At 31.8% G+C, this 71403-nt stretch overlaps 7 protein-coding genes across 10 annotated transcripts; 3 read left to right on the top strand and 4 right to left on the bottom strand.

Annotated features, from left to right (window-relative positions):
* Positions 1-5712: 5712 nt before the first annotated feature.
* Positions 5713-8472, top strand: LOC25495290 (probable serine/threonine-protein kinase PIX7). Its single transcript, XM_024786003.1, has 5 exons — positions 5713-5955; positions 6347-6482; positions 6808-6947; positions 7028-7151; positions 7919-8472. The coding sequence occupies exons 1-5, from the start codon at positions 5890-5892 to the stop codon at positions 8470-8472; spliced, it is 1020 nt and encodes a 339-aa protein (XP_024641771.1). The 5' UTR covers positions 5713-5889.
* Positions 8473-10605: 2133 nt separating this feature from the next.
* LOC25495289 (galactose mutarotase) lies at positions 10606-14682 on the bottom strand. The gene is made up of 5 exons (XM_013595495.3): positions 14395-14682; positions 14059-14108; positions 13410-13533; positions 12805-12912; positions 10606-11461 (listed from the first exon to the last, which is right to left on the bottom strand). Exons 1-5 carry the CDS (start codon positions 14582-14584, stop codon positions 10806-10808), a joined length of 1128 nt encoding a protein of 375 aa, XP_013450949.1. The 5' UTR covers positions 14585-14682; the 3' UTR covers positions 10606-10805.
* Positions 14683-17978: 3296 nt separating this feature from the next.
* Positions 17979-21480, bottom strand: LOC25495288 (galactose mutarotase). 3 transcript variants are annotated; one of them, XM_013595494.3, is made up of 6 exons: positions 21374-21480; positions 21102-21295; positions 20872-20921; positions 20337-20460; positions 19637-19744; positions 17979-18771 (listed from the first exon to the last, which is right to left on the bottom strand). In XM_013595494.3, exons 2-6 carry the CDS (start codon positions 21289-21291, stop codon positions 18116-18118), a joined length of 1128 nt encoding a protein of 375 aa, XP_013450948.2. In that variant the 5' UTR covers positions 21292-21295; positions 21374-21480; the 3' UTR covers positions 17979-18115. The 3 variants fall into 3 exon arrangements, with proteins under 3 accessions (XP_013450948.2, XP_024641270.2, XP_024641271.1); XM_024785502.2 differs by lacking the exon at positions 21374-21480 and having other exon boundaries at positions 21102-21328; XM_024785503.2 differs by lacking the exon at positions 21374-21480 and having other exon boundaries at positions 20337-20482; positions 21102-21242.
* Positions 21481-29595: 8115 nt separating this feature from the next.
* On the bottom strand, positions 29596-34526 carry LOC25495287 (plant cysteine oxidase 2). The gene is made up of 6 exons (XM_013595493.3): positions 34283-34526; positions 33640-33898; positions 31892-32010; positions 31319-31481; positions 30642-30854; positions 29596-29992 (listed from the first exon to the last, which is right to left on the bottom strand). Exons 2-6 carry the CDS (start codon positions 33857-33859, stop codon positions 29868-29870), a joined length of 840 nt encoding a protein of 279 aa, XP_013450947.1. The 5' UTR covers positions 33860-33898; positions 34283-34526; the 3' UTR covers positions 29596-29867.
* Positions 34527-44390: 9864 nt separating this feature from the next.
* Positions 44391-54090, top strand: LOC25495284 (WD repeat-containing protein 38). Its single transcript, XM_013595490.3, has 8 exons — positions 44391-44662; positions 44749-44938; positions 49814-49908; positions 50824-50896; positions 51372-51589; positions 52567-52609; positions 53056-53306; positions 53495-54090. Exons 1-8 carry the CDS (start codon positions 44466-44468, stop codon positions 53898-53900), a joined length of 1473 nt encoding a protein of 490 aa, XP_013450944.2. The 5' UTR covers positions 44391-44465; the 3' UTR covers positions 53901-54090.
* Positions 54091-63130: 9040 nt separating this feature from the next.
* LOC25495283 (AP2-like ethylene-responsive transcription factor At1g79700) lies at positions 63131-65253 on the top strand. The gene is made up of 8 exons (XM_024785794.2): positions 63131-63379; positions 63490-63572; positions 63884-63892; positions 63982-64070; positions 64167-64240; positions 64332-64382; positions 64466-64542; positions 64682-65253. Exons 1-8 carry the CDS (start codon positions 63171-63173, stop codon positions 65212-65214), a joined length of 1125 nt encoding a protein of 374 aa, XP_024641562.1. The 5' UTR covers positions 63131-63170; the 3' UTR covers positions 65215-65253.
* A 66-nt stretch (positions 65254-65319) lies between these two features.
* On the bottom strand, positions 65320-70615 carry LOC25495282 (uncharacterized). Of its 2 annotated transcripts, none has more exons than XM_013595488.3 (2): positions 68381-70615; positions 65320-65338 (listed from the first exon to the last, which is right to left on the bottom strand). In XM_013595488.3, exon 1 carries the CDS (start codon positions 70483-70485, stop codon positions 68464-68466), a length of 2022 nt encoding a protein of 673 aa, XP_013450942.1. In that variant the 5' UTR covers positions 70486-70615; the 3' UTR covers positions 65320-65338; positions 68381-68463. The 2 variants fall into 2 exon arrangements, with proteins under 2 accessions (XP_013450942.1, XP_039690933.1); XM_039834999.1 differs by lacking the exon at positions 65320-65338 and adding an exon at positions 66967-67319.
* Positions 70616-71403: the final 788 nt, after the last annotated feature.

The raw sequence follows: 71403 nt of genomic DNA, 5'->3' as shown, positions 1-71403 counted from the left end.
GAGGGAAAACTAAAGAGTTAACTTTAAATCAAATTTCTATATGTCAGATACCTAATCAATCACAATTTACACTCTTCTCAAACTCAACACTGTAGCACAAACATCACAAAATATAATTCATCTACAACACAATACTTTCATTACCTCACCTTCTTTCCTAAACTCACTCGACCTCTTAGATTTGAGCTGGTATTTTTTCCTTTTTTTCTTCATTATTCTTCATGATTTACGTTTCTTTCATTCAATGTTTTTTTTGTTTTGCTTTGAATGTTTTTTAATAAATCTTCATTTCCATTATAAGCCTTATTCAATCGATTTGAAATCAGTTTTGTTCAACTATTGTATTTGGATTTGCCTTTTATAAGTTGTTTCTATATTTCACCTTTTTTGGCATGACAGATCTATGTTTTGTTTTCAAACTTCTTCATTTATTTTTAAGAATGTAACTGTTTTGTTCATTTTTCTTATAGATCTTGTGTTTTGTTTGCATTATTAATATACTCATGTGCTTCTTCTTCAAAAAAAAAAAATACTCATGTGCTTTTAAATTTACTTGTGTGCCATTATTCTTCAGAACAGAAGCCAAAATGGAAATACCTTTGGAAAGACCATTTGAAACCATTACTGCAGTCACAAACAAAAAAGATTTTTGGAAGTTGGCTGTTAGGGTTAAAGACAAGTGGACTGTGGTCAAGGATGGGAAGGAGCACTTGGAGATGATAATAGTTGATGCTAAGGTGATACACGTTTTGTTTACATAAGTTATTAATCCTTTATCTTAATTAATGAATAGCTTAAATTTTTTGCTTATAAGTGTTAAAATTGTACACTTTCGCCTTATCCTACTTTGTTCTGATATGAATCCATCACTTGTATTTTCATGTATATTAAGAGAGATTTAGTTTTTGTTATATCAGTTTTATTTACATGTGTTGTTGTGAAGGAACAGATACTTTCCCCTTTTTATGATGTGCTTATTTCCTTTTTATACTTGCCTTTATATGTTTTTAGTATGGTATGAAGTTCTTATACATGATGTTTATTTCATAACTTCATTTAATTTGTGTATAGGGAAATAATATTCAAGTTGTGATCCCTACTGGTTATAAAGCTGTTTATGACAGATCCTTATGGAAAACACTACATACACCTTAAGCAATTTCCAGGTCCAGAACAATGATTTAGCTTTCAAAGCTTCTGACCACAAGTACATGCTCAAATGGAACGGTGCCACTAATGTTGTTGATGTCAATCTACATGATATCCCTAATCCTAACACAAACTTCATCGCACTTACTATATTGTCAATATGTATGCGGCTAAAGTGCATTTTTATCCCTTTAAGTTTGAAAAAGTTGCGATTTTAGTCTCTTATATGAACAAAAACTACAATTTTAACCCTCTATGATTTAGCCCCTTCGCAACTTTGATCCTTTTGGCCAATTTTGACTTAGTCAATGTGTATGTCGCAGGCCACATGTGTAATCATTCAATTAAAAAAATTAAAAAAACAACATAATCATTTTTTTAAATTAAATAAATTAAAATGAATTAAAAAAATAGAAAATTAAATTAAAAATAAAACTCAACTAAAATCGACATTTTTTTTCTTTGTTCAGCCATATTCCCAAATCTAGATACAACATATCTGCATACCTATATTGATTCAGAAATTTGTCAAAAAAATCAAAGTTGCAAAGAGGCTAAATCGTAGGGAGCCAAAATTATAGTTTTTATTCATAGGGGGTCAAATTTGCAATTTTTTCAAACTTATAGGGGAAAAGTTCACTTTAGCCATGTATGCTCAATAAAGTAAAGGCTAAATTGCACTTTTCCCCTTCTAAGTTTGAAAAAGTTGCGATTTTGGCCCCCTATGTACAAAAACTACAATTTTAACCCTCTAAAATTTAGCCCCTTTGCAACTTTGATCCTTTTAGTCACAGACACCAAAGCATACCACACCTGTTTTTTTACTTACAAACACCCAAACGCAATTTATGATTCAAATATTTTATATTTTTTCCATTTTTTCTAACCTTTATTATAACTCACATTAAATTAACAATATTAATAAAAATTTATCAGCCAAATCACATTTTAAATACTTTCCTTTACAATTAAACATCACTTATTCAATATAAACTTTGTTGCAATTTAACAAAAATTATTTCATAAATTTTGTTTTTACTATTAATGCACTAACTATCTAAATTTCCCTTCCAATATTGTAAATAATAAACTCTTATTGAACCCGTGCGTTAGCACGGGTATATTACTAGTTTTTTTAAGAAAAATGTATATAGATGGGTTTTAGCAAAGGACAAATCGTTTGGGATAATCCGAGTTCGATTCATAGGTGGAATGATTCTTGGATAGACTATACTTACCTCGGATTACCAAAGTCTCTTTTCTCTGATAATCGGAGGGTTACCATAAAAAAATGGGTTTAGATGTGTGTAATCATTAATATCACTTTTTCTTTGTGAATTCAATAAAGTCACTTTATTATTATTATTATTATTATTATTATTATTGTTTTTTTGTCAAGTAGTTTAATGAATAAAAATTCACCTCTTAAAAATGAATAAGAGAGATATCTCGTCACATACAAATTATAATATATTGTCCCTATCAATTGAGCTAACCTCACAGAAACTGAATAGTGTCACTTTCATTAATAATAATATATCTCTTCATTAATTTTTGAAAAAAAAGGTGCAGGTAAAGTGTATTCCTCTCACTAAATTATATATCCTTACCTTGACCAAAAAAAAACCTTACACGTATAGGTTTGATAGCATTTTTTTTGCCACTTTATAGGTGCTAAGTTTCCACCGTTGTTGGTAGTAATTAATCTTTGTATGGCGCATACCAATTCTCCATTTTCAACCATGTTTTTTTCATACGTATGAACCAATTAGTAAACTTCTAACTACTCCTTCTGTCCTAAATTATATGACATTTTGATCATTTCACATATTTTATAAGAAATGTAATTAATTTTGTATGGAAAATAGATATTATGAGTTGTTTTACAAAGTTATCTTTAATAAATGGTATGAAAAAGGTAAATTAAAAATTAAAAGAAAAGAGAGAAAGAAATAGGTAATAATATAATAGAAAAAATAACATTAAATTTTTATTGGTATTTTAAAACGATATATAATTTAGAATGGAGGAAGTACTTTATTTAGGAGTCCAAATTATTTATTGCTTGGACCAATTTATTGTAAGTTGAAATCATATTTGCTTTATCAAATTGTTTCTACACTCACATTTTTCTTCTCTCTCAACATTTATGTTGTTCCTCACATTTTAGTTTTTTTTTTGCCACATTTAATTAATACAATTCAAAATAACATTATTTGATAGGTTATTGAGACCTACAGAAATTAAAAGTTTAAACGCTTTTACTGAGCACCATAAATCTTTGAAGATCTTAATAGCATATCAAATGATTATGAGTTTCGCAAAAATTACATGCATGATCTGTATAATATAAACTTACAATTTAATGATCAAATTTTAAAAAATATGTTTTGGATAAAATAATATTGAACGGTGTAACATTGATATAACATTACATCGGTGTAATTGAAAAGTTGTACAAAGATTTTAAAAATTAAAATATTCGTGTTTCCAAACCCTAGCCCTCACCAAAATCACCCCTCCAAATTGGTTTTTATTCTTTCTTTTAGTTAAATAACTTATTTCCACATACTTTCCATTTTATTTGTTGTATTTTTTAAAGTATATTATATAACGTTAATATTTATCCGATTTTTATTAGTAGGAATCGAACTCAGTCTCTCGCATACCTTTTTCGTAATTTTTCTCACCAATAACAACATTTCTTTCTGATTTCTTTTGTTTGTTTCTTATTTATTAGGCTCAACAAGTGAGTGTCACGTATTTTTGTTTGCTATATATTTTCACTTGTATATAAACACTATTCTTCATTCAGCTGATCACACATATTCAATAGACTCCCTTCTGCAAATTGCATCTCTTTTGTAATCTCTCTATCTCTCTCTCTCAAAATATTATTATGTTCATAAATTCTTTTTCCATGACCAAATCTTTTTCTATATCAATTCTTGTTTTTTTTTTATTGAATTTCTTGTATGCATTTTGATGTGATCAATCTAATGTCATCTCTTGTTTTTGAATTTTGTATAAAATATTTACAGATTTGTGAAGTGAAGATATGGCAAATTCAGGATTTTGGATGAAGGTCAAGCTTTTATTTAGTTGCATGTCCAAAAGCTCATCTCGTGGCAAGCACACACAAAATGGTATAATATATATTTTTTTTTCCTACTACTAGCTTGTTCCTCCAATCTTGTTTGAGTTTATGTCATTTTACTAATTTTATAAAAATTACCTTACACAAAATAAAACACAAATTGAATTGCTTGATTCATTCCATGAAATTGGATTATCAATTTGCCTCCACCAAAATCTCAAGCATTAGATTAATCTAATGTCTAAGAATTGGTTGGAGATTGAGATCAGGCAAAACAATATAAGCATGATTTGAACCTAGGGTTACAATTGTCGACTTGATCTTTGATAGTGAAAAAACATAAACAAATGTGATTGATGTTATCGTATCTTGCATACAATAACAATGACTTCAAAATTAGGGATTCAAAGGGTTCCAGTTTACCTTTACTTTTCTTCTTCTTCACTTTTATTTTATACATTAAAATATTCCAAGAGTTGAAATTAATATTGTAAATTAAGAGAGAAAGAATTTTTTATTTTAAAAAGATTATATTATAATTTTTTTTAAATGTATAGTCATGCATTTTTGGATTGACTCTTGTGTGTCACTTTAATTAAAATGTAACTGAATTTATGGCACAAACTTTTTACTTTTTTTCTTTGACTGAACAATTTTTTTTTTCTTTTTCAATGAAACCAAACAAAATTCTTTAATTTCCAAATATTTTTAAAAGACTTTTGATTTAATCTTTTATTTAATAGTATAAAAAAAATTGAGGAATGAGACAAATATAATAAAATAAAATGTCCCTAATGGTCATTTAACAACCATGCTTAAGGAGATTTGAACTTTCTACCTTGAGGTTACAAAGTTTAATTTAAGTGTTTACATTATTATTAATACCCCCTTTGATCTTCATCATAAGAAAAGAAAATCCACTTTTTTAGTTCATTGAATAATAGATATATCTGGTCTATAATAAACTTAAAAATGATATTTTTTTCTTATAATAAAGACAGAAGGAAGTATATATGTACTTCACCAGATCTCCGTCACATCCCTATTTCTTTAAATCTTATCATAAATTTCAATTCCAAACAATATGATTCATCTCATCATTATAAATATTTTAGTTTGATTTGATTCTAACATCACCTTTTATTTTGAATACAATTGAAAATTTGCAACCTTTTTTGGTAAAAAAAATATAAAGTATTATATTACGCTACATTGCAATCCAAGAACATCATGAATATCAATATTTAACGTAATGTATACATGTTATATATGTTGTTGAATGTAGTTGATATTTTTTTTATTGGATTGGGGGCATTCCTAATACTTATGTTTTGATATAATTCTTTTGTATTTAAAAACTATTATGTTGCTTGTTAATTTTTTTTATTAATATGTTTCTTATTAAGTTTGATCTAATATTTTTTTCTTGTAAATTTATAGATGATAAGGCCGTTGCTGGTGCTCAAAATTCTTCAACTCCCATTGGTGTACATTATAATTCCAATCTTAACCAATTTACGTATAATGAACTGAAGTTAGCAACAGGGCATTTCACACCAGAATGTTTTCTTGGTGAGGGTGGATTTGGTTCTGTGTATAAAGGTTGGATAGGTCTAAATGGGAGGATTTCTACAAGACCTGGAATGGGGATGCCTGTTGCAGTAAAAACCCTAAACAAAGAAGGAAATCAAGGGCACAAAGAATGGTTGGTATGTATATTACTAGATTAATTAATTCATATACACATTGGAATAAAAAAAAATTACACTATCATTCGATCATAATTGTCATATCATTACAAATGTTTGGCTTTTCACATATGAAAGTGTGATTCGTTTTACACTTACAATGCATGAAAATTGAACTCATAGAATAATGTTAAACCTAATTGTATTTTTGAAAATAAAAAAAGTAGAATTAGCAGTCGAAAAATAATAAATTTATCGTTGAGTGCTAGAGATCTATTAATATCATCTTTTACCACTATTATCGTGGTAATTCAATTTTTTCTAATAATGATATGTTGATGATTTATTTGGATGATTTCATTTATGATTTGAGTGAAAAATTTATCTTTTTAATGTGTCATATATGTTGCAGGCTGAAATTAACCATCTTGGTGCTCTTCAACATCCAAATCTGGTTAGACTTGTTGGTTTCTGCATTGAAGATGAAAATAGGCTGCTTGTTTATGAGTTTATGCCAAAAGGAAGTTTGGAAAATCATCTATTTAAGAGTAAGTTTACAACTTGAACGTGATATAGTATTTTTTTTAATTGTTTAGGATATCTGAACAATCATATAAATATGTGATAGGTACTTCGAAATATACATTAAGATACCAAGTTAACCTAATGATATCTATTATAGATAGGTTTTAATGTAACTTGAGGTATGAGTTATAAATGTCTTATACTTGATCTTTGTTTGATTGCCATTTTTAGTTCCCTAAATAAATGAATATAATGAGAACTACTTTACCTAATTTCACCATGATAATCTATTACAACTATATTCAAGAACCTTTATAATAGAAAAGTTGTAATGTTGTATATTTGTAGGACGATCTACAACTCTTACATGGGCTATGAGATTGAAAATTATGCTTGGTGCTGCAAAAGGTCTTGCATTTTTGCATGAGGAAGCTGAAAAGCCAATCATATATAGAGATTTCAAAACTTCCAATATCCTATTGGATTCGGTTAGTGAAATTAATATATCATTTTCCATCAAAACCCTAATTTTATGATTCCTTCTATCTTAATTTATTTTCTATTTCAGAATTATAATGCAAAACTTTCTGACTTCGGTCTTGCTAAGGATGGTCCAACGGGAGACAAAACACATGTCTCAACACAAGTAATAGGAACTCAAGGGTATGCTGATCCTGAGTATGTCATGACAGGTTAGTACATTCAAATAATTATATATATCATTATTTCTTCCATTTCATTTGTTGCTAGGTTTAATGGTATGATTCTTGAGTCTAATTAAGGGTCGAGTCACTAATTTTAAATAATAAGTGAGGCCTAAAATAAGTTTTGATATATGAGGCCTATTTTGTCTACAACATACGAGATCTTTTAGTTTATAGAATCTAATAAAAAAATCATTTTCTGTTAGTAGACCTAGAACAGGGGCTTAAGTAGCCTTATCATTGGGGCGATCTGACTTATTTCTAACACATCGAAAATACTAATACATTAATCAATAAATTAACCATGATCCTAAATTGCGGTTGTAGTTATGATGCAAAATTTAATATTGTGACAAAATATAGATAAATATGTTGATGCAACGACAATTGTGGCTGTGATACGGTTGCGTAGACCTCTAAAACCTTTATAATTAGTGAGTTCTCCCCTCATTCTCTTCACACACAAGCCAAAGGTCGAACTTATGACCACCTATTTAAAGAGTCTAAATCTCTTACCACTTGAACCAATTCTTTGTTAGTGTATAAGTTATTTCAATATTAAAGAGAAAACCTAGTTAAATCATTTTCATATGACATGTAAGTTTTTTTTTCCATAAATTATTTTCATATAAGTATTAAACTATTTTCACGCGTACCCTTAGTTGTGGTGTTTATGATGCTAGTTTATTCACTATTATTTGAGATCTTATGCAAGATGGAACTATCTAACATATTATTGTTAAATGTTCTTATAGGGCACCTTAGTTCCAAGAGTGATGTCTATAGCTTTGGTGTGGTTCTCCTGGAGATGCTAACCGGAAGGAAAGCAATTGATCGGAAAAGGCCGCAAAATGAACAAAACTTGATTGAATATGTAAAACCATTCTTAAAAATACCTGGAGGAGGATTCTGTCAAGTTATGGATCCAAGATTTCAAGAACAATATTCAAAAAGAGGAGCTTACAAAGCAATGAAGATAGTTGCGCAATGCGTTTACCGTGATAAAAGAGCAAGGCCTTTAATGAGTGAAGTTGTAAAAGAGCTCAAAACTATCATTGATTACAACAATGATATTCCTACTTCACCAATGCCATCACCGTTATTGTTTAAGGTCTTGCATGATGGCACTTCCTCTTCGAATTCCTCTAGACATGGTGGTGGCGGGAGCGGTGCTAATAAATACGGTCCTAATATTGGTGCATCATCTTCAACTTCAGTTCCAGCAACTCCAACTCGATTTCAGGGTTCGCCATTGAACTTCACTCCTCCTTTACTTTCACCGATTCCTCCTCGTGGTGGAAATCGATGAGATGTGGCATGTGATGCATCTCTATCTTATCTCAAACTATTGAGATTGTATATATATAGTTTAAGGGTGGCTTTTTAAGCCAAAACTTCAATTATCTTTCATGGTTTGTTGATCAAAATGTATAGGCTTTTGTAGGCCTTTCTCATCATTTTTGTAAATTATGAATCATGGGACAAATTTTTAGGTTGATGGAGCTTTGATTGCTTCATATTGGTCTATTTGAAATTTAAGACTCAATGTTATGAATGGTTTCAAATTCTTAATTGGTTTTCTTGTTATATCTCTTAATTCTTGTTATTAAGTGCATACAGTAATTATCTTCAAAATCCAAGCGATTGTTTGATTTGAGAAAGTATGAATCTTTTTTATTTTTATCAATTTTATGAAAATACCACATTGTTTTTATTATTTTTCAAAATTTGTATAGAAACAATGAAAAATTCTGCAACATGTTTAATTTCCAAACTTGAAAGCTCCTTTGCATATATAGACACTTTCCTCTAGCATAATGAAAAATTCTGCAACAAGTTTAATTTCCAAACTTGAAAGCTCCTTTGCATAGACACTTTCCTCTAGCATTCGAGCAAAGAGAGGAAAATTTAATTGATATATTGTTATTATGATTTTTTTTCATAGATAAGTTAAGAATGTTGTTACATATTTTAATTTAGTACATTGTATCTTTATTCTTTGACCAATCAAATTAGAATAGGATATTAGAAATTGAAATTTCAAGTAAACAATTATTCAAATTGGTTTAAGAATTAAGAATGTCATTGAACAAAATAACTTCATCAAACATATGCACGATTCCCTCAAAAAAAAAAAAACATATGCACGGCTATATCGAATTTAAAAATTTAAAGGAAAAATAGATATCAAATAGACATTAGAATTTCATTTCATAAATGTTGGTTTTTTTTCCTGTTAAAATTTAGAACAAATAAATGAGTTTTTTCTTAAATAATTTGGGACAAAGGGAGTACATTGATTTCAAATCAACTTTGGTAAAATACATATAATAATGACAGTGCATCAATGAATGCGTATATTATCAAGGTTACCTTAAAGACTACATATTTTTTTGGACGATTTGCATAATTGCTTGCACCCATTCCCATAGACTCCACATATTGCCATTGCATTGGTAATATACACATACATTAATGTTACTGCATTGCTAAATGAAAAAGTGCATTTAAGAGAGAAGTTTAGTAAATCCGCGCAAACAATTAATGCATAACATTGAAAAAATATTATATTTTAATGCATTTTTGGTAATATACACATGGTTTTAAGGTCATTGCATTGGTCAATATAAATATATTTAAGAGATAAGTCTTTGGAATCAACGCACACAATTAATGTATAGAATTGAAAAAATATGAGAAAATGTATTTAGGAAATGTTTTTTTGACTTATGAGTCTCACTCTTTGGACGAGACTTCCCGAGGCGGAATCCTAACAGTTTACCACCGTTCGAACCAATGTCCTGAACCACTTTCACTTTACAAACCTACACTAATCTTTTCTAGTCAAAACCCCCTCACATGTTAGGATTAGAGGTCCTTGTGTTTATAGGTTTATACTTACATGGTCATAAGAGTGAATATATATTTCATCGGCACACTCACTAAGTCTTAATTATGCCTTTTAATTATTTAAAAATAATCAAAAATTTAATTCTATATTTACCGTTTTTGTTTGACTATGATAACTTATGTAACTTCGTGTTGTCGGTGATTTTTTCACGCTAAGAGCACCAAATTTGGATATCATATCCATTTGATTTTCATCTAATTTTTCTAAGATAATTGTTATGAGAATCGATGGAGTAAATGTAAATCTGTCCAGGAAAAAAGCTCATATGGGCTGATCCATCAAACTCTAAAATGTCGGGGTGCTCACCTATTTTATATATTTAGTGTGCTTGATTTATCTTTGTCTAACATTATAATTATTTGTTATGAAATCAGAAGCATTGACACTTCTGGTTGAATGTGTATCTAATGTCTGACACATGTCAATGTTTGATACTGACATATGTGAGTACATTGAATTTTGTCATTGTTTCGATTGTGATCTGTGACAGTATAGTGGCAGGTATCCATGTATGTGTCAATGCATCATAAGTTGTGAACTCAAAAGCTTTAAAAGTCTCACCTAAAACCAGCACAACCACAACAAATATTACTTATTGTGTCCAAACATACTATACTGTAGGTAGTATAAGGCATTATTACAAAATTGATGAAGCATACATGTCAAATTGTAAATGTAGCAATACTAATTTTACTTGCATGAACACAAATGTGTCTGAACTAAAAGAGTAATTAGAATTGTGAGAAAGCATGTGGAACATTGGTGGAAAACTTCAACAACATAACATGCTTGTAAGGCTTTTCTTTTGTAACAATAGTTGAAGGAAATTTTGGATGATTAACAGAATCAGGAAAAGCTTGACTCTCCAAACAAAGTGCAGAACGTGGTTGATAAACAAACCCTCCTTTTCCCTTATCATTCTTCACAAAATTAGCACTATAAAATTGCAATCCAGGAGCATTAGTACTAAGCTTCATAACTCTCCCTGATTTCTTATCCATAACTATAGCTGCAACCTTTAATCCTTCTTTTTTCTCTAATTTTCCTTTATTAAGCACATAGTTAATATCATAACCATTTGTTTTTGGTAATTGATTAATTCTTGTACCAACAATTTGTGGTTTTAGAAAATCATATGGTGTTCCTTTGACCGATGAAAATTTTCCGGTCGGAATAAGGTTTTTGTCGATAGGTGTGAATTTTGATCCAAAAATTTGAACAACTTCATCTAAAATGTTGCCACTGTTGTGGTTTCCTAGGTTCCAATAAGCATGGTTCACTAAGTTTACTGGTGTAGGTTTGTTTAGTGCTTTTGCTTGCATAATTATGGTTAGGGAATTTTTTCCAAGAATGTAGCTCACTGTTACTTTGAGGTCACCAGGAAATCCTGTAATTCAAAGATATACGATTTCAAATCACAAGCATACATAGAAATTTTCTATTTTATCAATATCAAAGGAGAAAATATATAGAAAAAGAGGTAATGGAGTCTTCCAATCTATGTTAGCGGTAAGAGTTTGACTCTGAAACTTCAAAGGATCGTATTCAAATTTCGTTTCAGAAAGTTGTAACATGATCATTATTGTCACTTTAATTAATTATGTTGTTCTTTTGAATGTTGATTGGTTGCATTTAGTTAAAACAATGTGTACTGACAAGATGTGAGACAAGATGCTCTAATACGTGTGCATCATCTAGACTCAAGATGTTGTGACATTTTCCGTGTGTTTCTACACATCTAGTTTGTTCGCGTGTACTACAAGTTACTGTGGGCTTCTAGATGATTGATTGATGTCGGTTTATGTATATCGTGCGCTTCAAGTTATTTTCAGAAAAATTTGTTTCAAATATATTTTATGAACAACTGATATTTTTAGTCCATTGAAGAAAAAACCCATGTGGATGAATGACTATATAAGGAGTCTCAATCCAAATAGCAAGATATCAAAATCAATATTAAAGATCAGAGGTTTTAGGGTTTTGTGTGTTTGAGTCTTTGTGGTGTATACCACTCTAGCGCCGCCATTGATTATCAAAAGGCTTAGAGTATGTGTTAGTTGAATTGTAATTCATCTCTATTTGTAACTATGATTGAGTCAATCAGTATGGTGAGTGATTGAGAGAAAGTGAGAGAGGTTTCTCATATTCAGGGGAAGTCCTAGATAGAAATACACGGGTAGTATAAGGTGAAGAGGCATTGAACGAACAAGGTTGGTTCATATAAAACTAGAAACTAATACTATTGAGAGTGAATTTCCTTTCTTGGGTGAAAACCTTAGAGTAGGTGACGTTGCACTGAATTGGGTTACCAATTCTCCGTGTTCTCCTTTATTGTTTTACGTTTATTTACTGTTTTTTGTTATTTTATTATCAATACATTATACACGTTGTCCCGAACATTGTGTCTAACATCTATCTTGCGTGAACAAGAATTTCAAATTATATTAACGCATTCTCCATTTTTTTCAACAATTGAATCGGATTACTATGTTTGAATCGATTGAACCAACTAAATTGTAATCCGAAAGTTTCATAAGTTATATCTTCCATCTAATTTTTAAAACATTGCTATATATATGTAGCTATAATTTCATTTTTTTTTCATAGAATGAGAGACTAATTTCTTTTTTTTCCATATTTTAATTTTGGTAATTAATTATATTTTTTTTCTCCTAATACTTGCAATATTGAAGGAATGAAGATATATAAGTTTCATTGTTTACTGCTTACCTTGTTCACCATCAAAACTGTGGTAACTGAATTTGATCAGGGGTTGATCACCTTCTCTTACATACCTTTCTACTTTCCAAAGAACATCACTGAATCCTCTAGTTCCACCTAATTATAAAAAAATAAGAGACATAATGTTTCTATATATGATGAGATGTGGTAAACCAAATTAATCTATGAACCAATTTTTAAATTGTTTGTGTGGTTGCAATCTAGCTGAATTATTATAGTTATTGTGGGTTCTTGCAGAGTAATTGAAGTTGACATAATTCTAATTATAATTTTATGTACAACACAATATTATTATAGTAAACATTTATATGATACTCTCAATATTTCAAAAAAAAAAAAAAATCGAAGTTTTATAACATGTATTATTCACATGATTTACATTGACCATATCTTTTTAACTAATATACAAATATAAATGTTAGTTTGTAAAAGTTTGATTTACTTTAATGAATATTTTTATAATATCAAATTTTTATAATTTTTTTATCATAGTTAATTAAAGATATTGAAGATCAAAGTTATGTATTGACATAAATGAAATGATTGACTGCGACATGTTTTTAGAGATGGAGAAGTAAATAAAACTTGCGTACCATGAAGAGTGTTGTTTCCTTCATTAGCAATTAATTTGTAATGGGTTCCATTTAGAGTAAACTGAGCTCCTCCAATTCTATTAGCAACCCTACCAACGGTTGCTCCAAAGTATGATGTATCATTCTGCAAATTTTAAACATATGGTTTGTATCATGGTGACTATATCAGAATCATCGTAATCAACCGTGATTTTACATAAAATACCAAATGTAGTTTTTAGAAAATTACGGGGGATCGCCGTGATTCTAATATAACTATTGTAATACTAAACATATATTAAGTGAGTGAAGAATTATCGGTTCAAATTTACAACTCAACACGTTGGAATATCCCTTCAAATATCGGTTGTACTTACGGAACGAAACATCTCTTATCATGTAAGGTAGTTTTTTAGGCCAGGTTGAATAGAGTCAAGAAAAAAAAAACTAAAATAAAAGACAATTTTGGTACTGTAAAATCCAAATCCAAATGTGTCACATAGGCAACTTTGCCGTCTAAGAAGAAAATATGTGTGGGATATTAATCAAAGAATTGAAGAAAGACTTGGACGTTTTATCCTTTTCCCTAACTAAATGTCAAGAAAATAAAACAGAACTCAATATGCAAAATGTAAACATATTCAAGGCAATGTTTTAGAACAAGACTTACAGTATATGCCTTTGGAGTATCATATCCAAGAACAATATCACCTAATTTTCCTGAGACAAATTAAATCATATAGTTAATTAAAAATTTAATACAAAATGTATTAAAGAAAATATATAACAAATAAAGTAATGTTTTAAAAACCTAATCAACTATTAGAAGAAAGGAAAAAAAAAATAAATAACGAATCCATCGTTATATCGGAAAAACCTTTTAGTCATGATTCAACTGATTTAAATTGTTCAAACCAAGATTGTTGAACTAGTTCAAGTTTTAAAACATTCACATAAATGAATGGAAATTAGTTTTCAACATAAAAATTAATCAAAGTGTATTTACCATTTTTGTCAGGAAGGACTAATGATACAAGTGTAGCACCCCAGTTAGTGACCTTCAAAGTAAGATCACCTTTCTTGAGCTCAAACAATTTAATATCATCATGATTCTTCTCCTTCTTATTCATTGAGCCATTCACAAATCCAGAAAAAGCTAAGAAGAGAAGACATAATAGCATAAATATCTTGGTCATTTTCCTACAAATTTATATAAGAAATTATGAGAATCATGCAAATATATTAAGAGTGGTGCTTAGTGGGTGTTATATATATAGAAGGATATAGGGAGAGAAGTTTCAACTTTGAGAAAAGTCAATGTGGCTGCTTATGGTTTCTATATTGGTCACCGGGGGATGTGGATCTCTTACTGATTAGTACTAATATATAGAGTCAAGTTGGGCTAATTAAGTTCTTAGTTGTGACCTTCATGTTCTCCTAGGACATTTAATGATTTTGACACTCAAATCCAAAAATAAAGACAAAATATAGCAACTTTTATTTAGAGCTATTTCTGTCCAACGTTACATTGGTTTACAATGGAATAATATTTAAAAATCATTTGAAACTCTATGATGTGGCTCTTTGCAAGTATAAACTCTTGACCCTCCTCGTCTTTATGGCTGAAAGGATGACCTGATCGATGTTCGTTTAACATATATTATAATTGGTTAACCACATGAAAAAACTATAGCTCACTTTCATTTATGATTTGTATTATAGTTTCTAGGCATCAATGATTGAATATGATAGATCTATACTTGAAAACCATTTAAAATTATAACGATAACTAACATGGATCTTTAGAAGTAGAAGTTTACGATTTTTTTAATTATAAGATCTAAGAGAGTATCCCTATCGGTCTCATCTTTTGGTGTAAAATCAATAAATCATCAATCGCACTTGCACAAAGTTCACAACTTGAATGTGAAGACGGTTTTATAGTAAACCGAATATAAAGATGTATTTTACATGTATGTATAGCTTTTTATCTTAATTGTCACAACTTGAATTTGTGGCCAATACAAAAATAAATAAATGGAATGAGGAAATTCTGGCAATCCTATTTAGCTGTTCTTTTTGTGATCTAACTTTCACAAGTTTAGTTATGATGAATTTTGACTTATCTCAAAATTTTCTTCAATATATTGATGTGTTTTTGCATTTTGATTTCTTTCAATTAAGGAGGCACGCCCTAATCGTTTTAGAAGCAACACATGACCATGAAAGTCTCGTCTAGGAAAGAGCGTACAACAAAGGACGCCAAAGCCTAAGCTTGAGGCATCACATGAGCCCCATCAGAAGGAGGTTGATATATAAGAGGAGGCGCGACACGGCCTCAAGATTTGTATCCTCGTGAAAATTTTCTAAATCATAACATGTTTTTTTTCTCTATTTTCCATTTTCCGTTTCCATTTGTTAGCAGTTGAATGGAAACTTTGTTTAAGGACCTTATTTAGTAATTACAAAACAAAAGTACAAAATGATAAAAACAGAACAAATTAGAGTAGCAAAGTGGTGTAGCCTTTTCAGAGCATTACTTCAAAGTATTCTTATATTTCTAGCATCATTCCAAATTCACTTTACCATTTACTTTTCCTTTTCTCCATTTTTAGCTCACACCGCTATGATTTTCACATGCAATATTTTTTTTGGGTGGATTTTTCACATGCAATTTTGTACCGCTAAATCTCTGACTTTTTGTAACCACCTCTCCACCCTTTCAATAAATTGGCATCTTCCTAATGCTTTAACCTAATTTCTAGTATAAATAGTAACCAAACACATTGGAGAAGAGGAAATAAAAGAGGAGAAAATATAGAGAGTAGAGAAACCAAACACATTGCCACATATATCTTCACCATCCTCTACACATCACTATAAACCCCCCACATTTTATAAAAATCCGATAACTAATCTACAAAATCTCCTCCTTCTTCAAATAGTAAATCAAACCCTATATTATTAAGTGTATGATTTGTATCAAGGTGGTGTGATTCTGACAAATCCATCGTGATATAAAATATATGCTCTATCTTCTTCTAGCGTATGATATATCTGAATATTTTTATATTATTACTATTTTTTATTAAAATTGCACCTTTTAATAGCTTTATTTATAATAAGAAAATTAATCATTTTTAAAGATGAATTAACTAATGTATCATCTTTTTAATCTTTGAGTTTTAGGATACAAGTCGTGTGACAGTTTACTAGTTCTAAAATTAATTTTTTACAGTAAATGAAAAATGTTTCGAAAAGTTTAATTGTATGTGACATCCCTTTAATTTTTGAGTTTTAGGATACATATTGTGACATTTTCATAATTTAGAACTCATTTCTTAGAAAGGAAAAAATCAATCAAGTTGAGAATGTTTCAAAAAAACTAAGTGGATGTAATATCCTTTTAATCATTGAGTTTTTAGGATAAAAGTTGAGACAACATGATAGTTCTAAAACTTTTTTTTTTAAACAAATGAAACGAATTGAATTAATAAATTATTCTAAGAGGATTTTTTATTTTTTTTTAATAGATAGATCATTGTGAGGCGATTAATTAGATATGATTTTTTATTTACTTTTTGACTTGTTGGAAGATAAATTGTACAACTTCACAGTTCTAAAACTCACTTTACTGACAAATAAATACTCAAGGCAATTCAACCAACAATCATAACTTGTCATAATTGAATTCTCATCACATTTAATATCATTTTTGTTAATCAAATCAAAACTATCTTTTTGTCAAATAATTAATCTTTTATCAAAATGACCAAAATCCAACTCTTAACATTTCAAAAAAAGAGAGGAAATCATAAGTGTTACTCACTGTATTTTGTTTCAAGCTCTCTTATCGTTTGTGTCGTTTTATTAGTCTTACTGAACTCCATACTTGCCACCATTGTTAAACCTTTAACCCTAGTCACTTTTCTAGAAATTGTCATCCCTAACCTTTAAAGTTCAAATAAAACTCATAACAACAATGGCAAACACGATTTTACACCTTCCTTTCCTTTTCGCAACCTAAACCTAAATCCCAATACATTTGAACATAAAATCAAGCTACATTCACCCGTCTTTCTAAGATCACAAAAAAGGTAGGCTTGATTTACTCATGCATCTCAACTCATTGAAAAGGTTTGTGTTTCTCTACTTGTGTTTCTCTAATCATTTTTTTTTTCTTATTTTAGGTGTTATATTTTTGTTTTTACCACTAACATATGCCTTCATATTGAAGACATGTGATCGTGGAGAAAGCAAAAGCCAAAAATCTAAAATAAACATAAAATGATTAGAGAAACACAAGAAGAGACGTAAACCCTATCAGCCTATGAGATGCACATCAAAATTAAAGAAAACAAACTTTTCGAGTGATCTGAGAATTACAGGTTGGTGTAGTTTGATTTTTGATCAAATCGATTGGGATTTGGGTTTATATTAAGAGAAGACATAGCAGCACAAATATCTTGGTCATTTTCCTACAAATTTATATCATGGATGATGTCTGTGTATATATCGTGGCTGGCATACATGTCTATGTCGACTTCATACGATGTGAACTCAACGAGCTTTAAAAGTCTCTCCTAAAACTGACACAAACACAACAAATATTACTTATTGTGTCCAAACATACTAATAGTACCGTAGGTAGTATAAGGCATTATTACAAAATAAATACATGAAGCATACATGGCAAATTGTAAATGTAGCTTAGAAAGAAAGAGCAATTAGAATTGTGAAAAAGCATGTGGGACTTTGGTGGAAAACTTCAACAACATAACATGCTTATAAGGCTTTTCTTTTGTAACAATAGTTGAAGGAAAATTAGGATGATTAACAGAATCAGGAAAAGCTTGACTCTCCAAACAAAGTGCAGAACGTGGTTGATAAACAAACCCTCCTTTTCCCTTATCATTCTTCACAAAATTAGCACTATAAAATTGCAATCCCGGTGCATTAGTACTAAGCTTCATAACTCTACCTGATTTCTTATCCATAACTATAGCTGCAACCTTTAATCCTTCTTTGTTCTCTAATTTTCCTTTATTAAGCACATAATTAACGTTGTAACCATTAGTTTTTTGTAATTGATTAATTCTTGCACCAACAATTTGTGGCTTTAGGAAATCATTTGGTGTTCCTTTGACTGATGAAAATTTTCCAGTTGGAATAAGGTTATTGTCAAAAGGTGTGAATTTTGATCCAAAAATTTGAACAACTTCATCTAAAATGTTGCCACTGTTGTGGTTTCCTAGGTTCCAATAAGCATGGTTAACTAAATTTACTGGTGTGGGTTTGTTTAGAGCTTTTGCTTGCATAATTATAGTTAGGGAATTTTTTCTTAGAATGTAGCTCACTGTTACTTTGAGGTCACCAGGAAATCCTGTAATGCAAATGAATACTATATGTTATAATTCAAATCACAAGCATGCACATTTATATTTTTAAGTTTGAAATATTAAAAATCTTAGTAGCTTTTTACTAAGCGAGTAGCTTGTTAGTATTTGATGTCTGTATATAAGATGTAATCACCTTATCTAAGGGTAGTTTATGTTAATTTAAGTACTCTTATATGAGGTAATCACACACTATGTAGACATCAAGTGCCAATTTGTTACTTGTTTGTGTACTAACTACTATCTCTATGAAATGATACATAGAAAGGGATATAAAGGAGTATCTCAATGTGTGCAATACATCACTACATGTATGTTTGATTTGACAGTGAGATTGACAGAGTCACAGCTAACCGCCATGATTTTAAGAAAAGTTATGCTTGGGATCTTCAAAAAATCATGGTGTCATTTTGACTTTATCGACCTAACCGACAATCCAAACATATTTATAAGGAGGTGTCGCTCATTGTTAAGAGTTTGACTTTATAATCTTAAAAGTGTAAAATGATTATTAATTTCGCTTTAGTTAATAATATTTTCCACTTTGTTTTAGAAGTATCCCATTCTATAAAAAGAGGAAGAAACAAGTATGATACACAAGCATACAAGATACATTAGTATTTTGAAAATTGGACTGAACTGGCTGATTTAATTGATTGAACTAGAAACAGACCACTCCATCAATTGGTTTGATTTCAATTGTATCCTAGTATTGTTGAACCAACTTAGTTGAGTCGAATTAGAGACTAATTTCAATTTTTCGATCTCTAATATTGTTGTTAATTCTTTTGTTTTCTAATAGACATTGAAGGATTAATGAACACATATCTAATGATATTGATTAGTGCATACCTTCTTCACCATCAAAACTGTGGTAACCGAATTTTATCAGGGGTTGATCACCTTCTCTTACATACTTTTCCACTTTCCAAAGAACATCACTGAATCCTCTAGGTCCACCTAAGGAAAGTAAAAAATTAAGAGACATGTTTCTATGTGATGAAATGTAGTATACAAACTTAATATATAAAGCAATATTTTTTTTGTGGTTACATTATTTGAATTGTTATTAGTATTGTTGGTTAATGCAGAGTAATTGAGGTTGACACTGGTCCAATTATAAATTTATTTATGTACCACACAAATATAATCATAGTAAAATTTAAAAAATTAAACAAAAAAAAAACTATCATGCATTTACTGATCTATATTATTCAGGGGTAATATTTATCTTTGGTCCTCAATGTATCAAAATTTTAAAAAAGTCACTGATTTTGCATTCCGCTAGTCAAAATAGTACCTGACGTAAAATGATCCCTCAATGTTGTCAATAACTCTTTTCTTATATGCTTATATGAACTGATATAACAATAAGTAAGTATATTGAGGACTGATATGACAATATTAACAAAACATTTTAATGCAAAAGACTATTCCAATTAAAGGAGTGCACAACTATTTTCAAATTTTTATACATTTGTAAGTTATTATGATTATTTGTTATACATTAAGGACCAAAATATCTATTATTCCATTATTCAAACATGTGTACCATGAAGAGTGTTATTTCCCTCATTAGCAATTAACTTGTACCGGACTCCATTTAGAGTAAACTGAGCTCCTCCGATTCTGTTAGCAACCCTACCAACGGTTGCTCCAAAGTATGATGTATCATTCTGCAAATTTTTAGCATTGCAACTTTGCAAGTATAATTACTACTTTATTGAAACAAAAAAAAAAGTATAAACCAAACACACATATATCTATGATATGATAAGTTATGTAAGCCACTACATTTATGGAACCCACAAGTTATGATCTCAAATTAAGTTACTAAATTATTTTGGGAGGCCCTCTTAGAAGAAAAAGAAAATAGCAAACCTACAACGTAACCAACTAAATTATTTAACAAACAAATAAACCTTTTTCTAGGGAACACCAAATTTAGATATTTGTTGTAGGGTCATGCTAACGTGCTTGGTCTTCAAACAAATATAACAAAATGACAAAATATTTGTCACAAACAAAAAACATTATTGCCTTCATAGAAGAAAAGATCTATGGACATTATTTAGAGCAAGACTTACAGTATATGCCTTGGGAGTATCATATCCAAGAACAATATCACCTAAGTTTCCTGAGACAAATTAAACCATATAATGTATAAAAAAAAAATATGTAAAAAAACATAAATCAATGTTTTAAAAAAGTTGAACAAATTAATGGAAGCTACACTTTTAACCATTTGAACAATCTAGTTCGATTCAATTGTAATAAAGAATATATACTAATCAAACAATGAACTAGGTGTATTTACCATTTTTGTCAGGAAGGACTAATGATACAAGTGTAGCACCCCAGTTAGTGACCTTCAAAGTAAGATCACCTTTCTTGAGCTCAAACAATTTAATATCATCATGATTCTTCTCCTTCTTATTCATTGAGCCATTCACAAATCCAGAAAAAGCTAAGAAGAGAAGACATAATGGCATAAATATCTTGGTCATTTTCCTACAAATTTATATAAGAAATTATGAGTGGTCCTTAATGGGTTTTATAAATAGAAGGATATAGAAAGAGAAGTTTCACCTTTGAGGGGAAAAGAAAAGAAAGTCAATGTGGCTGCTTATGGTTTCTATTTTGATCACTAAGGGGATGTGGATCTCTTACTGGTTAGTCCTCATATGTAGTGACAAGTGGGGCCAATTAAGTTCTTAGTTGTGACATTCATCTCTCATGTCAATTAATGAATTTGGCACTCAAATCCAAATATAAAGACAAATATAGCAACTTTTATTTACAACTTTTTTTTTTTGGTTACAACTTTTATTTACAACTATTTATATCCAATGTTACATTAAAATATTTAAAAATTATTTGAAACTCTAATGATAATGGATGCTGCTCTTTGTAAGTAGAAACTCATGATCCTCTTCGTCTTATGGTTGAAAGGTTGACTTGATCAGTACTTGATTAGCTAGTGGCGGAGGTACCACATGGGTCAAGGGAGGCCATAGTTCCCCCACGTTTTTCAATTTTTTTTTTCAACTAGTAATATACCATAATTTTATATGTTGTTTCAATAAGGTCAGCAATGTGGTCCTCCATCACTACGAGTCTATAAGTGTTACGTTATATTATATGTTTAGTGGGTCTCTGTCTTTTATGGAGAGAAAAAAAAGCATTTTAACTTCTAAAAAAAAAAAAAAAAAGTCCTTTAATTATGTAACTTGTAAGCCCTTTAACTATGGATGTAACTTTTTTTTTTTAATATGTAGTGCATTTGAGAATTTATTTTTATTTTACTAAAGTATACCTTTTAAATTTGGTCCTCTGATGTTCAAATCCTGGTTCCGCCCCTGCACTTAACAAATATTATAATTGATTAACCACATAAAAAACTATAGCACACTTTGACTTATGATTTGTCTTATAGTTTCTAGGCAACAATGATTGAGTACAATGGATCAATACTTGAAAATCATTTAAAATTCTAACGATAACTAACATGGATCTTTAAAAGTAGAAGTTCGCGGTTCTCTTTATTATAAGATCTAAGAGAGTGTCCCTATCAATCTCATCTTTTGATGTAAAATCAATAAGCCATCAATCGCACATGCACAAAGTTCACTGGTTTTATAGTAATCCAAAAGTGAAGATGTGTTTTACATATATAGTTTATCTTCGTAAATTTGTCACAACGTGAATTTGTGGCCAACACAAAAAACTGAATGGAATGAGGGAATTATGGCAATTCCATCAAGAGTGATAACATAAATTTCTATCTAGCTGTTCCTTTTGTGATCTAACTTTCATATTGTGTATTTGTATTTTACTTAGCCAGCCTATTAAATCCCTACATGGCCCACCCAATACATTAGTAGGCCTTAGACAAATTTAAAGACATGACATTTTATCATTCATACCTCTCACGTGCCCTTCAAATTCACATTTTATTCTTGGATTCTATAATCTAAAAAATATATATAAAAAGAAAACACATTTTCGGATTATAGAATATGAACCATGTTGATATATAAGTCGGGCTAAACTTCCTTCCCCCTATTTCATTAGTTACGATATTTGCCCTAAAAAACTCTCAACCTCCCCAATATTTGAATCTTGCTAAAGTATGTCATTTTTAAAGTCAAGTTACTTAAACCCATTGTTTTTGAGACATTTCCCACCACTAAACAAATGTTAGATCTCATTTGCTCAAACATTCATTGGTTTGTTTGATTTTTTTCTACTGGCGTTCAATATTTTGAGATTTTTTAAATCGAAATGCATTATTAACGAATTTGATTTATAAAATACGAGACGAAGTTAGTTATGATGAATTTTGACTTATCTCAAAACTTTCTTTAATATATTGATCGGTTTTTGTATTTTGATTTGTTTCAGTTATGGAGGCATACCCCAGTCGTGTTAGAGGCAACAGGACGACCACAAAAGTCTTGTCTAGGCAAAGGTCATACGTGATAGACTCGGAGCGTCTCAAGTGTCAAAGGCAGCATATGAGCCCCAACATAAGGAAGGAGGTTGAGATATAGAAGGAGGCACCGCGACAACCTCAAGATTTATATCCTGGTGAAAATTATCTCTTTGATTTTCATAACATGTTTTTTTCTCTATTTTCCTTTTTCATATTCCATTTGTTAGTAGTTGAATGAAAATTTTATTTGAGGACCATATTTAGTAATTATAAAACAAAAGTACAAAATGATAAAAACAAAACAAATTAGAGTAGCAAAGTGGTTGTAGCCTCTTTGGAGCACACTACATCAAATACACTCCAAAGGATTCTTATTTCTTATATTCTAGCATCATTCCAAATTCTCTTTACCATTTGATTTTCCTTTCTCCATTTTTAGCTCACACCGCTATGATTTTCACATGCAATGTTTTTTTTGTTTGTATTTTTCACATGCAATTTTGTCACAAACATCTCCTTACAAAACAATTTGAACATGCTCCCATTTTTTTTCTTTCTCATTGCTTTTTACCTTTTACCATTTTGAGCTTTCAATAGATGCTCTGCTCTAAATCTCTAACTTTTTGTAACCACCTCTCCACCCTTTTCCAATTGGCATCTTCCTAATGCCTTTAACCTAATTTACCTTATAAATAGTAACCATAAATCAAGGCTAGGGGAATAAAAGAGAAGGAGAGTCCAAAAGAAAAGAGAGGAAATAAGAGAAGAGAAAATATAGAGAGTAGTGAAACCAAACACATTGCCACATATATCTTCACCATCCTCTACACATCACCATGAACCCCGGCCCCCAGATTTAATAAAACTTCGATATCTAATCTCATACAAACTCTCCTACTACTTCATATAGTAAACCAAACCCTATTATCTCTCTCTATCTCTTTATATTGTTTTCTTTTTGTCTAGAAAAATCTAGTTTTTTTTTTGTTACAAAAGATTCTAGGTTTTTATTATTATTTTTTTTTATGTATAAAGGTGTTGACTGTTCCAGTTTCTCTATTTTGAACCATGATTTCACTTTCTTTCATATTATTAGGATTAATATTCTTCTAGAACCGTATGATGTATCTGAACATTTTTACATTATTAATTTATTATTATTTTTTATTAAAATTGCACCTTTTAAATTAATAGTTTTATTCTTGTCAAAAAAAAAATTAATAGTTTTATTTATGATAAGCAGTTTAATCATTTGTTTAAATGGATTAATTAGATGTTTCATCTTTTTAATCTTTGAGTTTTATAGGACACAAGTTGTGAAAATTACTAGTTTTTTTTTTTTTATATATAGTAAATGAAATATTATTTCGAAAATGTCAATTGGATGTGACATCCCTATAATCTGAGTCTTAGAATGCAAGTTTTGAAGGCTTGATAATTCTAAAACTCATATCTTAGAAGAAGAAAAGTGTGATATCCTTTTAATCATCTAGTGTTTAGGAGGAAAAGCTGTGACAACTTGATAATTTTAAAACTCATTTTTAAACAAACTAATCAAATTAAAATAAATCATTTTAAAAGGTTCTTTTTAATAGATCATTTTAAAATTTTGTCTTGCTAGAACACACGTTATACAACTTGACTATTCTGAGACTAACATCTATGACAAATAAATACTCAATACGAATCAATAAACCAACGATCATACAAACTTATCATAATCAGCACTATCTTTTATCAAAATCATCACAACAAAAATATTTTCTTTAAAACAAATCAACATACAATTATTTTCTACATAAGAACTACATAACTTTGAATTTTCCATCACACTATGAAATACATAAAAGCAAAAGATTCGGCAAGAGCGTCACTATGCATGCATAACCACTTGCTTCAGTGTTCTACCAACACCAGGGGTCCTCTCTGTCTATCTCTCTTCCTCACTCCCCCTACTTTCTCTTTCTTTTTTTATTATTTTGTTGTTAAGCATTAGAAAATTCTAGGTTTTTTTTATTTGTTTGATTAGATGTATCTATTTTTTTATTTTTTTGTATCGTATAAGTATGGTGGTTTGTCTATTTCTCTGAGTCCTAGTGAACTCAATACTCCCTATCATCGTAGTCTCTTAACCTTAGTTTCATTTTCCATAAATTTTTATCCCTAAAAGTTCGAACAAAACTCATAACAACAATTTAAATTCGGTTTCACGCCTTCCTTTTTTGTTGTATCCCACACCTAATCCCAATTCATTTGAACAAAAAATCAATGCACATATGCTCGTGGTTTTAAGCTTCTTGAAAGCATAAGTGTTCTATATTTGTGCTTTTCAACGCACTAAAAGGGTTAGCGTTTCTCTACTTATGTTTCTCTAGTTGTTTAATATTTATTTTAGGTGTTAGGTTTTTGTTTTTTCCAGAAGTATATATATCTTAGTGCAAAAGACGAAAACCTCACACTTAAAATAAACACAAAACATCTTAGATACGCAAAGTAGAGCAACCGAAAACTTATTTAATGAGTTGAGAAACACGAGTAGAGAAGAAATACCCTTTCAACAAATGAAGAAACATGAGTAGATATATATTGATTTTATCTTCAAATCGATTGGGATTAGGGTTTAGGTTACAAAAAACAAAGAAAGGTGGGAAACACATGTTTAGCTTTGTTGTTATGAGTTTTGTTTCATTTCAAAGTTGAAGGTTATGTATGAAGATTTCTGGAAAACTGAACTAAGGTTAACGGTTCAACGATGGTGACGAGTATGGATTTCATTTAATCTAAAAGAAAATTATGGTATACAATAAGAGAGATTCAAACAAAATACAAATGATTTGTGTTTAGGGTTTCCTATCTTTTCTCAAATATTAAGAATTGAATTCGGGTTCTCAGGTTGGGGCCTTTCATTTTGGACCAATAACATTCCGCCTCTTGGGTATGCTAGTAATAGTAGTAGATTATATGTATATACCAACATGTTCGATTTTCATTGGTCTGGATTGGCTCTTCCAAAACCAACCACATTTATCTAACCAAATCCATTTTTGTCCACTCGCCATCATTTGATTAACTCGACTGATGCTTAAAATGTAAAGTGGATTGATGACGGATCATCTTAGGTTATTTTGTACTAGTGGTTATTTATTGTTCGACGCTTGATAGGTGCCTAAAAAGCAATTTCCAATACCCAATCATAGCTATTAGGTCTCGACCAAAAATATTGTTTGTAAGAGGTGTTTTTATTGCCCATCAAATTATGAGATATATGCCAGGTGAATTAATATTTTTATAATGAACAATAAAATTATAACATATACGTATTTCATACATTAAATTGTGATTAGAGAATAATAAAAAGGTGAACACAATTGTATTTTTGAATTTTGGTTGGGTGTGTATTTATTATTCAATGTCATGTTATATTTTTGACAGCAAACCTCATTGGGTGTGTATTTATTACCCAACAAACTTCACAGCACTTAAAAATTTACATGATAAAGCCAGAAACCTCATTGGTGTTGCAACTTGGTCACCTTAATTTAGTTTGGACAGCTCTAGCTAGCTTCAATCCAATGTGCTTAATTTTCTTAGCTGGTCTCTATCACATGTTGCCATCACATGTACTTACCTATTCTTCTCTTCCACCTTTTTATGTCCCTTAGACCATCTACTCCCTCCCTCCCTTAATATAACCTTTCATTGCATTTTTCACATTTCTTAAGAAATATTGTCTGTGCAGTTAATGTGTCTGATTTATGTTACAATTTAACTAAACTACCCTCATTCCACTATTAATGGATTACCTCGGTTGCCTTTATTATACTTACATTAATTGTACTTTTTCAATGAAGATCAAGAACCACACCATCATATTTATGACAACGCCTCCTTTTTTTTTCTTTTCCATTTAGTGACCTCGTTCCACTTGCCAACTGCATTGGTACTAAAGTTAACTACTACAATGGTAAAAAACATTCAACATCCACTTTATTAAAATGATAAAAATTCAGGCAACCAATCAAAAGATTACACGTGTCACCCACTTTATCCACAAAATATTTCTCTCTCCAAGTTCAACAATGTTGAACTCATTCAACTCCTCTCTCCTCCACAACATTTTTCTCTAATTTTCAACACCCTCTTCCAATGATTCAACATGTTGAACTTGACTTTCAACTATTCCATTCCACTTGGAGATTACATAATTTAGAGATTACATTTTAGAGATTTTATGAAAAATCAGAATCTATTTTGTGTTTGTTTATCGTAATAAAAATCACTTTGTTAAAACAAATAATTTAGTTTGTTTGGATACAACTATATAAAAGGAATTTTTATCATAAAATGAAAAAAACATGTTTGTAACCAATCAAAAGATTACATGTGTTTTACTCTAGAGAAATGAAAAAAAAATGTCATCTAAACACAAAACTTGTTTTACTTCATATATATATATATATATATATATATATATATATATATATATATATATATACACATCATTCTATGAATAAAATATATGTCAAAATTGAAAAATGTAGCATTTTATGCTTCTATAATGAATAATTTTTATATAGTTGTATCCAAACAAATTAAATTATTTGTTGTATCCAAAAACAAAATAATTTAGTTTGTTTGGATACAACTATATATTTTTTTCATTTTTTTTTCTTCAAAAATAAAAGGAATTTTTTTATTTTTTTTACAAAACTAGTTCAATCTTTTAATTCATATTTTCTCTCTCTTCTAAACAAAATCTATTTTTTGAGAAGCTGCTCTTAACAGCTTCTCATTTGAAGTTGTTTATAGATTTTTTTGTAGATTCTGATTTTTTCAAAAAATTGTAACAAACGGATGCAAAACTCTTGAAGTGATTATTAAAAAAAAAAGTTTTTTTCTTAACAAAAAGCTATAACAAACGGGCTCTTAGTTATGGAGGATAACATAGATAATAAGCCTAATTATTAATATTGAAATTGAAATTGCATAAATTAAATATGATCAACCATCTTTCATAACATATCTAAGTTGGTCAAGTTTTGTTTACATTTCATACCGAAGAAAGTAAGTTGCAATAGCTTCTTGTTCTAATTAAACCCCCAAATAATGCAACAATCAAATATCATTTGCACTACTTTAAGTATTGTGTAAATAAAGCCAGATCAACCTTATTGTTGTCGCAAGAGTCACCTTATAATTACTTTAGACAGCTCCAGCTAGCTTCAATCCAATGTGCTTAATTTCCAAGCTAGTCTTTATCACATGTTTCCATCATATGTACTTACCTATTCTTCTCTTCCACCTTTTCATGTCTCTCTAAGGTCAATAATCTATAAATTAGTTAGAAAAACAATCAAAGCATGACCAACATTTTCCAGCATGTGTACGGTTGGCTATTGCAATATCTGTGTGGTAACTAATTTCACCTCACATGAAAATTAAGATGTCACCATCATGTAAATAATAGGGCATGCATGCAACTATGCTCTCACTCTAGAGAAATGAAAAAAAAATGTCATCTAAACACCAAACTTGTTTTACTTCATATATATATATATATATATATATATATATATATATATATATATACACATCATTCTATGAATAAAATATATGACAAAATTGAAAAATGTAGCATTTTATGCTTCTATAATGAATAATTTTCATGTTTTGTTCTGTTGTTTTTAATACAATGGAAAATTTAAGTATAGAGTGCCTGGAATATTTCATACAAGATTCAGAAGAAGAACTGACCTCAATGAACATAAATCATTCTAAATTTAAACTCAAATCAGATCAATGTGGTCGGTTGGAACTCGGAATGTCTGACCTTACCAGCGGCTTCTAACACACAACATACAAGATATATCATACACACTCGCGTGTGCACACACATATTGTCTGTCATAGACATACACCCACTTGATTCTGACACTTTTACCAATTACTCGCCTTAGATGAGTCAAACCCCCAAAAGATCGAACCCGAAGGTGCTCGCTAGTAAAGTTTCCGCGTGTGTGTTACAACCATCTAGAAGTTTTTATAGATATATAGCTAATTGAAGTATCCATCAACTTTGCTGATGACTAATCTCTATTTTACAATCTAACGACGAGGTAGATTATTACCTGTAAAACTATGCTATCTTAAATTTGATATTCAAACCAAGAAATAAATCATACTCTTTTTGTTTGAAAAATTAAAAACTATTTCAAAATATACTAAGTGGTGATTTTAATAATATTAACAACAAAACTTTATTCTAACTTTGCTAATAGTTATAGATTAAATCACCTATTTCCTTACAACTCAGTGAAAAAATAACTAAAAAAATACTACTATATCAACACAGTATATAAATAACACATTTGTTTAATTTCAATAACAAACTTCTATATTTGATGGCTAAAATTAAACATGGTGCTTCTATTAGCAACATTTCTCCTTTTTCTGTTGTTCCATAACGAAAAGGAGAAGAAAAAAAAACACCAAAAAAAAGTACAATAACAAAGAAAACCAGCATAAAATCTGCAAGATTGATAAAAAAAAAATTGCTTTTCTCCTTTTTTTCTGTAGGGATATTTGAAAATAGAAAATGATTACAAGAACTGAAAGATGTTGTCTATGTTTGAGACAGAATATGATTTGCTAACTCTCCACAATAGTTGGACCACTGTACATTCTTCCTTCCACTTTTAAATCTTCAAGTTGGTCCTTTTCTTGTAGCCATTCATAAACACTCCTTTCCTCTTCTGGTATGGATAGTCCTTCAACTGAAATTTCATGAGAATGTAGTTTAGTTTAGCACACCAATTATGTACATAGATATAATTAAAGTTTATGTGGGGTCCAGCGTAAATAGGAATATTGATAGTGACATGTGGGACCTAGATTGCGTGCAGGCACATAAGCACGCAATGAGACAAATCGGAATCATTCAATCAAGATCAAATGACTTGGAAGCAAGAACAAAAACTGCGCGTAATTGCGTCTTTTGTTTAGTACAACAAATCCCGGTCCAAAATCTAAGTAGTTACTTCTAAGCCATATGATTTTGATCGTAAAGTATACATCGCGTGACTTTGGTTGGAATTCACGACTACAAGAAATCTAAATCCATTATATTGCAACGAATTCCATCCCGTCACGCAATCATGAATCTCAACCATTGTATAAGATCAAACGACTTGCATTATTAATTGTACTTTAAACCCAAGTTTGAATCAAGCTATTCGATCTTTATCCAACAACCAAGATCGCTTAACAACATGATTGCGTGTTTTCTTTTACTGCGGAGAATCCGAGGATATGTTAAGAGATATAGAAATAGCTTAATCATAAAATGAAGTGTACTAGTGAAGAAAGGCATAACTATTTCAAGTAAAATGTCCAAAAGTATGTAGATTTTAGAGAAAAATTTACCTTGGAAGTTGGAAAATGGATAATTAGTGTAGTATGTGCAGTGTCTTCCATCAAAATCAGAATATGGAGGACCGAGAACATCAAGAACTGCACATGCTGTCACTGCTGTGAAACAATGCAAGTTGCCACCATCCTCGGGATATAAGATAGAAGGGTTGCAAGGAGCAGTGAAATCATCATCAACCTTCACTTTTGCTAACCTCAAGTCAGGACCTGCAACATTAGAATATAAATGTTAATTATTTTTCTTTAATGTTATTATTTTCAGCTAGGACAATAAAAAAACAATGATATGAACTATAGTTTTAAATTAGGGTTTGAAACTGCAATTGCAACCACATTTGTCCGTACTTCCCCTTAACATTAAATATTGCAGCGTTACTATGACCGCGACTACAGTTACAGCCGCATTTGTCTGCACTTTCACCTGAAGTTAACAATTGCAGCAATGTAACGGTAACCGCAACTACAACTGCGGTGGTTTGGATATGGACATATTACTTCTAAACTACACAAAAAATCTTAAAATATACAAGGGCATCAAATGTTAATTAAATAGCAATTTTTTCTATTTTAGGACTATTCTATTGTATTGAATATGTCTAGCTTAGGTTCTACAATTTTAAAAAGAATAATAGTACAAAAGCATCATCATAAATAATATAAGTACTACTCACTTTCTGAGGGTTTGAAAATGGTAGGAGATTCAGGAGGCAAGTCAACCACCCAATCATATGATTTGATGTGCATAGTTCCAAAAAGTAGCTTACTAAAAACTGTCATTCCAGGGTGATTATGTAGAGGAATAACACCAGAAGGTGGCAAACAAAATATTCCCATCTGTACATCACATTAAAAATGTGTATAAGGTCACCATCAATAAAACAGAACTCTTCAACAAAATTAAAAAAATAAAATGTGTGTTTTGTAAACTGTCTGATCTAAATCTAACTGCATATTTTGCGAACTGTTTGATCGGATCAAGATTCCCTAGAGTCGAGATATTATGAATTCATGCAGTCAATACAACGGTAACAGTTGGATCAATATCGGATGGTTTGGATTTCAAATTCGGTATTTTGGGTTTTCTAAAAAAAATAATCAAAATGTACATATTTTGTGAAGAGTTCGATCTGAAACCAACGGTCACCAATGCATTGACTGTGTGAATGTAGAGATATCCCGAGTGAAGGGGGTCCATTTTCTTACTAAACATCATATAAACAATTTAGACTGGCTTAGTTACTTACTGAGAATTTCTCGCACTCGTAAATGTGCAAGTATGTAATTTTTGGCCTTCTGTGAGATGCATTTGCCCGGAAATATGGCATATTAGGATCCAAGTCAACATCTTCTGGTTTTATTCCATCTGCTCAAAGGAGAAGCAAGAGTTGTATACTTTGCATGGCACATGAAACTCATGAAAATTTTCAACAATTTACTCATATTTAACCTATAACCTATGAACCACATACACAAAAGCGGCACAGACACTGGTAATAATCGGAGAAATTAAAAGACATTAAATACAATCAAATGTGTTGACACCGACACACTTTCAATATGATGTGTCGGTGTTTCATAGAATATAACTATTGTAATTAACCTTTGGAGTTTTGACATAGACTATATATCATTAACAACTCTTACTAGATAATGAGTTTTTCTATTCATAGGCTTATAGGCTTTAAGCCACCAACAATGTTTTCCCTTTATTGATAATAATGTACTAATAATCACCATACAAAAAACAAAAATGTCAAGAACATTTTTAGCTTTCTATAATGTCCATTGTTATTTATTGACATTTGAAAGTTCTATACCTAATAATAGGGATTTAAACTTTCATTACTAACCTATAATATAGCTAATTAACACCTAATTAGTCCTAATTAACCACAAAGTAAATCCAAATAATCCACATTAGAAGTCAAATAAATTAATGAATGGATATGAACATAAAAAAGGAGAGAAGAGAGACATGAGAGAGAGAGAGAGAGAGAGAGAGAGAGAGAGAGATTTATTATCAATATGTTTGATGTCTCATTCACATTAGACCATGGACTTGACATCACATTGTAAACTGAATTTTTTTTCAATGTAAAATATATATCTCGTGGGGAACAAATAGCACATGACAACATGCAAATTTTTATTTTATTTGATAGCCAAATCAAAGAACCTCGGAATATATAATATATAAATATACAAATACATAAATAAAACACATGCATGCAAATCATGTTAAGACACATCACATCTCACACTAAGGAGAGAAAACAATAGCAAGTACATAAAAGAGCACAAAACCCCCCACACAACTCACCCAATAGTATTCATGGTATAATGATAACATATTAACATCAAAAATTGGTACAATTTTGAAAAAAGTTAAAAGAGTTAAAAACAAAACATGAAACATGACACATGTAATATTTTATGAACAAAACCTTATGAGTTGTGACAAAAAAAAAAAAAATTTAATTATAATTTCAAAGAATGTGAGAAAATTTTGACAAAACACAAGTATCTTCATTTACACAAAAATTTTGACACAAGACACGGATACACCGAATAGGACACTGACACGTATACACACGCAATAATTTGAGAAATACAAATGATTGAATACAATAGAATGTGTCCCTGTCATGTCGGTGTCCATTGACACAAAATATCAAACACGCTTTCAATGTGAAATATCGTGCTAATTAGTAAAAAATCACACCTGGTAAACAATTAATAACAATAACAAATGAAAATTAACACGACACCGACATATAGACACCAAAATAATTGAGAAAATAAAAATGATTGAATATAATCAATGTATCTCGGTATCATGTCAGTGACTAAGAAACATATATATCTGACACGCCTTCAATCTGAAATATCATTAAATACATTGGAAGAAAAAAATACACATCCCATAACTAATTAACAACACAAAAACAATGAAACAAATTAAGAAGAAATAAAAAGAACAAGAACCTCGTACCTAAAACAGACCGCAACTTATCAATGTCCTCAGCTGGTGGGACAATTCCTGTCCCACTAGAAGCAAAGACTTCCTTACAAGTCTCAAAAAGTTTCTGAACCGGCGGCATCTTCTTCTGACGCCGCCGGTTCCTCCTTGACCTGCTGCTAGTAATTGTTTCCTTTGGCAATTCACAAAAATCTCTTCCTTTTCTATCAGCTAAGGTTCTCTCTATCCCCATTCAAACCAAAACCAAAAATCTTTCAACTTTGTTCACCAACTGAAAAATTCAATGCATCAAACTTAATTTCAGCACAAAGGGTATCCAAAAAATAATACAAATTTCAAAATTAACACGCCCCATAAAAATTTCAAAAACAGAGGAAACAGGGGAATTGGATTAAATCATAAAATCTCTCAAAAAATTTCACCAACTGAAAAATTCAATGCAATAAACTTAATTTATACTAAAAGGGTGTCCAAAAAAACAATTCAAATTTGAAAATCAATACACCCCATAAAAAATTCAGAAACAGAGGAATAGTAATAAAAACAGAGGAAACAGGGGAATTGGATTAAAAAATAAGTTAAAAATATAAATAATAATTTAAAATGTAAATATAAATATAAATAATAAGAATGAGGTAAGTGTTTTTTTGTTTACATTGTTTTTTTGGTCACTAAGATGTTTTTTTTGGTTGCACAAGTTGTTGAGGATGTTTTTTGATGAGGTTAAGGATGAAAAATGTTGTAAAATTTGGAAAGAGAAATAGTGAAGGTTGGTGAAGATTGAGGATTGACATTTGATATAAAAGAGGAAGAAGAAGTAGCAAAGAAAGTAGGGGTTAGTTGAGAGAGAGAAAACAGTTGGATTATGCAAAGAGAAGTCAGAAAACCAGGGGCTAAGTTTTGATATTCCAATGGGCTGTTTCAACAGCGGGTTTATAAATAAATAGCTTACTATATAATATAATATATTTCATATTGATCTTATTTTATGTCATTGTTAATTAATCTTAATCACTTCCCTAAAAAAAAAATATTCTTGATCACTAGTTACTTTATTTGGATCTCTAGATAAAGTTGCAAGCACCATTTGAATTTGACATAAACACCTGGTTCTAGGTTTGAATCCTAGTAAATATAACAATATTGATATTGTCAATTAAACTATGTCTTATAAACATCTTAATCATTAATCTATTGTTTGCGTAATTAATTATTTGATAAGATCCACTAAAAAAAATACTTTGATAAGAAGTAACACAAGAGTTGTGAAGCCTATATACGAGATACGGTACGATACTGTACTGATACGTTGATATGGAAAAATTTTAAAAATTAAGATACGATACAGCTGAGATACGTTAATAAAATAAGCTTAAATATGTATTTCGTCCCTGCAAATATAGGTCATTTGAATTTTCGTCCTTGAAGTTACTAATCCTTCCAATCTGCCATTGCAAATATTAATCATTTGAAAAATGGTTCTAATTACATCTGATTAGTAACTTCATGGATGAAAATTCAAATGACCTATGTTTGCAGGGACGAAATACCTATCTAAGCCAATCACCTCGTCCAATCATCACTTGTCACATGGGCACCACGTTGCTAATGACAGCCCACCTCGACAAAAAAACCTAATTAGGATCAAAAGTGAAATGATTAATATTTGCAATGGCAAATTGGAATGATTAGTAACTTCATGGACGAAAATTCAAATGACTTATATTTGCAGAGACGAAAGACCTATTTAAGCCTAAAAAAATTATATAATTAAATGTACAATATAATTATAACCATTTTTTTAACATGCAAATATATTAACAAACACAATAAACCAATCATAGGCTCGTACCACATCAACATGAATATAAATAACATTAACGATTAAGAGAGTAATGATTAGTCAATTACATACACAATATATCCCAAAAAGAGCACCATCAGTGCTATAATATATCCAAAAGGAACATTGTTCGTGCGTATCGGACCACACAGACGTATCCTTCGCGTATCTGGGATGTATCAGAAACTTATTGGATAATTACTTTATAATAAAATAAAATTTAATCTTTAAATACTCTCCAGATACGTATCGGAAAATATCATGCAGGTATCGGTGCAGGATATGCAGAGGATACGGTACATCATCTATTTTGAAGTATCAGGGCTTCACAACATAAAGAGGCATTGTAAAATCCAAGAATCCAAATAAAGGATTCATCAATAGTATAAAATTCTCTTTAAAAAAACAATAGTATAAAGTCGGTTTTAGTATCCCGTGAGCTTAGATCAATTGGTAGGGATATTGCATATAATATGCAGGGGTCGGAATTCGAACCTCGAACATCCCACTTCTCCATATTTAAATGTGTGAGCTCTAACCACTTGACTACTTGACAAAAAATAGTCGGTTTTAGTTTTAAAATGAAATATAAAATTCATTTATTAAATAATACTAATTACATTATTAACGAAGGTTAAGTCTAACGAAATGAGTTTGTCATTTACGTCATAAAAAAAAGTTTTTCATGTAATTTGAAAGAAATTTAATAGTTCTAGATAAAAGTTAACTTAGCTGTAAAGTTTTTGTAACAAACTATGTTAGAAAGTTATATATATCAAACAAAAAATACAATATATATTTCTTCAAAAAAGAATACTATATATACAAATACGTATCAAGTTGAAATGGAAATACACATACCATTAAATAGAAAAAATTATGTTTTATTATAATATAATTTCCACTTTTGCGACATGGATGTATTTAGTTTACTTTTTGAGTTGTATTCATATAAAAGGAACAAAGATTAAAATACTAGGAGATGTTTTCTTTCTTTTTCAAGTTGGTGGTTTAGACTATTGTTTTTTATTCTTACAAATCCTCATTCTTCCCATGCCACTTTTGCGTGCCCCTAAATAAAATTATGTGAAGCTATAAGTATAATACCTGGTTTTGATTCGATTTTATATTTTCTCAAGGTGGGGCACCTCAACGATTTTTTGGGAAGGGATAATTGGGAAATTTTATTTACAAGTAATTGTTTATGTACTGTATAATTATTTTATGAATGCATTTAATGACGTGTTATAACGTTAATTAATGAATATAAAAACATATGAGTTGTCATGTTTATAAATTAATGTGACAATTGAATGGATGAGGTTGTAATAAGTTTCTTTCATTTGATAGCCGTTTGGTTATTCTGAAGTTTGTCATGTCCTCTCTTCCGGTTTACTTTCTTTCCTTTTTCAAAACTCATGTAGGTATAATTTCCTCTATCAAATCTATTTTTTAATAAAACTTTTTGAGGAGGGGGTGAGTACCATAGGAAAATGGCTTGCATTAAATGAGACTCTATTTGTTTACCTAAGGAGGATGGGGGCTGGGGTTTAGGAGGGTGGGAGCATTTAATTTATATTTGTTCGAAAAGTGATTTTGGAGAATGTTGGTGGAGAAAGAGAGGTTGTGGTACCGAGTGTTAAAAGCTCGTTATGGTAAGGGGGGGCTTAGTGAGGGGGATAGACATGCATCAGTGTGGTGGAAATCGATATGCAGAGTTCGTGATGGTGTTAGTGAGGGGGTTGGGAGGTGGTTCGATGAGAACATTCGTAGAGTGGCAGGTGACGGGCGGGATACTTTATTCTGGTATGACAACTGGATAGGGGACATCCTGTTGTGGGTAAAATACCCACGATTGTTTGATTTAGCGGTTGATAAGGAGTGTAAGGTAGGGGATATGGGGTGGTTGGGATGGAGAGGGAAGGGCGTGGGTGTGGAGGCGTCGTTTGTTTGCCCTTTTATGTAACATTGTTTTGCAGGATAATGGCCATGACTACTGGTGGTGGCTGTTAGACGACCCTGCTCATGGGTATTCAGTGAAAGCATCCTATCACTATATTACTACCACATGTGCTAGTTCAGACAGGTCTCGGGTTGATGATATTTGGTGAAAGCATATTCCTTCCAAGGTGTCTTTGTTGGTTTGGCGTCTACTTCAAAACGGTTTCCAACTAAAGACAATATGGTGCAGCAGAGTATTCTTCTTCCAACGGATGGTGCGTGGGCAGCTGGTTGTGATGACATTGAATCAGTTTCACATCTTTTTTTACATTGTATTACTTTCAGTCAATTGTGGTCTAATGTGCGGAATTGGTTAGGCATCTATTCAGTGCCATCTGGTGAGCTTCGACATCATTTTATTCAGTTTACCAAGATGGCAGGCATGCCAAGAACTACACATTTATTCTTAACTGTGATTTGGTTTGCAACTGTTTGGGTGATATGGAAGGAGCGGAATAATCGTGTCTTCCAAAATACGATATCCAATCCTTCAATACTCATTGAGAAAGTCAAGCTAAATTCATTCTTATGGCTGAAATCTAAACATGTGGCCTTAGCTTATACTTACCATGATTGGTGGAGACACCCGTTGTGTTGTATGGGTGTGTTTTTGTAATCTTGTTTTCTCCATCGGTGCTCTTTCGGGTACGTTGACTTTGTAGATATGTAAATTTTCTTTCGGTTTCCTCTTTGCGCACCTTGTGAAAGAGGAAACACCTTTGAGTAATATATATTTCATTTTGATTTGTTAAAAAAAAAAAAAAAATTTGCTTGATCTCAATCTAAAATCATTTTGACATGTGCACACATTCATAAGTGAAAAGGTTAAAAGAAAAATAAATTAAACAATGTTACTTTTAAAATAATTAAATCATATGTAAATTTATGTGTGCACGTCCAAATAATTTATATCCGTGATTGTGCTCAAACAAGGTTTGTTCTTCGTAGAAAAATGAGTTGGGTGTGGAGTGTTTGGCTATTATGGATAACATTGTTTTACAAGATAAATGGTGTTAAAACAATAATTAAAGTGAGAAGTTTTGGTCAAGTAGGCTTATATAACGTTGATGCAAAGTAATGTATTGCAGCTTCTTCTATCTTTGTTGTTGTGTGGAACAAATTGGAACTTTAGAAAGTTTCTATGTTTGTGTATGTAGTTGTTGAATAATAGATTACCGTCCAAAGATAACTTGGCGCGTTCGGAAATTTCTTAATAGGTTGAATTCCTGAGTTTGGAAAGGTGTTCTTAGAGGTGTTGGAGTGATTTTGCATTAGTAATGCCCTTGTTAATAGATTGTAAACTCATTCCCAACAATATAGTAGGGAGAGCATTGGTAAGAATATTGTCCATGTTAAGTTTGGTTCTATTTGATTGGCGTATGTTTGGTCCATATTGAAGATGAGAAATATAACGATCTTTCATAATATTGAGGGTAACATATCTTAAGTGGTTAAAAATATAAAGCGTTTGTTTTGGCCTTGTGTATATAGTGGTGTGATGAAATAACATTTTTATAGGTAAAAACGTGTTTGACATTATATTGAGATAACATCGGTCTTTTTAGCAAGTAAGCATGTTTGACATTTCAATATTGACATAATTGAGTCCGTCTTTGCTTCATTTAGGTTTGCTCCATTTACCCCATTTACCATCATGGATATGTGACATGTGCCAAAATAGAAAACCAAGGGTTGGGATTAAAAGTGTTGGAAAGAGCACTTGTTTTATCAAAAACAAGCTACGCGCGTTTCTCTGTCAGATCTATCCAAGGTTACTTCTCTGGCAAAGAACGAATCAGACTTTCATCACTCTTTTTATTATTTCATTTTCCATTTCTTTCATTAATTATCAAATTCAATTCTTCACATATTGCTGCTTATCATTGTGGTGGTATGTCATCCGTAACTCTCTCTTCAAATCTCATCATCATTCAATTTCACCCTCTAATTTTGAGAAAAATCTCAAGCAAAGGAGCAGCAAAATTATCCAAACAATACTTCAAATCAAGCAGTAAATCATTAGTTTTATACTGAAAACGAAATTTCTTAAAAATCGAATCTGCGGTACTGAGAATACCATTGAAGACGGAGGTGGTTTTTGAAGTTGACGGCGGCGGCTTGACTGATCTGATCGGAGATGGAGAGTTCGAAGACGAGACGGAGAACGGCGATGGCAAAGTTAGGTTGGGAGGAGAGAGAGAGAGAGAGAGAGAGAGAGAGAGAGAGAGAGAGAGAGAGAAGCCGTGAAATGATGATGGTGAGAGGAAGAAGAAGGAGCGTGCATGATTTGAGAGAGAAACGTGCGTAGCCTTCTTTTTGATAAAAACAAGTGCTTTTTCCAACACTTTTAATCTCAACCTTTGGGATAAATTGAACAAGTCTAAATGGAGCAAAGATGGACTCGACATAACTCATGTAAATATGTCAAATTACTCTCAAATTCGAAAACCTTAGAACCAAAATACCTAACAAAAATTACAACGATATCATCATTAAAGGAGCCCTAGTTCAAATTCACAAACTCAATCTCTAGTGTCGGGTGTTATGAGATAGCACTTAAATGCATTATTTTTTTTTTTTTGTTAAATAGCCTAGTGGCTAGAACTCACACAATTTAATTGTGAAGAAGTGGGGTGTCCGGGGTTCGAACCCCGACCCCTGCATATAATATGCAATATCCCTACCAACTGAGCTAAGCTCACGGAATAATGCATTATTTGTATATGTACTATTATATAATGTTTGCTTTAATTTAAGGAAAATGGCAAAGAGTATCTTAAGAGCATTGGTCCAGCATGTTTGCAATTTCAACTTGTCTAGGTTTGCGTGCTTCACTTTGTCTTAGTTAGTTCATGTTATTGGTTCATGTTATTAATCCATACAAACACCTGTGACACTAACGTGAAACTTGGGGGGGAAAAGTCAATGGATCTAAGTTCTTGAACAATAAAAAATTATTGGAGCACGCGTTTGGACAGAAAATAGGGTCCCTTGGACACCAAACAAAGATGTTTTGTTTAGTTTAACAAGCACTTCAAAATTAAGCTCTCTTCGAAACACTTAAAATCCTCATGAGTCATGCTCATATATAGTATATTATAATTAAAATATATCAAATTATAATTATTATTTTTTTATTTGTCATCCGATTTTTAGAGGAAATGATGTCTAATAATCTGGGATTTTTGACCGGAAGATAAGTAACGTCTAATAAAAAAATTGTTCTATCCAAAAATCGTACTCGTTCTTTTATTTAATTGTCTTCCATTTATGTGCTTTGATTTAATTTATATTATTCAAGTATAACCAAATAGAAAAAAACTTTCATAAAAATATATCAATAGAAAACTCTTATAGAGGCCAATGTAAGTCAATCCAATTGATAAAGATTCAACATAAATCTTATAAGAATTCAAATTTGAATTGTGTTCTTGATGTGAATACCTATTTGGTCGATAATATGTAAAAACTGTTCTTGCAAATAAAAAATATGTAAAAACTTTGTCGGCAACTTTTTATATTTTGAACTTTCACTAAATTAAGTGAGTTTTCAGAATTCAATTTACCTTAAAAAAATTGTAAAGAGAAGCTAGCTTTAGTGTTACGTAAGTATAGTAGGATTTTATATACAATAAGATATGCAATACTATGATATCTCTTGGCTCCAAGTTTACATGTTAGTGCCTGTTTTAAGGAAACATTGAAGAAGACGCGGTTTCCTAACAAATGTTTAGTGTTTTTATTACCAGATTCGATTCTGATCATGATATGGTTATTGGACAATATACAATATGATGCACTTTTTAATCTTATCTTATAGTACTATACTTGGATGTTATTGGCATGCAATATTATAAAGTTCAAGAGTCAAGTGCGTATATATGATAGGTTACTTAAAATAAGGAGTATTCATATGGTGACTCAGTGAATTCTAGAAGCAAATATGACTCATCTTAATTTATAAGGATCTAATCTAAGAAATAATATTAAATATGTTATGGTGCACTTGTCTTATTGCGGGTGTGCATTTATCTATATAAACATTGTATGACCTCATAATAAATCAATGAAGAATTTCAGTATTATCTTTAGTTTCTTAGAAGTAGTTAGAGTAATTTAGTACTTGATAATATTCATCACCTATCAGTATCATTATTTATTTTTTCCGTTAACATTCCGATATTGAGAGAATAAGCTCCTGATAATGCAGAATTTAGTCGGAGGTAAGCAAAACATGACCAATAACTTTGTTTTACGCAAGAATCAAACAAGACTCTCATGAACATTGTTATTTATGAAACTTATTATATTACCTTATTGCTTGATTGAGTATATATCATTTTTACTTTTGTTTTTTCTTTCTTCCAAAATTGCTCTTAAATAATTGTAGGTAATTTATTCATCATATCTGACAAAAATTAACCATGTGAATGAGTTTGAAAAGTGGGACAAAACTTACCTTGTAAGTAAAATGTACCTTGTGTGTTTATGAATTACATGTGACTAGCTTTCATTAGTTATAGATAGATAAATCATCCACAATTCTTCAAAGCACAAACTAGGTCTCACTTTAATTTTATATCATCATCGCAAAGATACGTTCAATGCTATTTTAAAGTTTTATGTAGTTAATCTTATTTCTTCAAAAAAAAAAAATTAGTTAATCTTATTCAATAATATGCTATGACAACACTAGAAATAAAATTAATTTTATGTAGTTAATCTAATCTTATTTGATAATATGCTATGACTCAATACAACTTATATAGTCTAAAGATGAACCAGCTAGTCGAGTCATTAGTTGGCTGGTAAAAGCATCAAGAATATCGAATGAGACTTCCTGGTTGTAATGTTGAGCCTAAAGAATATGATGTTAAAACTTTAGAGGCCTATCTATCAAAGAAATTTGTTATTTTACATGTTATTGAAAGTTTGAAACCAATTTCCCCAACACGTTGATTTTAAAAGGAAGTGGTTAAGAGTAATGTCTTGATTATAAAGACATGAGCATTGCATGCACACGATGGTTTCATCTGAAATATAAAAATATTATTAGCGTAATTTGGTTTATGTAATCGATTCTATTTAGTAGGATAAAATTTGATTGTTTTTGTTGTGACTAATGAAAACTTTTTCAAGAGTCACATAAATCATAATAGTTAACTAAAACATGCACAATTGTTAATGGAAACTATTATTTTGTTAAGAATCCGTTAGAAAATCTGTTTTGTAAGGATACATTCATCTTTCCTCTCTTGTATTCATTATAGAGTTTCCTATATAAGCTAATTTGTAAGCTTTTATACACTCAATGAAATTCATTTCTTTATTTGTCCAACGAAAAACAGAATTTGCTTTTCTTTATTGAGGCAAATAAAATAAAAAAGGGAAGATACATGGTAGAGTACTACTAACTCTACTTTAGACTTGATTCATTAAGTGGAAAGAAATCAACACAATTAGAAGAAAATTATAAAATACCATCTCTATCTCATAATAATTGTCTTTACCATTTTTTTTCTTAAAATAATTCTCACTTTAGATAATCAATGTAGTATTTATTATTTTTGTCCATTGTTATACACTTATTTATTGAATTTTATCCAACTTAACTACTTCACTAACTACAATTAATAAAGGTATTTTAGTAAATAATACTAATATTACCATTAAAATCGATACAATTAATCATTTCCTTAATAATCGTGCAAAAACCTTAAACGACTATTATTTAGAGACCGATGGAGTAATTAAGTTGTGCAAAACACTAATTTAAATTTTATTAATAACAGTGATTTTGTTTATGTTTTATCTATTGTTGTTTTGGGTTGTTGGTGGAAGTTAGAAGGCTAGAAGATGAATGTATGGTGGGGAGGTTTATGGAGATTTGGGGTGTTGTTGATCTTCTTTTACGAAAGTAATTTAATTTACATGATTAATAAGGAACATTCAGAGACGGAGTTAAGAATTGAGTTTATAGGGGATCATGACCTCTATTGGTTCTCAATATATTGAGTCTAAAAAAAAAAAAAAATTCCTTATACACTATCATATAAAGTTTACAACAAATAAATATAAAGATTTAAAAATATAATAAAATACTAGTATAATTTTTTTAAAATTTTGAGGGAATCATGACCTCTATTGGTTCCCCTTCTAAATTTAATTCTCAAATGAAACAATTTTTAGTCACACTCCATTTAAAAAAACGAAGAGTAAAAAACTCATAACTTCATCATAACTCTATGTTACTAGGACCTCATTAGTGGGATCTCATTCTTTTAAAAAAGGTGACAATTAGGCTATCCATGAAAGAATGATGGGTAATTTACCTCAATCAATACATATTAGCCACATAAGCACATATTTATGAACTATCTTAACCCCACAAATAAATTGTTCATTTTAATTGGTTGGTGGGTAAATTACCCACCATTCTTCAAAGGTAATTTAGAAAAAAAACCTTTAAAAAAAGAAAGGAGTAAAAAACTCATAACTTCATCATAATATTCCCCTCAACAACATCGACATTTGTACTGATACCCCCCTCTCTTAAGTAAATGGTCATAGATTTTGTAGTGATACCAAAGGCACTCTCACGGTGCGTTTGATTTGCTAAAAAATGAAGGACATGACAGAACAACTCTAGTTGTTCAGTGTTTGATTTGTATAACTGTGTCAAACTGGAGGCAAGGGACAGGACAAAAACTCATATTTTTGTCCCTTACCAAACCACAACACAACTTTTTCCCACGTATAAGTTGTCTAAAATACCAAAATAGCATTTTGTCCCTCAAAAATCATATAAAACAAACAATTATTCAATGTCATAAATTTTTTTTTATCATGTGCTGTTCTGCTTTGTGTTGTGTTGTATTGTTATGTCCAGTACTTACTATTTTGCAAACTAAAGGCACCAAGTTTTTTCAATTCATCTTTCTTCTTCGTACACCAAAGAAAGAAAAAAAAATCATCGTTCTTAGACGGCACCACCATGGCCGCTTCACCACCACCGTCACCGTCGCAGGCACCGCCGTATCCACCGGCGACAAAAATTACCGATCTTGACTCCGATTCAATCGCTCACTGCGTCGTGAATCTAACCCTCCACGACGTATGCAACTTAGCAAAGACCTCCACCGCTCTCAAACACCTCGCTTATTCCGATCCCGTTTGGCATAGCTTATTCAAGTAAAAAATTTCAAATCTCTTCAAAATTCCAATTCTGAATTCAAATTATTCAATTGAATTAATTGAAAATGTTTTTGATGTTGCAGAAATCGTTGGAATCGAGAATTACCGGATGCGGCGGCGGTGCCGGCGAAGGAACTGTACATTTCTAGACACACGGATTTGCATCAGTTCAAGTTTCGTGATCCTTTTGTAAGAACAGTTCATTTTGATGGACGTGCTTCTAAACCTTTCAACCATTTGATCCTTCATCATAACAATGTTTTCTTTTCTCAGGTTCGTTACTTCTTTTGGAAGTGTAAAATTGATTTTAACGTGTTTGTTTGATCTCGAGTAGAATTTATTTTGCATTGATTATAACTTGAGTTTGTTCTGTGATTAAGTCTGTAAAATTGATTTCGACTTAAAGTGAGTTGCAGATAAAGTGATTTGTGTTTGGATACATTATGTAAAAGTGAGTTGAATTATAAATTTGTGTGTTAGAAACTTAGAATCAACTGTAGAATAAAAAACGACAAGTAGTAGCTTCAAGTATAATTGCTTTTAGTCCCTAAAATTGATTTCTAGAGTTACATAGTCAATTACTTTAATCCCCATGGTTGGTCTGATGCGCGAGTGTATTGTGTGGCAGAAGGTGTGGATACATGTTTGCTACTAGCTAGGGTAACGAGAGATGAAATTTGATACAGAATGAGAATTCAGAGTGTTTTTTGTACTGAACATAGCAAAAGGCCTAAAAATCAGCAAACTACTATGTCAAACCGTTGTTTCATTCTGCAACATACAAAATATATTATATAAGTATTATAGATTTGTTATGGTCCCCTTGAATTTTGATTCGTAGCTCCGCCACCGCATAAAACTTGTGAGACGATTTTGGAGAGCTTATAGAAATAGCCTATGATATGTCCATTATTTTCTCAAGCTCTTGAGAACATGGCTTATAGCTTATATCAAAGCAGTTTGAATCTACTTTTTTTTGGCTAAATTGCATTTTTGGTCCCTAAACTATTTAGGTAATATCGCTTTGGTGCCTTAATTAAAATTTGATTTATTTTGGTCCCTTAACTTCTCTCCGTTACACATTTTGGTGTTTTCTGTTAGTTTTAATTCAAAAACGTTAGGTTTTCTTCATCTTCATATCATCTCCATCAACCTTCAACAACAAGAATCCCAGAAAAATTCCAGAAGAAAATGAAAAAAACCTAACGTTTTTGAATTAAAACTAACAGAAAGGATCAAAATGTGTAATGGAGAGAAGTTAGGGGACCAAAATAAATCGAATTTTAGTTAAGGGACCAAAGCGATACTACCTAAATAGTTAAGGGACCATAAATGCAATTTAGCCTCTTTTTTTTTTTTTTTTTATAGAATTAGCTTATACATGCAATTTATATAACCAATTATTCTATGAGTGCTTAATTAAGTTGTTTATCTAGTTTATTCAAACAGGGCCAAATTATTTTATTGAGTTCAAATGGAAATAGAACTTTTATCTTGTTTGGAGCTCTGTTGTCAATAGCAGCCGAACGCGGCGCGGAGCGGCCAAAAACAACAAAGCGCGACACAGTGCTCCAACGCTCCGCGTTTGGAGAAAGCGGATGAAGCGGGCGCAATTGTGGGCAAAAGCGGGCGCGATGCGGGCGCTTTTGACAACCCTGTGTAAAATACTAGATTTCCCTTCATTTAAAACCGTTTTAAGGGTCATTTTTGTAATTTTCAAAACCCTAACTATTACTCTTCTCCACCAGAACCAAATACACAGCCACAAACTCAACTTCTTCATCGTACCAACAAAAAAAATCCATCTCCTCGTCTCATCATCTCAGAACCCATCTTTGTTCTCCTCTCTTCATCTCTTGATTTCAGAATTTGTTAATTTGTCAATTTGTTAGTTGTTAATTTGTTAATTGGGAGGATGAACTTGTTAATTGTTAATGTTTTGCAGTTTTGTTACTTTAAGCTTTAGAGGCTTAAAGTGTCGGTTTCCTTGAATTTTATTAGTATTTTTTGCAAATATGTTTTATGTTTTGCTCAAGACTTGTGACTTTTATTTCAAATTAGGAATACTTCATGAATTTTGAGTAATGTTTAAGGTATCTTAGTAATTTTTTTAACAGTATAGTATTTTTATATTAAATATATTAGTGTCCGCGTCACCGAAATAGCGCCCGATACGCGCCCGCACCCCGCGCCACGTCAATTTTTGGGGTGGCCGCGCCGCGCCGCATTTCTGCTTTGACAACAGAGGTTTGGAGTCATTTATTTGAATATATCTACCGGCATAAGCACTTGTGAGATTTGGGAGAGCTTATAGAAATAACTTATAAAATGTTTATTAGCTGCTTTTAGTTTAATTCCTTGAGGATAGCTTGTTCAAACCTGAAAATTGCTTATAGCTTATATGAAAACAATTTGACTTTATATTATTTTTTTGCTTATACAGAGCACTTATATAATAAGCCCTTATGCTATAAGCTCTTAACTAAGTTGTTTATCCACTCCAGTTTATTCAAATAGGGCTAGATAACATAAGTAATTGAGTGAGTATATTTTATTGAGTTCAAATGGAAATGGAACTTTTATCCTCTAGTGTATATGCTAGAAGAAGTTACAAAATAGTAGAAGGGTCTCACACTGCTACTAATTGAGACTGAGTAAAATAAATGGAAATGAAGGGGAAAGAGGATAGCATAAATAAAATAGGGATAGTGAGTTTATTTTGATTCTCGATTTTACTTTTCATGAAATTGGTTTCTGCACGTATTATTTTTCAGTCTTGGTTCGTTCACGTTTAGTCCCTTACCGAGGATGTTTTTTTCACACTTTTGGTTCATTTTAAAGTATAACTTGAAAATTGTGGGGACCAAATTTGTTAAAAATAAATTATGGAGTAAATACGAGTTTGAGAAATTAGAAGACCAAAACTTCATTGAAGCCTTTTTTAAAAACAGAACTTGAAGTAAAAATATAGATACATGATATATGAAAAAATGTGCGTTAGGTTGAGTTTGCTTAAATAGGTTAAGGATTTATTTAGAATGCATAGATGGTGTAAAAATGTTTTGCAGAGACATCAAATCACATCTCACCATGTAGATAGATACTTGTGCTGCTATTTTAGGAATAAGACATGATACCACCTGAGATATTATTGAACCCACGTTCAAACAGTTTTTACCCTCTCTGCACATAGATATTAAACTCACAGTTTAATTAAGTTTTTTTTTTTTCTTTCAAAAAGTTATTTATAAGCAACAAAATTAGAAACTTACTCATACAATTAAGTGTTTACTTATATGTTTTAATATGTCATGAAATAAGTGAAGTAGATAAAATAGTCACAAGGAAGGGGGGGTTTGAATTGTGACCCTTTAAAAATTATCCTGAAACTTAAAAATGATTCTCAAGTTGTTTACTTGGAATTATGTTAACTTTCTGACTTCAGAATGTTCTGAAGTTCATAAACAAAATTGTTTAATAAAGTATAAGTGTAAGTGTGTGTTGTGTATACTGTAAATAAAAGAGTATAGAGAAGAAAGAAAGAACACACAAAGAGTTATAGTGGTTCACCCAATGTGGGCTAGTCCACTCCCCACAATCCTGTGAGAGTTTCCACTAAGATGCTTGAGATAACCTCTCAAGTCCTGCACCTTACAATCTTGTTCACCTGAACAATTACAATCCTGTATTCTCTAAGCCTCAGCAGGCTTGCACCTTCTTGCTAAGTTAACCACTTAGACTTTTACAACCTTTGCTCAACCTAACACTTTAGGACCTCTAAAAGCTAGATGAGACTTTGTTACAATTTATATGGAAGTTGGATGTTTGTAAAACAACAATGGAAGAAGAAGAGGTTATCCTACAGATAACAAGAGTATTGATTTGCACTAAGTTGATGAAAGACTTAGAGATTGATCAATTTCAGTTTGCAGAAGCTTCAAACAAAATCAGAGTTGTTTTCTTGTATGCTTTGCAATGGTGCAAGTTTTGCTAAGGCCAAGCCCTCTATTTATAGAGTCTTTGGGCTCATATAGCCGTTGTAGGGTGTCCAATGGTGTTATGCCATGTGTCCTGGGTCCCACAAGCTTTAACTTGAAATTCTGGGCAAACATTCTGATCTCTGATGAACATCAGAATGTTGTTGTGTTCATGATGATCTTCATCTGGGTTCATCACGTTCTTCATTTGGGTTCATCATGTATGAATGAACACATGAAGTTCTGGGCTATGCATATGCTTTTCATATGAATTTCTGGACAATAACCAATGTATGGACTTTTCTTCATACATCAGAATGTTCCTTTCCCAGATTTTGTCTTGGAACCGGTGCAGGAGGATTTAGTGGGATTCTGCATCTTCATGCCCATGCTTTGAGAGATTGTGTTGTCCTTGTTCAGTACCAACTCTCAGACGTGTCTATTTCTTGTTGAAGATGACAGATTTGCTTTTGCTTTTGCTTTTTGCTTTTCACCTACTGTACTGTTCATAAAGTAAGCATGAGCTGAGCTTGAACATTCTGATCATCAGAATGTTCCATCTGTTTCACTTGGGATGATTTGTAAGACTATCATTTGATGTAATCAAATCCTAATAGTGAAACAATGATGAAGAGCAGTAAAACTAACATCTAGGATGATATTTCCTTGTGAAATATTCCTAGTACATCAATGTTCATAGTCTTAAATGAACATTGAATTCCTTCTTTGACATAATCCTTGTATATGCCTTTATTTCTTGATTGATCCATGCAAATGTACTTTCCTGGACATATACCCATGTCACATGTGCCTTGCATGACTTTTGATCAAAGTTCTTGAGACTCTTGGCTTTTTTAAGAACAACCTTCTGATCTTCGAGCAACATTCTGATCTTCGAGCAACATTCTGATCTAACATTCTGACCTCAGTGTTAGATCATGAATTCAAATGTCCTTTGATTTCTTGATTTTTGGTATGATTTAAACCTTGTTCCTGTCTTAGTAAAACACTCAAGAGCACAAGTTAAATATCAAGGAGTTAATCAAAGTCCATTAATTCTTTAATCATATTGGTTTATTATCTTTAAAATTAATTAGGGATTTTGCCTCAACAATAAGCCCTTTCAATGGTCTTCTTATCTGCCTCTTTGCATTCACTGAATGTTGACCAGGGCTCAGATGCAGGAATGATAATTTTTGATGATCATCAAGATACAGTTGCCGTCCATAAGATGAGTGGTCATAACGCAAGAATCACTTGTATGAGGTAACCTGCGTTGCATTTTTTCTTCTTCTCATTGATAGCGAATCATTTGCTAATCAATGTGCTTTATTTGATTCATAAAATAATCTGAATGGACATATAATGCTCCAGATGTTTATTACTTAATTTTGAAACGTACTTTAACCTCACTTTCTGATTTTAACAAAAGGTAACACACTTGCTGAAACCAAACTTTGTTACTTTCTTCCTATGTGTAACTATTTATCAATGTGCCAATGGAGAAAACAACCCGTTGCACCACATGATATTAAAGACTTGGAACCAATTAGGTAGAGCCTTGAAATTAAACAATACACATCACGCTTTATGGTAATGATTTTCTATTTGATTGTTAAAACATTAAAACATTGGATACATCTACATCTAGAGGTAGTGATTAGCTCATTGTTTTGTTCCGTGAAAACTGTCATTTGATGTTCTAGGTTGCCAAAGTAGAACCTTAAGTGAGATGACATTCAGGCTTTTGTCAGGGAAGTAAATGGCTGCCCATGTCGTTGTAAATATGTATAACTATAATTAATTTATTTTTTCAATGCCCAAAAGAAATATATTTTCTGGCCATGTAATTATGAATTACATTTATTTTGTAAAATCGGAGCTGAAAATTAATCGTATGAGGCAACATTTTCAATTGAAGGTTGCAGAAAATAGGGGTTTGTTCAATTTCTCCTATGATATTTGACAACACTTCACTGAATCGCTGTTGTGGAATAATAGCTTTTGTTCAAATTCTGCTACGCTATAGCCAATCTTTGACAACACTAATATTGCTACTAACATTCTTAGAATTTTTATCTGTTGAGTTTCAAAAGTCAAATATATTTTCCACCTACAGACTATAATTTCATGAAATTCATGGGTTTGCTTCATCTTCTGAATTAAATAATCAAACTGCAGGCTGTTTTCCCTGGGAGGGCAAAATGTTTTGGTTACCTCAAGCTGTGATCGCACCATTCAACTGTGGTCGAAGGTATAGCTTAGCTAAAGCAAAATTGTTGGGACCCTCATGTTTACATAGATGTTCATAATTATGTTGTTCACCAGCATATTTAGCATTTTCTTAGTAGAAAAGGTGGAAAGTAGCGAGGTGGTTAATGAAAATTGGGACTGACGGAAATACTATAACTTTCACATTTTAATGCTTGGTAGAGAAGGGGCATGATATGGGATATTTTAACGCTATATGTAGAAAATATCCCTTTTTCTTTGTAGGATCAAAACTAAATAAAAAAAATACCTGAATTTGTTTTATATTAGAATTTAATTTTATATTGCTTGTGTTGCATTTCAAGTGTGTTCAGGATTCTACGTAACAAACAAAACTAAAACAGAAAAGAAAAAACATTTTTAAGATTGGTGTGTTCATTCACTTATGCTTATGCATGATATTGTTTATGTCATGTGTCTTATTTTATGTTCAGCGTTTCTTCATCCTTCCTTTGTAGGGTTCTAATCTGCGAAGCTTGAAAGGTCACAATGGTCCAGTGTTGTCACTATCAAATAAATTATTGGGAGAAGAAGGCAGCAAAGTCTTGGCAAGTGGAGGAGAAGACGGTACTGTTCGACTATGGTCCCTTAGCGCAAATGGAAAAAGAGTGAAAAGTGCTTTGAAGGCTACACTCTATGGACATGAAAAACCTGTAAACTTTTTGTCAGTTTCCGGGTATGAATTCGCCTTACACTGTTACTTTCTTTCACCAATGTCATGCTAAAATGAAATGATGGGCAGCATTTATATGAACAAATTGCAAATATTCTTTTCTGTTTCGATTTCTGGCTGGTTATGTTTTGACTGGATAGTATCTCAAATGTAAACAAAAAAACTACCTCAGACCTTTTTAATAAATCAGTTATTATCATTTAATTTTCTTGTTGTAATTTAAATTATAATTGCGTTCTCCAAACTTCCTTTCAATGGATTTTGTTTCATGAGAATAAATTGTTATTGAGATATTAATCTCTAATTAATTGAAGGTATTTTAGGAATGATCACCATAATAAATGGGGTAAGATGATCACAACAAATTCATGTTTCAGAGATTAGCGAAGTTTTATGGTGGCCATTTGCATATGTGTTACTGTTTGTTAAACGATCCATAAGTTAGTTTAGCACGCTGGACAGTTTAATCAGTTGAATCTCTGGATGTTTCGTAACATTCCAGATAAGGCAACATATGTATGCATCTTAAGATCGTTAAATTCTATGAGATCAAGAGTTAACTCGATAATTTAACAAGAATGATCTCATGTCGAAATGTTAAGTGGAATTTATCGTATTTCATTTTACGCTTGTTTGTCATGATTTTTCTTGTAGAGATATATTTGACTGAAATTTTACCTATTTTATAAAGTAAAAGAATTTATTTAGAAAGGAATTATGTATATTTAGCATTGAATGCTATTATTCGCTCATTGATATCACATATCAGCACTACAAAGAAAATAGAAAATAATTTACTTAACCAATTGTGTTTGGTAAGTTCTATATAATATAATTTGTCAACAAATGAGATGTTATGCATGTTTAACACGTGTCAAGTGTTTGTGCACTATTACTCCTATCATTTAATGCAAGTACTAGTCAGTAGTCATCATCTCCTTCAACTATGATGATCGATCATTCATGTTCTCATTTTTCAGGCACAAAACTTCGCTTTTGGTGACTATCTCAACAGATTCTAAGGTTTTCTCTTGAATTCCTGTCTTTTATGTTGTCGTGTTAGTTTACTTGTCTATGTACCAGATTTATGAATTTTTTTATTTATTCTTTGTTAATACTTTGATCGTGGGATAAATTTGTTGAGTATTTATAAGAAATAGTCAACAAATTATCTCTAAGTGGTATCTCTCTCATAATTAAAAAAGGTCTTTGAAATTCATCTTAAATAACTTCAACAGTTTTCCTAGTTGAGCCCTGGAAGCTAACCTAGCTCTAGAGTGTGTTATCTTTACGTGCTAATTATTTTGTTGATGAATTGAACGTTTATATCTCTCCAGCAGTATTATCCACATACTATATGATTAGTAGGACATATTTGGCTTCAAATTCTTGACATGGATTTTCTTCCATTTCAATGCTTCTGTTATGATTAAGCACTATAATTGAAGCATTTTATTCGTCTATAATAGGTAAGGGTTTGGGATACAACTGCATCATCATCAGGTCGCTCGTCCTGTGTGGGAATGACTAATGTTCGTGGTGCAACTGTAAACATGCAATGCCATGAATCATTGGTGTATGTGGCAGCTGGTTCCTCTGTCACTGCAGTTGATTTAAGGACAATGCAGAAAGTTATCACAGCAGCCGTCCATCAATCAAAATTGTATTCATTTGGCGTAGTCCCCTCAAAATCTTTAATTGGCACAGGTGGTGATGGCAGGTATGACTGTTTGGGAAGCAACTTAATTATTGTTGCCATGCTAACCATATAGATTACTCCTCTCTGTTCCTTTCGAATTGTCGATTTTTTTAGGACATATTTGTTCGTTTTTTTTAGCCAAATTATATGTAGTTTAAACTTTATATGCATTTAATGGATCAACACTTGCCAAAACTATTATGCTGCAGAGCAATGCTTTGGGATATTAGGAAAAATCAAGAGCCATTAAAGCCAGTACCGATAGCCGAGTTAGACGGACATTCTGGACCAGTAACTCGTTTGCACATGGATTCATACAAAATAGTTACTGGTGGACCTGATGATGCTTATGTAAATGTATGGGAAGTTGAGACTGGTGTACTAACAAATTCCTTTCTTTGTTTTGATGAGGAAGACATTGGTGGTTCTTTCTGTGATGACATGGTTGTAGATGGCTGTAGAATTGTCACTGCTAGTAATTATAATGATGATTGGGGTGTTTTTAGCTTTAGGGACTTCGATAATGCTACAATTCCTGCTACCAAACTAGAAAATGAACCATCTTCAAAATTTTGGGGTTCTCAGTCTGATAGTGATAGTGATAGTGATGAATGACATATGAATAATCTTTGTGGCTCCCAAATGATATATAGATCAATTTATTTATTTCATTTGGTTTATATGGCATTCTTGTATTTATGTTTAACCTATATTATAGAGAGCAATTTTCTTCAGCTTTCTAAAAAACTACAAATGTTTTCTGAAGTGTACTTTTGGACGGCTTATTTTCAAGATGGTAGAATACAATCAAAAGTTTGTGTAAAACCCGTTTGTACTATCAGTCTATAGTTATTAAACTTTGAAGTTTGAACAGAATGCTAACCTATATTCAACTGATATAAATTTGATGACTTGATTGATAATGTATAATTGAAAATATTCTTTAATTTCTCAATAATTTTACATATTAAAATGACATGTTGCGGAAGTAATCATCTTGATCCTTGAATGTGAGATATACTCCCTCCATCTTTAAATATAAGTATTTTTTGTAATTTTTCACTTATTAAAAAATATATTTTATAGTTTCATCAGGGATGGATCATCTCTCTGAATTATTTAATTTGAAAGAAGTTTTTAGTAAACTAATTGTATCTTTGGAGAGGGGCCAAGTCAAGTTTGACTAAGTCAAATCTCTCATTATCATGCTACATAATAATCTCACATATATAGAACATGCATTTTCTTTATTCAAGTACATTCAAGCCACACCAAAGTTAAAATTGTTGACCATAGATCATGAGAAATTCTCTCACATTAAGTGCCTAACTAATGTTTGCTGATCCCAACTACTTGCCCCACGGTTAATCCTTTGATTTTTGTGTGAAGGTCATGCATACTTTTATTTCATCCTTTTAATATGATTTTAAATCCCTTAAAATCAATTGAATGCCTTAAATTCATACTATGATTTGAAAAGAACGATGAACCTTTCTCTCTTTTTGTTACATGCACACACGTCCCATCTCTTTTTCTTTAACTTGTGATCACGCCACCACTTTTGCCATAACCTCTTGTTCATCCATTCATACCATGTTTGAGTGAAAGGGAAGATCGTAGGTTATTCTTTCATTATGTCATTCCAATCAAGGCCCTAATCGTAAGCTATTTTCTATGAAGATTTAGTTTGATTCTTTGTGAGACTCCAACCAACCTCTCCATTTACCTTCATTTTTGTGAAACACCTAAAGGTGGCACCTTTCCTATTCCTTAGTCTACTATTATTTTTGTTGTGTTCCTACTATCATAAGGGTTTTGTTAACGAGTGTGTGGGGTACTCTTTAAATATTTTAAAATAAGATATTATTTTTTTAAGAAAGTCAAATATTTTAATTTTTAATGAATTGATTAGATACATTTTCAAAAAAAAAAAAAAAAACTAACAATTTAAAACCTTCATTAACATTTCTCATAACATATTTTGTTCCCTTGAAGTTTTTCAACCATTGTTTGTGCGAGCAACTCGCGGGACTAACATTTGCTATTAGCAATTGAAAAACAATCAAAGGTAATGGCGGTATTAAATACAAGGTTAAAATATGTTTTTGATCCCTGCAAATATAGCGAGTTTGAATTTTGGTTCCTGGTAAAAAAAAAATTGAAATTCATCCCTGCAAAATTTTTTGTTTTTTAAAATAATCCCTGGACCCACTTTCGTACTGATTTGGCTCATTTTTGCTTATGTGTTACTTGCTGACTGTACTGACTTGAACACGTGGCACACACATAACATTTAACTTATTTTAAATAATTCATAACTAATTTTAATAAAACTAAAAAAAAAAAAAATCTTCCAAATTACAAAAAATTGTAACCATATTGTTGTCCAGAAATTCATCAGCTCAATCTTCTTATTGCCCAAAATGCATTAGTTCATCATTTTGCAGCCTAAAAATTCAACTTCCTCTTCACCACTCACTCATACTCCTTATCTCAAACTCAAGCCTCAAACCCAAAGGCACTCAACAACACATTCACACCTAAGCTTCATCATTATTAATGTAAATGCTAGTTAGTGGCCATAGTGCTAGTTTAATTTATTGCATTAGTTAGTGGTGGTTGTACAGCTTATTGCATTAGTTAGGCTTAACTATATATCTTCCACTTCTGTTACAATACATGTAAAGTATATACACTTAGATGTGCCTCACTATTCTAATCACTCAATAATGAAAATTACTTTCCATTTATTCAAAGTTCAGTGTTTTAATATGATATCAGAGCAATTGCTCTGGTAGCCATTGTTCATTTTTTTCCTGTTCAATTTTCGATTCAATTTCTCTTGTGTTTCGAATCAATTTTGAGTACTTGATCATAGCTACCTACACTGATTTCTCTACCAATTCTGCAAATCCTTATTATCTTCATCCGAATGAAAATCCGGCTGTGATTCTGGTTTCTCCTCCTTTGGATCACAAGAATTATCACACCTGGTCGAGATCCATGCAAATTGCGTTGATTTCGAAGAACAAAGGCAAATTCATTGACGACACTCTTGTTAAGCCGTCGCCTCTTGATCCTCTTTACTCTCCATGGATTCGATGTAACACGATGGTTTTGGCTTGGATTCATCGCTCAATTTCTGAATCAATTACTCGATCTGTTTTATGGATTGATTCTGCAGCTGGAGTTTGGAAGAATCTTCGCATTCGATTCTCTCAGGGAGATATCTTTCGCATATCAGATATACAAGAAGAACTGTATCGATTTCGTCAAGGTAATCTCGATATCTCCGATTACTTTACCAAATTGAAAGTCTTATGGGATGAATTAGAAAATTATCGGCACTATTCAGATTTTTGGATCATAAATTCAGGATTAAAGATCTTGGAAAACTGAGATATTTCTTAGGTCTGGAAATTGCAAGATCTGACACTGGGATCTTTGTCAATCAAAGAAAATATACACTTGAACTTCTTCAAGATGTTGGTCTACTAGGAACTAAACCTTCCAATATTCCTTTTAATCCTACTACTAAGCTCTCTAGCACTGATGGTGCTCCTATGGATGACCCCTCTTCTTATAGAAGACTTATAGGAAGGCTTCTTTATTTGACACATACTCGACCAGACATCAGTTTTTCCGTTCAGCATTTAAGTCAATTTGTTTCTAAACCTTTGGTCCCTCACTACAATGCTGCCATGGGCATTCTGAAGTATCTCAAATCTGCTCCAGCCAAAGGCGTATTTTATTCTGCTTCTAGTCCCTTGAAGATTAGTGCTTTTGCTGATTCTGATTGGGCAAGGTGTCCTGAAACTAGAAAGTCTATTACAGGATTTTGTGTGTTACTTGGTTCTTCTTTAATTTCTTGGAAGTCCAAGAAGCAAAATACTGTCTCCAGGTCTTCAACAGAGGCCGAATATAGAGCTTTGGCCTCATTAACTTGTGAACTTCAATGGTTACAATACATTTTTCATGATTTCAAGATAGCACTTTCAGATCCAGCTTCTATTTTTTGTGACAGTAGGTCAGCTATTTACTTATCTCACAACCCTACTTTTCATGAAAGGAGTAAACACATCGAGCTGGACTGCCATGTGATTCGCGAGAAAATTCAATCAAAGCTCATTCATTTGCTACCGATACCAAGCACCTCTCAACTGGCTGATGTCTTCACTAAGCCACTCCAACATCCTGCTTTCTCGTCTTTCATGTCCAAGTTGGGTCTATGTTCTATCCATAGTCCAACTTGAGAGGAGATATTAATGTAAATGCTAGTTAGTGGCTATAGTGCTAGTTTAATTTATTGCATTAGTTAGTGGTGGTTGTACAGCTTATTGCATTAGTCAGGCTTAACTATATATCTTCCACTTCTGTTACAATACATGTAAAGTATATATACTTAGATGTGCCTCACTATTCTAATCACTCAATAATGAAAATTACTTTCCATTTATTCAAAGTTCCGTGTTTTAATAATCATCTTACCAAAAAAATCATATTCCCTTTTCTTCTTCTTTAGATTCAAACCTAAGTCTGTCTCAACACCTCAAAAGCATCGACAAATAAAACCCAACATGAAGAGAAAGAGATTGGTTATCAATATTCACTATACAACTTTAAATCTCATAATCTGGACAAACCAAAACAAACCCAAATTAAATGGCTTAAAAATTGTATCTTTTCTAGGTTTGACATGAAACAAGTAACAATAAAAGTAGAAAATCCAAGAAAGTCACAGGTGAAAAACAATGGTGCCGTGATCTCAAGCTCTCACCGAAATCCGACACGTATGCTATATCTCACCGAAATCTGGCACGCACACTGATCTACTGCATTTGGCATTGTTGACAACAAATCAACAATGGAGATTAGTTGGGTTTTTGGGCCGTTAGTTTTTGATGTGGTGATGATACGGAGGTGGTGTGGAATGATGGGAAGAAAAGAAGAAATTATTGCAACAACTTCTTCATGAACAATGGAAAAGGAAATTGAAAGAAAAGAAGAATTGTTTGCAATTGGATAAGTTTGCTTTGAATTTCATTCCCAATTTCACAATGATATGTTGATTGCTTTTCTGAGCTTCTTCTTTAATTGAATTAATAAATCAGAACTTATTTTCATTTTAGTTTCTAAATTATATAATAATTTGGAATTGCCACGTGTGCTATACACAGTCAGCAAGTGACATCTAAGCAAAAAGAGCCAAATTATCCAAAAAGTAGGTCTAGGACTATTTTAAAAAACAAAAAATTTTGCAGGGATGAATTTTAATTTTTTTTTACTAGGGACTAAAATCCAAATTCGCTATATTTGCAGGGACCAAAAACATATTTTAGCCTAAATACAATAAGGCTAAAATATGGTTTTGGTCCCTGCAAATATGTCTCGTTTTGGTTTTAGTCCTTGTAAATTTTTTTTGTAGTTTTTGGTCTCTACAAATATGCCTCATTTTGGTTTTGGTCTCTGGCTCCACTTTTGTGATGATTTGCACACGTGACACATGATGTCTGAACCCATTTATTAGAGAAATAGTCTCTGCAAAATCTTTTGATTTTGAAAAAGTGCAGGGACTATTTACAAAAACAAAATATTTTGCAGGGACCAAAAACAACAATTTTTTTTACAAGGATTAAAATCAAAACGAGACATATTTGCAGAATAAGTTGGTAGAATCACAGGATATTTACAATAATGTAGTCATAGAATCACAGGATAAGTTGGTAGTAGAATTGTTGTCTTAATAAAAGGAGTAAACTTTAATATAAATAAAAAGATAGAAAATAAATTTTTGTGGCATTTCATATGGTGTGAAAAAGTCTCATCTTTGTGGACATTTTGTTGAAAGTTTGCTCGTTGTTTTGAGAAAAGATGGTTGATGAAAGTTTTAAAAGAAAGTTGGAATTTTAAATCAATTTGATAAAAGTAGTGATGATTTAAAAGAATGTATATTTCAAGTGTGGTGATTTATTATTAAGTGTTAAATGAGAAGATTTGTTTTTAACTGAAAAATAGGACAATGAGGTGATATACGGACCATGGTTTCAGAATTTTATTTATTTTATTTGTATTGAAAATTTAATTTTTATGTGGTGAGTGTTTTACGATATGATTATATTTTGTGGATTATAAATACCGACCCCTTACAACCAATATTTTAGATACCAAGAAGGTTTTTCAAGGTTGATGGTGATTAAATCAATGAAGCACACACGGGAAAAACTTTTATATAGGAATGTTAGATGAATTATGAAAAACTGATATGTCTTCTTTTTTTTGTTAGAAAAGTGAAAGTAAGATAGATTTTAGTCAATTCATAATAGTTTTCCCTGCTGAGCTGTGGAAGCTAACCTAGCTCTGAGTGTTTTGTGTTTACGTGCTAATTACTATGTTGATGAATTGAACATTTATATCCCATTACTTGTTTTGACTATGTGTTAAGATAAGAAAATGGCTTTCCTATAAAAAAAGATATATAAGAAAATGGCTTTATTTGAATGAAATATCATGTTATGTTATGGTAAGCTTAGTTTGTTTTTTAAGCCAAATTCTACTTTGTTTATATGCATTTAATGGATCAATACTTGCCAAAACTATAATGCAGCAAAGCAATGCTTTGGGATATTAGGAAAAATCAATGGCCATTAAAGCCAGTACCGATAGCAGAATTAGATGGACATTCTGGACTAATAAGTTAACGACATACATTAATGTAATCATATGTGTTGATGTCAGACGTCGATATGTGTTGGACATCGAGACCCATAATCATCATAACTTTTACTGCTATGGTGGTTGTTTATAATGATAATAATAAAAAGTTAGGGTGGGTATTTCACTATTTTGCTTAACCATTTTTTTTTTGGTATTCTGGATATAGTCGTGTTAGAAAGAAACTGTTTTTTTTTTTTTAATGAATTATAATTTAGTGGATTTTATGACTAACACTTTCTGGATGGAAAATAATTGATCATATCATATTATTCCAAAACAGATTAAATTTAAATCTCATTTAAACGTGGGATGTAATGGTTTTTTAGTGGTATTTTTTTTTAACCCTTGTGAGTATTTTGATTATAAACTTTATACAATAATTTATGGATTAAATAAACTCTGTTTTAAAGATAAATCTATATTATTATTTTTTTGACAAATAGATCTATATTATTTCTTAACTGATCTTGGGATTTTTGTTTTTTGAAGGCTATCTATACTTGGGATTAGTGACTTGATTATAAAGAGTTTCATTTTCATGTCATTTTACTTCTTTTGATATAAAATTTTATCAAGAAAAGAATCGAAATTTCCATTTCAATTTTCTATTTGCTATCCTTTTTTTTTTAACCGATATCTCTATACTTACCTACAGAAACTAATTCATCGAGTCAGATAGATCGCAATGAATGACAAAACTCTTTTAAAAACTTACATTTTTTAGTACGATTTATACCTAAAACCTCTTATTAAACTCAAAAAAGACCTTTTATCATATCATCTATGTGTTCTTGAGTAATTTCTATCTTTTTTTCTTTCTTTCTATAGATTAGCATTCATCGCATTAACAAGATCATATACATGAAGAAAAAAAAAATTAAATGAAAAAAACATGACAAGTTCCCAGCTGTCTTTTTTGGTGATGATCGGGGTTTAAATCTCAAACTTTACATATATTATGCATTGTCCATATCAATTGAACTAAGCTTACGATGACAGTTTCCAGCGGTCTAGTAATAAATGAACAATATGCATGAGTGATAAAGTGGGAAACCCTATTCATTTGAGATACCGATGGAGAAACAATATACTTCTGCCTGCAAGATTACAGTGCAACGATTAATCCAAGAAACTGTAATGACAGTAGAATATATACACTATTCCCTTCATTTGTTTTTAATTCTTAACTTAACAAAAGAATTAATAAGTGTTATTATCAAATTTTTAATGTAATATTAATAATTTTTAAATGTATCTACTAACTAATAATACATAAAAACTTGAGAAGATTAATTTAGTAAAATGTATACTCCTGTCGTTCCACAATAACAGTCACATTTCATTGTTCAACCGTACATATTAAGAAGTTGATAAAAAGAGAATAATGATAAATATTTCCAAATTTGCCCAATTAACCTTCTACCTTTAATAGTTCTTGATTTCTCCTAACCTACTATCCTAAAACATTGCTATGCAGCATTAAGGTTTGGCAAGTGTTGATGCATTGAATGCATATAAACTACATATAATTTGGCTTAACATACAAACAAATTTTAATCAAATGATTGAGATTTAGGGGTTAATAAGTTCTACCAAACAAATAATTGTTAAGAGAACTCGAGTTCGATTTTTGGTAGAACATTTTTTTGCCGGATTGAAGAAATCCTATCTCACAAGAAAGTGTTGGCAGATCAGACTCAACGAGAGTTGAACTTACGATCTTACAGATGAGTCAACTCTTTACTAAACAAGTTAACCTTTTGTTGACATTTTTTTTTTAGTTTATGTAGCATGATCAAATGTGACATTCATAATAAATGGTGTCAATGAAAACCAATATATATTTAAAATTAGATTATATCAAACCTATTTATTGACGACCAAAAAAATCATATAATATTTATGTATCTTTTCATGATATGACAAGCACTCTCTCATGCATTTTTGCTTGCAAACAAAATATAAACGACAATATGGCTGTATTACTGTTTGTGGCAAGTCGTGTATGCTTTGGTTTTGAATATTGTAACAATTTGTTTGGCTTTCAATAAATTTTAAACATCATTTTCAGAGCTTATTATTCTCCTCAAGTATATACCACTGAAATTAGCTTGTTGCAACTCTTATGCTAAATAACTATGGAAATATTCTCTCAAAAAAATAAAACTATGGAAATATGATTATTTTAAAGAAACCTTGTTAGAGAGAAACATCAAAACAAGTACACAGTTGTAGATATGAATATTGGCAAAGTGTACATTTCTTAACTACGACAATAACAACAATGTCTTATCATATTAGATAGAGTCAACTATATGGATTAAAAGACGTAATAATGTTCTATCATATATTATATATTTATCTAACTCATTTATTTATGGAACTTTCTTTACAATTTATTTTATAGTTTTATAAGTCTTTCTTTGTCGTAAGTGATTTGACTACCATCTATATGATCTATTTTTTTCACTCCATGATCTATAGATTTTCTCTCTACATATGTCAACCATCTAAGTCATGTTTCTACCATCATTTTTACGATAGGTGTAATCCCGGATCTTCTAAAAATACAATTATGTCTATTAAATAAATGTTTCTTTAACAAGTGCAATATTGATGGTTCATTCAATATGGCTGTGTTTTTTATTCATTGATTGAAGAATAAGAGTAATTTTTAATATTGACCTTATATCTATTAAATTCATTTTTAAAAACAATAAAAATTAACCTATGGAATTGTTTAGAAATATAAAAATTAACTTTTGGAATTGTTTAGAAATAAATTTTTGATTTGCGTCACGAGGTTGTCTGAAGTCCTCTTATATTTATTTACTCAAAGAAAAAGTCCTCTAATATATTTGAAAAATGCAACATTATTTAAATTATACATGCACCAATGTGAAGTAAATTAAATAAACTTGGGCTTTAGGCTAGCAAACAGGACAACATTAATTTGTCATTGAACTTCCATGTAATCATCGTCCCCTTGTTTTTAACTTCAATCATCAATGTAATAAAAAACAAAAACATAACAAGTCCAAAACAACTAAACAAGTATGTATCCTTAAGAATGCATACATACATAGTTACATACCTAGACAAGTAGTAGGTCAAGGGGATATAAGAAGGAAAAAAGCTTTCCCTAAGAGGTAGACACAGTTCATTGGAGAAATGGAAATGATGATGAAGGAAGAGAACGAGAGAAGGAAACTCATTTCCATGGCAGATGATGATTTTCAAGTAATTTCGAAGAGACGACGAAGAGAGCCTCCCTCGGCGGCACTTACTTTGGAGGATAAACAAAGTCAGAAGCAACAAATTTGTCAAAATTCTACTACTAGCACCACAAAGAGAAGTTCAAGATTTCGAGGTGTTAGCAGGTTGTAAAGAAGGAACTCCTTTGCTCTATAGTTTTTAATAGATATGTCACAAGCATAAACTTTTTGGCTCTTGTTTTTCATTTGTTAATAAATTGAATTTAATCAAACAGACATCGATGGACGGGTCGATATGAAGCTCACTTATGGGATAAACTCTCTTGGAATATGACCCAAAAGAAGAAAGGGAAACAAGGTGGTGTTACTCCTCTATGTTCAGTTCTATAGTGCCGCTATAACCACTATTTGAAAACACTGCACTAAATAGCATATCATAAAACGATATCCATTTATTCAAATTTTGCTATGATAACCACTAGTTTACAACACTGTTAAACCTAGACATTCACATCAACCGATTTGTTGTTTTTCGTATTCATTGGTTAATCCTTTCTTTTCTTGGAAAATATATATTTTCTTTTTTATCAATTCTAACATAGAAGTGTGTTTTCATGATCAACCTTTGCCTTTGGAATGTGGATTGGAATCGGTTATTGAGACCAACAGTTTATCTTGGTAAGCATCTCTATTACAAGCCTAATATTTTTTTCTTTTATTACTGTTAATTACAAAGACAGAGACAAATTATCTATCAAATATCACAGGGGCTTATGACGATGAAGAATCAGCAGCCAGAGCATATGATTTAGCTGCACTAAAGTACTGGGGAACAATGACCGTCACCAATTTTCCCGTATGATATTTGTTACCTAAAAGTAATAGCACACACATCTTTTACTAGATGCTTACAGGCGGAATATTCATCCAAAGTTCGCTATATTTCCAACAGGTCTCAGATTATGAGGAACAGGTTGAGATAATGCAAACTATGACAAAAGAGGAGTACTTAGCAACCTTAAGGAGGTAAGAGTATCATGTTGCTGTTCCCTATTATCAGGTTAAGAACATTATCACATCCTCTTTCACTCTTTTGTGACACTTTTCCATCTTACAGAAAGAGCAGTGGATTTTCAAGAGGTGCATCAAAGTATAGGGGTGTTGCAAGGTGATAAATATGATTATTGAATTTATAGGCATTCAGAGTTATTGGAGATGAAGATAATTACTCATATAATTGGTATGTTGCAGGCACCACCACAACGGTAGATGGGAAGCACGGATCGGAAGGGTTTTTGGAAACAAGTATCTCTACCTTGGCACCTACAGTAAGTTGAATCTCCATAGCCCATTATAGGGCTACAAAAACATGACAATTGACATACACAAACATAGATGTACTTCAGTCATTTAATTAACCTCACAGAACATCTAGTTAACCAAATCTATGTCCTTCCCCAAACATAGGCACCCAAGAGGAAGCTGCTCGTGCTTATGACATAGCAGCCATTGAGTACAGAGGGAGTCATGCTATAACAAACTTCGACTTGAGTACTTACATGAGATGGTTAAAATCTTCAACAGAAAATATCTCAGAAACAAAAGTTGAAAAACTGGAAGTACCAGAGTCTCAGGCAGCGGCATTTAAATCTAACTATTCTCCAATAGAGGGGTCCAAAACCTTGGCCCTCCACAACGCTACTTATAATTCAGATTATCTGAATTCCGCTCAAAAGTATGAAGTCTTTGACAATAAAACATACCAAATGTCCAACACCAAGTCTTCTTCTTCTCCCACTGCACTTGGGCTACTTTTCCGCTCTACAATATTTCGAGAGTTAGTTCAAAAGAATTCAGACATGTCTGGAGATGAAACCGATTGGGAAGACACAAAGGATAAACAGCCACTGACAGCAGCAGCAAGTGATGATGAGTTGGATGGGATCTTCTGTGATGGAATTGGGGATACCTCTTTTCTGAAACCCCAATGGACACCTTAGAAGTGCAAGAAAGAGACATGCACTCAATATTTTGAAATGGCTAGATTTTAAAGGAGAAGTGTCAGCCTTCTAAGACAAGGTGAACAAGTGCTAGAGAATTCACAGCACCATCATTGAAGGAAATCTGCAGAACAATAATCAAGGAAACATGTAGAACAATAATTGTGTATTCCTCTTTTGTAACATTGAATTACTTCTATGCAAAGATCTTAATAACTTCAGTTTCAGACTAGAAAATAAAAATCTACTTAATAACAAGATCTAGCAAGACAAAAAAGCACCTGCAGCTCATCTAAAATCAAAACCTTTGACCACATGTTTTATTGCTCATCTACTTCTATGCATTACACTTAAAAGATAAAAACGCAAGCTTTTATCATGAAAATGCTGAAGCATCGAGTTTGACCACTCATGATATCTGCACTGGCAGAAAAGAATTCTATCATTCAATTTGAATTTAATTTCAACCACCAAAGCTAGGAGGTTGAAAAATAAGATAGTTGATTACTAAACCACATATATAGTTATTCCTAAGCTGCAAGCCAACGTTATCCTTCGTAAAAGAATCAGAGTTACTATAACTTCCTTTTCGTTTATGCAAAAAAAAAAAAAAAAAAAAAAAAAACGAACCTTAAAATTTTTTAAAATCAAAAGCATAGATGTAAATGATGAATTGCTGTTTGTACAACTTCAGGATGAATAATGTTGAGGCGCCATGCTATGAAAATTCTTATAGCCTGTTTGGTGCAGAGTTTTTCTACCCACGTTTTCTGTAAAAGCACGGCAGAACCCACTTTAACCCAAAAGCTCCAATTGCTGGCTTTTAAAAATCACGGCAAATTTGCTTTGGAAATCCCCCAAACTTGTTTTTTTGCTTGCAAACTCCATCCCAAACAAGCACTTAATCTACTCTAGCATGAACTCATTAAGGAATAACTAATAAGAAACCACATATTTTGAAGTTAATCAAGCTTTAATCATAGTCATGACAAAACGTAACACACTTGATATTTGATGGAATCTGTCATCTAAGGTCAAGAGTGGAAAGTTTGGCCCAGGGTATGTAAACGCAAGCCATAGTTAACAAATAAGATCTAGCCCAACAAAAAGGCACCCACAACTCATCTTAAACCCTTTGACCACACATTTTAGTGCTACTGCTAACAAATCATGTATGACATATTCGCAACCAACCAGTAATACATAGTAAGGTTTCTATGTAAGACTTAGGCAGTACAGATTTACGCCTACCTCTACCCCAAAAGCTAGCTTAAGTGGCCAAGATCAGTCAAACCATATAAGGACTACTTTGGTCTCATGTCTGTGTGAACTAGCATCTAAAGCATGAACAAATGTGGGAGGAATGACAGAGATATTAGTCCAATAACAGATTAGCTTGGATATCATCTTAGACTTTGGACTTCAAGTCTAACTCATCCCAAATGATGTGAAACTAAGAATCGGAGGTCCTAGTCATCAAAAGCTAGAGTAAGGATCCTCTACATTGCGAAATGAAGATGTCTATTATAATTATTATAGTTTATAGTTCATAAAGAAATTAAAGGCACATATTTCCAAAATTTGTAACATTAATTAGACATATCACCAAATTCATAGTAATGGAGATGTCCCTTTCGTTTAACAAATGGAGAGGCTAGGATTGCCCAAATGCTATAATGACTACTATGGCCTTATCTCTAGTTGACAAGATCTTTGGCGGCAGGGACTAAATATGTTTTTACACCCCCAGAATAAATAATAAGCTGTTTTTCATTACAATTGAGCAGTATTCAATGTTTCCACCAATAAAAACCAACAAGAATAATTGAAGATCAACTTGTGTAGTAATTTTCAAGGTCAGGGAGAAAAGGTGCTGCCATACATGGTATCCAGGTTAACATGTTTTAACAGATGCAATCATACAATAAACATTACTCACTGCAAAATAGGAATTCAGAAGAAAGAAAATGTTTGTATGTTTCCACCTTTGGCACATAAACCTAGTAGTGCATCTTTCTAACACTTGAAACTTAGAGGTGCAAAAGTAAGGCTACAGGCCTTCTTCATGAAAATGCCAAAGCATTGAGTTCAACCACTCATGAATTCTGCACCGGCAAGAGAATTCTACTATTCAATTGGAATTTAACTTCAACCACCAAGCTAGGAGGTGCAAAAATCAGGTAATTGATCACTAGACAACAGATACAGTTATTTCAAAGCTGCAAGCCAAGCTTGTCCTTCACAAAAGCACCACAGTTGCCATGTATTTCCTCTTAGTTTATGCAAAACTTATGAACCTTAAAATGTTTATAAATTTAAAGCATAGATGAAGAAAGGGGAGTCATTTATAAATTATACGTAAATGCCGAACTGCTCTTTGAGCAATTTCAAGTTGAATAATGTTTTGAGGCACCATGGCATGAAGTTTCCCAACCTACTCTAGCACAAACTCATTAAGGTAAAAGAAACCACAAATTATGTAGTTGATCAAGCTTCAATCATAGTCACAACAAAACATCACACAATTGATATCTGATGGAATCTGTCATCGAAGGTCAATAAGTTAGAGCATGTGTTTTTTTCCAAGTGGAACAGCATATGACGCAGGACAAACTGGGTCACTTAGCATTGAACAATGGGTTGTGTCGCAATTTGAGTATTGTAATTTTCAGTCATAATACTGTAATTCTTAATGTGCTGACTGTTATGGTACAGTCGCACAATGCTGTTCATTGAAATTATTTTAGACAACTACAATAAATATATATACCCTAGTAAGTTGTTGACAATCAAGAATTTGACTTAAACTCCGATTAAAGGGATCTAGTGAATTTTACAGGGGACAGTTTCATATTTCATTGACAACAAAAAAGCTTCTAATCATTGTACCCGGTGGTAAAACAGAGTTCCAGCTGTCTATCATTTTATTTTTCTATTTCTCTTGGTGTTTACAGATTTAAAGCTACGATATCAAATCTACTAGTGTTATGCTAATACTACTCATTCATGCCACATAGAAATGATAAACTTATGTTCTCATCATACTTGAAAAGGTAAGAAAAATTCCTAAAAAACTTGATTACAAAGAACAACTGAAGTACGAAAATGGCATGTTGAACAAATGTGAATCATTCGAGCAATTTAAACATCAAGTTCATCAGCATACCTCTTGTATAATCATACACATGTTCTGCTTTCTTAAACTCATACAAACATCTGTCCCGCTTTGCATAAACATAAGAAAGAACGTCAAAATTGCTTCCTTTTATTCCTGAAAAGTTTATCTCGCTTTGCATAAACATAAGAAATAGCAATGAAAGCCACGGCAGAAGTTGAGACTGAAAACCATGGAAAGGGAGGATCCTTAAAGCATGTGAGTGACGCTTCAATTTCTTGCGATGCATGATACACAATGGAGTGAATGGCATACAGATCGTGATCAGAAGACCTCAAGTAAAACAAAGCCATCTCATAATCCAAATGAGACAATGCAGACACCGCCTTGTTCAGCTTGTACTTGAAAAGGTTCCATCTCTGAACAAACTCAGCGTGTTGCTTCGGCTTGAGCAGATTCCTATCCCCACCGTGCGTCTCCAGAGACTGCAAAACATCATGAGCACTCGAAACACTATAATTCAACGACGTCAACAGAACATTCCTCTTAGCAGCATCCTTCTGTACAAAAGACAACGACGAAATCTGCGAGAACGGGCCAAACGGAGTCTGCCCCATACTCCAAGTATAATCAACCAAAGTACTATTATGCAAAGGACTCCAATTCAAATGCGTCGGCGAAACCCCCCACATACTCTGCAAAACCGATCCAACAATCGGCCTCTCAAGCTCCCTTGTATGCACAAAAACATGCCGTCCATTACAACTATAATCACTCACCGTCTGCGTATTCCTTGTCCTAACCGCAATCACCATATCCTTAAAAGCAACACTCTGATGATACCGATCCAACATCAACAACGACGTATAATCCAAATCAAAAACATAAACGGGTACAACTCTACCGAAATCCTCCTCTTCAGGTATCCCCGCAATCTTCCTCATCTCATCCCCATTATCAGACAAAATCTGATGCAACCTCTTAGAATCCAAATACTCACTCACAATCAAAGTATAATTATCAAACAAAAACCTCGACGTATACGAATTAATCGACTTAGAAACCGCAAACGAACAAATAGAACACTCATCATACTTCACCTCATAAACCCTAAATTCCAATTTCTGATCCCTAAACAAAACATTACCATCCCTAAACCTTTTCTCAATCAGTTTCCAATCCAAATCCTTCTCCTTTTCATCCCCACCATAAACATGAACAAATTGCACCACAAGCTTCTCATCAAAACCTACAGGAATCCTCAAACTAGGAGCTAAAAATGTCTGATAAGAACTCATCACAATCGACGCGAGATCAGCCGAGATTGAACGATCTCCCTTCGGCCGACCGTTCAATGTCGCGAAGGGATGAAACTCCCCTCGCGGAATTAATCCATCACCGGATATCGCCGGACCGTAATCGACCGGTCCGGCGGACAAATCAATCCAGAAATAACGATTTTCTGAATTCCAGAAAGTTCCAAGACAGTTTGTGAAGCCTGGTGAGGAATTATCAGATGAAGTGGAGGTGTATGAGTAAGCATAAGGTTTAACAGTTTTTGTGATAGGATCGATTTTAGGTTCGGGGAGGTTAATAAGGTAAAGATGAAAACCGTTAGGTTCGGGAGAGAGAGTGTTGAAGTGGTTTTGTATGATTTTGTCGATGGAGGAGTAGGGGAAGGAGAGGAGTGAGGTTCGGAGGGAGGTAGGGGTGGTGACGTGGAGGTTAGTTAGGGTTTGGGTGAGGGTTTGAGTTAGGGTTGGTTGAGAGAGAGTGGTGACGTGGAGGGTGTGGGGGAGAGAGAGAGTGTGGGAGAGGGAGAGAGAGGGAGAGATGAGGGAGAAGGAGGAGGGAGATTGAGAGAGGAAGGAGGAGAGGAGAGAGGGAGTGTTGACGGGGAAGGTTCCGATGAGGTGGATTGTGAGGGAGATTGGGAGAGATGGGAGAGAGAGGGAGAGAGAAAGTGGGAGAGAGGAGAGAGAGGTTTTGATTTGGGAGGGGAGAGTGGTGAAGGTGTCGGTTGTGGCGGAGGGATCGGTGTGGGATTGGGTTGTTAGGTGGGAGTCGAGGCCGATTATTGGTGTTGCGGTGGTTGTGGAGGTGGTGGTGATCAGCACCACCAGTGTTATGAGGATTAAGGTGGTGGTTGACGGCATGGTGAAGGTGGTTATGGAAGCATTTGGGGGTTTTGGGTTTGAGCGGGTGTAGTGAAGTGAAGTTCTGGAAACGATGAATGGTGAAATGAAATGAACGATGTTCTTTCTGATCTTGGAGTAACGTGGAATAGGTGAGTCAACTAGTAATAATAATACTATAATATAGCAATTTTGTTTTAACATAATGTTTTGGATTAGTAAAAAGTAATAATTAATCATCTCTAAAAAAAAAATACAATATATTATTTTTGTTGGTAGTGACAATGTATTCTAATATGTAGGGGTCAAAATTCGAATACTGAATTTTCCATGGGTGAAATGCTAGCCATCAGTTATTTGATAATCACTTGTGCTCGATTATTTGGTTTAATCGAACAATCATTTGCTAATTACTAATTAATTTGTGATTATAACATTAAGCGAACTTTCGTGATTCCTTCTCACCTTAATTAAATTTGATGTTATAGTTTAGCTCATGTGTAAGGTAGTCCTATTTTTCAAACTAATTTGGCTTGTTTTATCGATATTGTTGAGACTAGAAACTAATATAACAATGGAAATGCAACGAATTAACTAAATATCTTCTTTAAGGACAAAGTGTTAGATTATAGTGTAACATGAACAACTATTTTCTAAGTTACAAGTGCACATTGGTGACTCCATCTCAAAGCTTAGAATTTTTTCATTCATTGGAACAACAAAACATCAAATAGGACTCAGAAGCCATTGACAGTAAAATAAAATGTCTAGCAGAAATACTCAAAATGGAAAAAACATCAAATATCTGTAATATTCTCATTCATTCATCAATGCACCATTTATATTGGATACAACAATTCAAACAATAGTTGCAAGGAATTGAAAAATTGCAGGTAAAATGTAACCTTTTGATTGCAATAAAATATGCCTGTTACACAA

The sequence above is a fragment of the Medicago truncatula genome, chromosome 6, assembly GCF_003473485.1.
Source record: "Medicago truncatula cultivar Jemalong A17 chromosome 6, MtrunA17r5.0-ANR, whole genome shotgun sequence".
Lineage (NCBI taxonomy): Eukaryota > Viridiplantae > Streptophyta > Magnoliopsida > Fabales > Fabaceae > Medicago > Medicago truncatula.
Note: the sequence above shows the minus strand (reverse complement) of the source record. Positions and strands in the feature narration are given on the sequence as shown.

Excerpts from the sequence above, each read along its gene's own strand:
- LOC25495287 (XM_013595493.3), bottom strand. The coding sequence starts at position 33,859 with ATGGGGATAGAGAGAACCTTAGCTGATAGAAAAGGAAGAGATTTTTGT. Across the intron at positions 30,855-31,318 it reads CATTTTCAAACCCTCAGAAA|GTCCTGACTTGAGGTTAGCA; the intron begins GTGAGTAGTACT and ends CTAATGTTGCAG. Across the intron at positions 29,993-30,641 it reads TCCATTTTCCAACTTCCAAG|TTGAAGGACTATCCATACCA; the intron begins GTAAATTTTTCT and ends ATGAAATTTCAG.
- LOC25495290 (XM_024786003.1), top strand. The coding sequence starts at position 5,890 with ATGGGGATGCCTGTTGCAGTAAAAACCCTAAACAAAGAAGGAAATCAA. Across the intron at positions 6,948-7,027 it reads CCAATATCCTATTGGATTCG|AATTATAATGCAAAACTTTC; the intron begins GTTAGTGAAATT and ends TTTCTATTTCAG. Across the intron at positions 7,152-7,918 it reads TCCTGAGTATGTCATGACAG|GGCACCTTAGTTCCAAGAGT; the intron begins GTTAGTACATTC and ends ATGTTCTTATAG.
- LOC25495289 (XM_013595495.3), bottom strand. The coding sequence starts at position 14,584 with ATGACCAAGATATTTATGCTATTATGTCTTCTCTTCTTAGCTTTTTCT. Across the intron at positions 14,109-14,394 it reads AGTCCTTCCTGACAAAAATG|GAAAATTAGGTGATATTGTT; the intron begins GTAAATACACTT and ends AATTTGTCTCAG. Across the intron at positions 12,913-13,409 it reads AGGAAACAACACTCTTCATG|GTGGAACTAGAGGATTCAGT; the intron begins GTACGCAAGTTT and ends TTTTATAATTAG.
- LOC25495282 (XM_013595488.3), bottom strand. The coding sequence starts at position 70,485 with ATGCCGTCAACCACCACCTTAATCCTCATAACACTGGTGGTGCTGATC.
- LOC25495288 (XM_013595494.3), bottom strand. The coding sequence starts at position 21,291 with ATGACCAAGATATTTATGCCATTATGTCTTCTCTTCTTAGCTTTTTCT. Across the intron at positions 19,745-20,336 it reads GGGAAATAACACTCTTCATG|GTGGACCTAGAGGATTCAGT; the intron begins GTACACATGTTT and ends TACTTTCCTTAG. Across the intron at positions 18,772-19,636 it reads CAGTTTTGATGGTGAAGAAG|GATTTCCTGGTGACCTCAAA; the intron begins GTATGCACTAAT and ends TTTGCATTACAG.
- LOC25495283 (XM_024785794.2), top strand. The coding sequence starts at position 63,171 with ATGGAAATGATGATGAAGGAAGAGAACGAGAGAAGGAAACTCATTTCC. Across the intron at positions 63,380-63,489 it reads AGATTTCGAGGTGTTAGCAG|ACATCGATGGACGGGTCGAT; the intron begins GTTGTAAAGAAG and ends TTAATCAAACAG. Across the intron at positions 64,383-64,465 it reads AAGTATAGGGGTGTTGCAAG|GCACCACCACAACGGTAGAT; the intron begins GTGATAAATATG and ends GGTATGTTGCAG.
- LOC25495284 (XM_013595490.3), top strand. The coding sequence starts at position 44,466 with ATGGCCGCTTCACCACCACCGTCACCGTCGCAGGCACCGCCGTATCCA. Across the intron at positions 50,897-51,371 it reads CCATTCAACTGTGGTCGAAG|GGTTCTAATCTGCGAAGCTT; the intron begins GTATAGCTTAGC and ends CTTCCTTTGTAG. Across the intron at positions 53,307-53,494 it reads GGCACAGGTGGTGATGGCAG|AGCAATGCTTTGGGATATTA; the intron begins GTATGACTGTTT and ends ATTATGCTGCAG.